Source organism: Mus caroli, unplaced genomic scaffold (genome assembly GCF_978045245.1).
Source record: "Mus caroli unplaced genomic scaffold, Mus_caroli_1 scaffold_3, whole genome shotgun sequence".
NCBI lineage: Eukaryota > Metazoa > Chordata > Mammalia > Rodentia > Muridae > Mus > Mus caroli.
In genome coordinates this window covers 51,080,670-51,137,304 of record NW_028227258.1, presented here as the reverse complement: position 1 = coordinate 51,137,304, position 56,635 = coordinate 51,080,670, and the positions used below count along the sequence as shown (strand labels likewise).

The 56,635-nt window shown below is 44.0% G+C and overlaps 2 protein-coding genes across 4 annotated transcripts in view; both read right to left on the bottom strand.

The window, feature by feature from the left end:
• Positions 1–4,226: 4,226 nt before the first annotated feature.
• On the bottom strand, positions 4,227–37,488 carry Fndc7 (fibronectin type III domain containing 7). Of its 2 annotated transcripts, XM_021158798.2 has the most exons (12): positions 37,426–37,488; positions 36,900–36,918; positions 31,160–31,414; positions 29,985–30,245; positions 25,159–25,416; positions 20,669–20,923; positions 19,089–19,346; positions 17,658–17,912; positions 15,649–15,903; positions 11,385–11,645; positions 6,675–6,704; positions 4,227–4,270 (listed from the first exon to the last, which is right to left on the bottom strand). In XM_021158798.2, the coding sequence occupies exons 1-12, from the start codon at positions 37,486–37,488 to the stop codon at positions 4,227–4,229; spliced, it is 2,214 nt and encodes a 737-aa protein (XP_021014457.1). The 2 variants fall into 2 exon arrangements, with proteins under 2 accessions (XP_021014457.1, XP_021014458.1); XM_021158799.2 differs by lacking the exon at positions 25,159–25,416.
• Positions 37,489–52,667: 15,179 nt separating this feature from the next.
• Positions 52,668–56,635, bottom strand: part of Prpf38b (pre-mRNA processing factor 38B) — a 10,751-nt gene continuing 6,783 nt past the window's right edge. Inside the window, exons 6-7 of one of the 2 annotated variants that reach the window (XR_015046679.1) lie at positions 54,858–56,345; positions 52,668–53,293 (exon numbers count right to left, since the gene is read on the bottom strand). Coding sequence is in view for 1 of the 2 variants with exons in the window: in XM_021158153.2 (XP_021013812.1) it covers positions 55,496–56,345 (850 nt within the window). In the remaining variant the exon portion in view is untranslated. Of the gene's footprint in view, positions 56,346–56,635 lie in introns of both variants that reach the window. The other variant, XM_021158153.2, reaches the window with a different exon arrangement.

The following is a 56,635-nucleotide window of genomic DNA, read 5'->3' as shown; positions in this document are numbered from 1 at the left end:
GCTCCCAACACAGAGAATCGTGGCCATCAATCCCATGGGGCAGCACCCCTAAGCCCTTCTTCATGTAGATGAGGCATCTCTGGCCAAGCCAATAGGAAGCACTTGCTGTCAGACCCATCCCACCCCAGAACTTCACATAAGATCCTATGGAGAAGGAATAAAGGTGTGTGAGAATGACTCCATCATCTGAGAGCATCTGTCACAAGAGCTGTAACACTGCCTGGGAAGAGAACGCTCTCCTGGAAGCTTTTGCCAGCAGAAGCTCCCCCTGCACTCAGCTCTCTCACTGGCCAGCCCTCTGCCAACTCAGCTTGGCTTTGCTTGGCTCAGCACAACCACTGCAATGTTTTGGAGCAGCAGCAACAGCAACAGCAGCAACAGCAGCGGGGGGGGGGGGGGGGGGATGGATGGGGGTGGGGGGTTGGGGGGGTGGCAGAAGCACTTGCGGCTCCCAACCTTTGCCCTTTCCCCTTTGCTTGAACCCTCCCACCAGGCCAGCCCAGAGATCTCCTTGGATAGCCTCTGGTACACAGACCGACAGTCACCTACTCCAAAATCCCCTAATGTGCTTTGAATCATGCCTGCAAGCTCACTTGGTTGTCTCTCTATCTTGGAGATCCCAGCATGCTGAACTTGTGCAGAATAAAACGTTCTTTGCATTTACATACTATTTGAGTCTGGGGTGTCATTTTTTCGCCAAATTATGGGCCCTTAGAAAATGAGTATGAAGAAAGCTGTTAGCAGTGTGTGGCCTGTGCTTAATATTACACATATTAAGTAAATGCAGTAAGTATACATTAATCTTGTCCTCATCCAAGGTGGACCACATTGGCTTTTGTGGAAATCTGGCTAGTGCAGCTTAGCCTTAGACACGTAGCTAAGTGGATATGGCCATTTTCTTTCGCAGATCTCTGAGAACAGAGATGCTGGCCTTCCATTTGGTCTAAGCTGCGTGTTTCTTCTAGTCAGCCCTAACTCTGAGGTACCATTCTGAAGGTACCTTACTGTCAACTGATATAACACACAGTCTCACATGGACGCTGCCCCACATGTGAGCCCAGAATATGGTTTCATGTCTCTTCCACTAGGCTTTCCCAGCAAAACAAGGAACTCCCGAGAGCACTGTGGGGCTCATGAGGCTTTCTTCACAGGCCACGGGCCTCCATCATCTCAGCTTCTCATCACTGAACTCTTACTTCAAGAAAAGAATCCACCAGGGCAGTTCCAAACTTCAGAATCCTTTGGTGATCATGAAAAACAACCACCCCAACTGCCATTTCCAGGCCTGATCCAAATATCTAACTAATATATGTCTCCAGAATGACAGCTGGGAATCTACGTGAGAAACAGTTGTTCCCTCTGTGGTATTCAGAAGCCAGAAGAGAGCTGTGGAGTGGGACTAAGAAGGATAATGGGGCTGAACATGAGGTCAGTGTAATAATGTACATATGAACTCTTCATAATGAGGCTTATGTTGTCCATTGACAAAAATTAATTAAAGACATGAAAAACATTTTTTGGTTTTGTTTTGTTCTGTTCTGTTTTTTTAATTTTAATTTAATTTTATTTGATTTTAAGACAAGGTTTCTTTGTATAGCCCTGTTTGTCCTAGAATTTGCTTTGTAGACTAGACTAGCCTCGATCTCAGAGATCTGCCTGCCTCTGTCTCCTGAGTGCTGGGATCAAAGGTCTGCGGCACCACTGGCTAGATTGGTTGTTGTTTGTTTTTGAGACATGTCTCTCTATAACCCTGGCTGTCCTGTAACTCACTGTCTAGTCCAGGCTGGCCTCGAACTCATGGAGATCCACCTGACTCTGCCTCCTAAGAGCTGGAATTAAAGGCATACATCTCTGCACCCAGGTAAAAACTTTTTTTTTTTTTGAGACAGGGTCTCACTATCTAGCTTTTGCCAGCCTGGAGTTCCTTAGGTAGACCAGGCTAGCCTTAAACTCACAGACATCCACCTATCTTTGCCTCCTGAGTGCTAGCATTAAAGGTGTGCACTATCCTGACTGGCAAAAACAAAAAAAAATTTTTAAGTGAACAAAACTCAACCCCCTTCCATTTGTGTACTTGAGACATTTAACTCCACTTTTAGAACTGGCTTGTCTCTGGGAAAGATCTCTTTATCCAGGGGCTTATGGGACCCCACCCTTTACCTCTGAAGCATGGGCTATCAGTCGATCCTCTGAGAGGAGGGATGTGGTCTTTACTTGGGTGTCCTCTGCTGAGCCCATCACACCCCACAGATGGTCCTGGCAAATCTTTCTGCGACACTAAACAAAACATCCAGGAACACAAGAGAGATTGGTAGAGGGTGGGGGGATCGGGCAGGGGTAGTAGAGAAGTGTGTGTGTGTGTGTGAGTGTTCAGAATGCAAAGTATATGTGTATGAAATCATAAAAAAATAAGCAGGGGCTGGAGAGATGGCTCGTTGATTAAGAGCACCTGCTGCTCTTGCAGAGACCCTGAGCTCAGTTCCCAGCGCCTATAGGGCAGCTCATAACCACCCGTAACTCCCATTCCAAGGGATTTTATTTTGTTTTTTGTTTTTTTTTGGTTTTTCGAGACAGGGTCCTCTTCCGGTCTCCACAGGCACCCATGTGGCGCACAGACATACATTCTGGCAGCACATTCATCTATGTAAAATAAAACATAAATCTTTTAAAAGTGGATACTTGATAGTAATAAAACCTCTTTGTCAGTGAAACGTTTTTGCATCCCTGATTTGTTTGTTGAGACATTTCAGGATGTGTGCCAAGCTGGCCTTGAATTCATGATCCTCCTGCCTCAGACTCCTGAGGGTTGAGATTACCCGCATGTGCCCTCATACATGGAAAGAAGAGGCAGGAGAGGAAGTTTGTGCTCTCTTCCTTGCTGGCCTCGTGTCTAAGCGTGTGCACCATTTGGTGCCTGATGCTCTTAGAGGCCAGAAGACAGAGGGTATGGCCCACCCCCACTGCCACCACCCCCACCCCAAACCAGAGTTACAGATGTTTATAAGCTGCCATGAGAGGGCTCGGAATGGTACTGGAGTCTTCTGCAAGAACAGCCTGTTCTCTTAACCACTGAGCCATCCTTTCACACACTACAGCCATGCCTTTGAGAACTCGTGACACGAATCATACTCATGCTATTTTAAAATTACTTTTCTGGCATCAGACAGACAAACATTTGTTCTAGGTACAACAGATTTATGTTATATATCCACCATTTTCCTCTCTCCGATCGCGGAAGGAAGCCATTACAATGTGCGCGGAGCATAGAGAACAGGCTGCGAGATCCATGAACCCTGAAAGGCTGTGTGTGCATGTCAGCCTGCCACAGTCTGAGACTCTTTGCCCTTGGCTGATGCTCCGCCTGACATCTTTGCTCATTCCGAGAGCGTGATGGCAGTCTTTCCAGCCACAGACCTACGCTTCTGCTTTCCCAAAGGCTCTGGCAGATGTCTGCTCACATGGCGCTCTCTGACTCAGTGAAGTCTGCAGGCAGCTCAGCTTCCCCGGGAACCTGGGCCGAAGGCGTTTGTTACCACACAGTTGCCCTAGCAGCAGCTGCTCTAGACTCAAGCTTAAAGGCCTCTACAAAGGCCTGTCTTGGGGTGAATGCTGTCCTCTGGAGGATGGCTTGACTGGGGGTGTGCACTTCCATCCTTCTGTGGAGAGGATGCTGTAGGGAAGCTTTTGAGAGACCCCTGGCCAGGAAGTATTAAAGTTTGTGATGGAGCATAATGGTGGATGCCCGTAACCCGAGCACGTTGGGAGGTTGAGGCAGAAGGATTGAGACTTCAAGGCCGGCCTGGGCTACGTGGCTTTGGGATAGGCGACATTCTGTGGCCTCCAAACAAGTTTCTGCTAAGCATGGCTTTTATGCATCCAGGCTGTGACAGTGTGCTGACTCGGTCTGGCAACCTTCCAGGGGACTTTCTGGGCCTTTCCTCTGTGGAGTCCTCTCCTCTCCACAGCTCATCTTGAACTTCTCTGCAGCCGACGACACACTTGACCTTGTCCTCTCCAAACAGTCTGAGTTCCTCCTTTAAAGCGCAAAGGAGCTTTGCCTAGCCTACGGTACTTTGTGTTCTAATAGCGAGTTTCCATGGCTGCTCACTAACAACACAGGGACCCTGGAAGGGAAGTGAAGAGAATTTTCAAAACGGAGGACAAAAATCTTGCTGTGGAATCAGACAGAATTAATGCTCTCTGCTCACCTTGTGGAGTATCTGTATTTACCTGGGGCTCGCTGTATCGTTCCTCTTCCCTCTGTAAATCACTAAAGGGACAAGGAAGAGGACACAGAGGCTGTGTCACAAACTCAGACATTGCTGTCAATATTCAGAAAGCTGTTTTTTTTTTTTTTATAGCACTTCACAGCAAGCAAAGAGGAATGTGAGCTACCAAGCTGTTCAAAGCGACCAGAAGTTTCTGACTAACCAGCGTGACTAAACCCCTGCTTCATGAAATGAATCCTCTAAATATCCCTGGGCTCACAGTACTGATTGGATGAGGGATATTTCTTTTACCCTCAGGCCAACTTGCTGTGCCCTCCACCCCACCCCTCCTAAAACCTCCACTATTTCATTCATTCAGACATTTGCACAAGGTGAATAGGAACCTTCAACTGCTAAGGATGTCGTGGGGAAGAGAGTCCCCAAAGCTCCACAGGATGAGCAGGTGACACTGAAGCTGGCTGGGTACCAAAGGAGAAGGATACCACACAGGGCACACAGACCCCACACCTGTCACTTTCTCCTCTAGCCAGGCATCAGGTTTCCAGCAACAAAAGCTCTCTCCAAGTTAGAGCCCGGATCCTCTAACCTAAGGCTGCTTGTTAAAACAGAGTTGCTGGCCAGGCGATGGCGCACCTGGCAGGGGACAGAGGCTTTATGTGTTAATGAGGTGAGAGGTCTGAATAGGCTTTGAATAGCACAACCTTAGAGACAATCAACCCCTCCCCAGCTCCATCTCAGGCACCGTAGTGTGAAAACCTTTAATCCCAGCTCTTGGGGAGGTGGAGGTAGACAGAGCTCTGTGAGTTTGAGGTCAGCCTGAACTACAGAGCTAGTTGCTAGTTCCTGGACAGCCAAGGCTACACAAAGGAACCCCATCTTGAAAAACAAAACAAAACACCCAAGCCAAACCCACAGAGTTACCAGGCTCCAGAATTTCTCAGTTACTAGGTCTTTGGCCAAACCCCAGAGGCAACATTTCTAAAAGGTTACCAGATAACATGGGTATTGTTGGGTCCATACTTAAAAACTAATGTGTTCAAGTATTATGAGAGCTAAGGTTAAAATGTTAATATCTAGAACATATTAGGGAGTTATGAGATGAAGCTGACCCTGAATTCTCACTGTGTCCAATTAATTACATTTCATTTAATGTCATTATGTTTCATGAAGTGACTATTACATCAGTTTTCAAATGAGGAAAACTAGGCTTAGGAATTTGAATAGTTCAACTACTGGCAAATAAGAGCAGCAGGATTTAAATCCAAAATCGTCTCTTAGAAGGTCATTTCAGACAAGATCAGCAAGTTCACGGTGGTATGGTAGCACATGTCTTTAATCTCAGCACTCAGGAAAGAGGGTCAGGCAGATCTCTGTGAGTTTGAGGCTAGCCTGGTCTACAGAATGAGTACCAGGATAGCCAGGGCTACACATAGTCTCCAAAAACTGTCAGTTCAGGCAGGCAGGCAGGCATTGTGCTGTAAAAACCTTTAATTTCAGCACTTGGGGGTAGGGGTGGGGCAGAGGCAGACAGAGCTCTGTGAATTCCAGACCAGCCTGGTCTACAAAGTGAGTTCCAGGCTAGACAGGGGTACATAGTGAGACCCTGACCTGGGAAAAAAAAGTCAACTCATGGGGTTGGCAAGATTTATAATAGACCAAGAATCAAGGAAGTTTTAAGCGAACAGAATCCCCAGGGCTCCTTTTAGTAGGTCAGGAGGGGGTCCTTGCCAGCCAGAATCCTGATCTGACTGGTCCAGTATTCACAGAAGAAAATGATGAAATCTAGACATCCTTCCTAGACACAATGATTTCCACGGTAGTGCCGAGCTTCTCAAATGGCTTACTCAGAGAGGGGAGGGGCTGCTTCTCTCTAAGGCTGTGCTATTCAAAGCATGTTCAGACCTCACCTCATTAGTGTGGAAAGCCTCTGCCCCTGCCAAGTCCAAATGTGCCTGGCGGGGCTCTGCACCAGCTGGGGGAGAAGTCCTGCTTACCGCAGCAATTCTCAGCCTTCACTTCACTTTAAAATCACCAGAGGAGCTTTTAAAAGTCCTGCTGCCCAGCCTTCGACTTAGAACAATTATGCCAGATCTTCAGGGGCCAGAGCCCTAGCATCAGTAAAATTGAAAGTCTCCAAGGAATGTTAGCATGCAGCAAGGCTGGAACCATTGCCAAAGTAAGTATTCGCGGAGCAGGAATAACCAGCTGCCCTCCAAAAAAATTTGCATTTTTCTATGGGACTCTAGAAGACTAAAAAGATTTCAACATCTAAAGGAATTCATCTTGGTTTGTGCAATGTGAAGGGGGGCATGGCACTCTTACATCAAAGGAGCATGTGGCATTCTTAGGAATTAGCATTAGCTTTGATCATAATTTCATTAAGTAACTGGGAAACACAGACACACAAATTCTCTCCTATTTCTCTGCTTGGGAAAAATGACTTACCCATTCCAAGAGTACTGCCAGAACAGGTAACTGTAAAAAATAAAATAAAGTAAAATAAAAACATAAGCATTAAGAATACACTCATTGACCTATTTATTTACTTATTTATTTGCATATTTATGGTGTGTGTGAGTTATAATTGTTAATGTTGGTGCACATGCACAAGTGTGTTAAGTGGAAACCTGAGGGTGTCAGGTGTCTTTCTTTGATTGTTCTCCACCTGCAGATTTTGAGGTAGTGTCTTTCTTCCTGAACGTAAAGTCCATAGGTTTGACTAAGTTGGTGGGGTGGTTTGAATAGGCATGGCCCCCACAGACTCATGTGTTTGAATGCTTGGCCCTTAGGAAGGGGCCCTATTAGAGGCCTTGTTAGACTAGGTGTGGCCTTGTTGGAGGAAGTGTGTCACTGTGGGGGCAGGGTTTAAGATCGCCTATGCTCAAGCTATGCTCAGTGTAGAAGACACAGTCTCCTGCTGACTTTGGATCATGATGTAGAATTTTTGGCTCCTCCAGCACCATGATGTAGAATTTTTGGCTCCTCCAGCACCATGGCTGCCTGCCCGTTGCCGTGCTTCCTGCTGTGATGATGATGGACTGAACCTGTGAAACTGTAAGCCAGCCCCAATTAGATGTTGTCCTTTATAAGAGTTGCCTTGGTCATGGTGTCTCTTCACAGTAATAAAACCCTAGCTAAGACAGTTGAGTTAGCTAATAAGTTTCTGCCTAACACCTCCCCTGCAACAACAAGTGCTGAGGCTACCAGTGTGTGCTGCCCTGACTTTTCAACTGTGTCCTGGGGATTCAAGCTCATGTCTTTAACATTGTGTGGCACATACTTTACCCACTGAGCCATCTTTCCAACCCTATTGATATATCTCAGATGGAAAATATATACACATTGAAAAAGAATAAAGCCGGGCGTGGTGGCGCACGCCTTTAATCCCAGCACTTGGGAGGCAGAGGCAGGCGGATTTCTGAGTTCGAGGCCAGCCTGGTCTACAAAGTGAGTTCCAGGACAGCCAGGGCTATACAGAGAAACCCTGTCTCGAAAAACAAAAACAAACAAAAACAAAAAACAAAAAAAAAAGAAAAAGAATAAACGTGCTGGGCACAGAGGTGCACACTTGTAATCTGAACTACTTAGGCAGCTGAGGCCAGGAAGGGCAATTTAGCAAGTCACTGTTTCAAAAGAAAGTTTTAAGAGAAGGTTTGGGGCAGGCCTGGAGGTTGTTAGCTCAGACGAATGGTGCTTGCCAAGTATGTATAATACCCTGAATTTCATCTCCAGAAGTGCTAAAGATCAAAAAATGGAAAGTAGACTGAAGATAAAGAAGAAAAACTCCTATAAGAGAAGGCAACGTTGAGGTAGGCAAGCGTAGTGAATGGTTTGGCAACTTGGGACACCCCTGGGTTTGGGCTGCTCCCTCTTCTAATGATGCACTTGACAGCCTAGCTCCTTTGCCTGCACAGGATATGCACACACACACACACCCTCTCCCAAAAATGCACAGAGCAACCTCAGACCTATATTTACATCCAGCTCTGTATACACCCCTCTCTGAACAATGGCATAGGTTTCTTCTTGTCCTAACAACAACCACACTTGGACAGTTTCTATGAAAAAATTCCAGATGTAATGGGGTGGGAAGAATGAAAAGGTTGATCTGGCTTGAACCATTTTGGAGTACACAAGCAGTAAGACAAACTATATACTCCAAGTGTACTTTTGGGAAGAACCCCCAACCCCCCCCAGTGACCATTTTGTGTCTATGCATAATTGGGTCCATATACAATTTAGTGACTCGAAGAAAATTATTGTAGATAAAGATTATGGAGCTGTTGGGCCTCAGTTTCCTTATTTATAAATCAGAGACAGTTCATGTCTGCTGAGTCTACATCTTAGGGTTATTTTGAGACTCAGTCAGATATAACTGTGAAGACACTTATTAAGTTGTGAAATATCCAGTGAGCAAAATATGTTATTGAGTGGTAAGCTCACCTTCTGAAGAGTTCATCTGTATCCCAAGAATCTATTCCTGTCTCTTCTCACAAGGCTGGCCAGATTCCTTTGTGGGGAAAAATAACGCTCCCCCCAAAACAAGCAAACAAACAAACAAACAAAACACAGAAAACCAAACCAAAACAAAAAAACCAAAAAGAAACAAAGCAGGACATCTAAGGACATCGGGACCACCTTCCCTAGGAGGAGCTGGCCATGCTCCATCACCCAGAGCCATCTTGAACCATCCTGTCACCTCCATTTAATTAGAAAGTGTGGACTGTTTATCAGTGATGGCTCATGAGCCATTTTTTCTTCTTCCTGTTCACTTGCAAAATCCTAGGGCTTTGTTATTGCTTTTCTCTTAGAAGCACATGAAAAATATATGACTTGCCCTGGGCAAGGTAGCAGAGGGTGCTGGAACGCAGAACAAGAGAATTGCTAATGTCTCCTGCCAGCTCCGGTGAGATGCCCAGGCTGACAGACCTGGGTTGTAATCATAATCTGTCTACCCACTCACATATTTCCAGACTTAATTTATGATTCATAAATTCCTTTTTCTACGATCCTCAAACTTTTCCTTAGACCTCATTCAAAATCTGTGTAAATAAAACGTTAAGACCTTTGTTTGTTTGTTTTTTGTTTTGCTTTGTTTGTTTTGATTTGTTATTTTTTCAAGATAGGGTTTCTCTGTGCAACAGAGCCCTAGCTGTCCTGGAACTTGCTTTGTAGACCATTGTATGGCAAAGTTCAAGTCTTTTAAGGTCCAACAAGTCAGGGTGTTTACTGTCCTCTAGACTATGTTTAAAAATCTGTCTCAACCGGGCAGTGGAACACATCTGAGGCAGAGGCAGTTGAGGTGGAGGCCAGCCTGGTCTACTGATCAAGTTCTAGGACAGCCAGGACTACATAGAGAAACCTTGTCTCAGAAAAAAAAAAAAAAAAATCTGTTTCCAGATCTCCACTTTGAATTCACTTTACTATGTAAATAGTTTCTGAAGGGCATGCAAAAGACAGTGAGAGGGACAGAGGTCCACATTAAATTACAAAACATCCAGTTCCAAAGAAGCCGGCGTTCCAGCAGCTTCAGACAATTCGCACATAGCATTTACATGGGATTGTCTGAATCTTAATTCACAGGTCTGAGTTGAAGGTTTGTTTTAATTGATTTTTCAGACTTATTTATTTTGTACATGTGAGAGTGTGCGTGCATTGGTGTGCACCAGAGCATTTCTTTGGAGGTCCGAGAACAACTTTCAGGAGTCAGTTCTGTCCTGCCACCATGTGATGGTTAGTTTTCTGTCAGTTTGACACAAGCTGGAGTCACTTAAGAAGAGGGAAACTCAATTTAAAAAAAAAAAAAAAGCCTCTGTAAGATGGGGCTGTAGGTAAGCTTGTAAGGCATTTTCTTGATTAGTGATTGATGTGGGAGGGTGCAGGCCATTGTGGGTGGTGCAGCACCTGAGCTGGTTCTATAAGAAAGCAGGCTTAGCCGGCCACGGGAGTGCGAGCCACAGGAGAGCGAGCCACGGGAGAGCGAGCCACGGGAGAGCGAGCCACGGGAGAGCAAGCCAGTAAGCAGCACTTCTCTGTGCTCTCTGCCTCAGCTGCTGCCTCCAGGTTTCCACCCCAAATGAGCTCTTGTTCTAACTTCCCTCAGTAATGGAAGAAGAAGCAAATAAACCCTTTTCCTTCACACATTGCCTTGGGTTATGGTGTTAAATCACAGCAATAGAAACCGTAACTAATGTGGGATTGAACTCAGGTCATCAAGCTCGCCTGGCAGGCACTTTTAAAACTCACTATTCTGGTTAGTTTTTATTGTCAACTTGAACCAGTCTACATCATCTGGAAAGGAGAAACCTCGATTGAGGATTTTTCATCAGCAGATTGGGGCCAGGTCCGTGAGAACTTGACATTTTTTGTTTGTTTGTTTGTTTGTTTTTGGTTTTTTTTTTTTTTTTTTGAGACAGGGTTTCTTTGTATAGCCCTGGCTGTCCTGGAACTCACTCTGTAGACCAGGCTGGCCTGCCTCCCGAGTGCTGGGATTAAAGGCATGCGCCACCACGCTCGGCTCAAGAACTTGACTTTTTGACAGTTGATGAAGAAGGGTGCAGTCCACTGTGGGTAGTACAACCCTTAGGCAGGAAGTGCTGGGCTGTATGAGAAAGGTAGCTGAATCTGAGCCTGAGAGCTAGCCAGTGATCAGCCTTCCTCCTTATTTCCTGCCTCTGCTCCTACACCAGTTCCTACCCCACCCCCTGACTTCCCTTAAGGATGGACTGTGCCCTATAAGCCAAGCAAATCCTTCCTCCCCTAAGTTGCTTTTGATCATGGTCTTTATCACAGTAACAGAAAACAAACTGGAGTACCCACTAAACTACCTTACCAGCCCAAGGGTTAGTTTTAATCTTCCTCTTGTGTTTTTCTTTTGGGTGCTGGGGCCTTGTGCATGCTATGTCAAGTGCTGTCCTACTGAGCTACACACAGCTCCAAGGTTGGTTTTTTGTTTGTTTGGTTTGGTTTGGTTTTTTTTTCGAGACAGGGTTTCTCTGTGTAGCCCTGGCTGTCCTGGAACTCACTTTGTAGACCAGGCTGGCCTCGAACTCAGAAATCCGCCTGCCTCTGCCTCCCAAGTGCTGGGATTAAAGGCATGCGCCACCATGCCTGGCTCCAAGGTTGGTTTTAAATTAAGGTCCTAACTGGCTTTACCTGAGTATATTTTTTTCGGGCAGAAAGTAAGCTTCAGTCCTGTTTCAGCAACTGGTGAGACCATCACGGTGTAAACGTCCCCACAGGGGATGTTGGTGATGTCACAGAAACTTAGACCGGCATGTGGGGCACATGTAAAGATGCCTTTGGAACCATAGAGGTCGGTGCTATAATTGGCAGCGCCCCTGGAGGCTTGCCAGTAGATCCGGATGCCATTAGGGCCCAGCCTATATAATTTGACCCCCAGTGGGCAACAGACACCTATAGGAAAAAAGAAATATAGAATTATTTATCCCACCACCATACAAGCATGGTCATATTTACAATTACCCCAGAGGAGAAAGATAACAAGTAGAATCTTCTGCACCAAATGATTAATTCTTAGTTAGAACAGAGCAAGGTTTGAAGGGATGCAGATGTTCTTTCCGTGCTGAGCCACACGATCAGAGATTCATGTGTGGGTAGGGAGGGGTATGGGGCTTTTAATATAGAACACTGGTGAATCAAAGGTCTACAGTTGGCAGAGAGACACTGCCCTTCTCGTGACTCAAACTATGAGTCAAACACTCACGATCCCACCAAGTTATAACACAATGCCCCGATTTTATTTGACTTTAGTGGCACTAAGTTTAAATATAACTCACTGTGCTCACTATTAGCTGAAAAAGAAATGGCGGTGGTGAGCCAAGTAGCACTGCTTCTCTGACAGGCTGGTTCATGCTTCACCGTGCCAAGTGATTAGGTACACTTTTGATCCTTCCTGTCCTCCAAATATTTTGAGTAGGCCACACATTAGGATACCAGATGGTGGAATGCTCATTAGCTAAAATAAAGATCATATTGTATAATCTTTTAAGTTGTGAAAGATAATCAGACTCACTTGGTTTGTGCATGATGTCTCTGTCTCTGTCTGTCTCTGTCTGTCTCTGTCTGTCTCTGTCTCTCTGTCTGTCTGTCTGTCTATCTCTCTCTCTCTCTCTCTCTATATATATATATATATATATATATATACACACACACACACACACATATGTATGCGTATGTGTATTGGCTTGAGATGGACTATTCTGATATATCCCAGGCTAGCCCTTAAATTCATTTTCTTGCTTAGTCTCAAGTGCTGGGATTCTGCGAGTATACCACTATGCTCACCAATATTGATTAACACGGTTGATTATTTGAGAGTCAGTTTGAGACAGGGTCTGACTCGCTGTATAGTCCAGACTGGCTTTGAAATCATGGCTATCTGGTGAACCTTTTTGTCTCAGCTTTCTGAGTTCTGGGATGCCAGGCAGGAGCCTGGTGTGGTTGGTTGACACTGTCAACTTGATCAGATCTAGAAACATCCATGAAACAAGCCCACAGGCAAGCCTGTGACAGATTATCTAAAGCTACCTTCTTGAAAAGTCTGTAAAGGAATATCTAGATTATGTTAAGTGAGGTGGGAAGACCACCCTAAAAGTGGGTGGTAGCATCCCATCAGATGGGGGTCCCTGGCTGTGGATAATCACTCAGCTATTGGGTTCCTGAGTTCAGACACTGTGTGCCAGTCCCATGAACTGAAATCAACCCTTCCTGACATTTTAAAAAAGTAATTGCATTGTTTGTTGACTTATTTTTAACTCTCTCTCTGGGTATGTACATGTTGTGCATGTGGATGCAATTCCTGAGGAGGCTGGAAGAGGGCATACTCTTGGAGTTGTGTCAGGAGCTGCGTGGCATGGGTGCTGGTCGCTGAAATTAAGCCCTCTGAGGAACAGTGGACGATCTTACTGTTGGACCAGTCACTTAGCTCCTGAAGGTTGTTGTTGTTGCTGTTGTTGTTGGTAGTGGTGTTTTTGTTGATGTTGTTTGTTTTGTTTTGGTGTTAAGTTTTGGATTCTTCTAAACAGGGTTTCTGTGTGTAGGTCTGGTTATCCTGAAACTCACCCTATATACCAGGCTGGCCTTGAACTCAGAGATCTGCCTGTCTCTGCTTCCTGAAAGTTGGGACTGAAGGTGTGCACCACTTTTTGTTCAATATTTTGCCAAAGCCACAAGAAAAGTACCTAGTATACCTGGCTTAATTTATTCCTTTTACTGATAGAAATCAATTGTTTTGCTTTGAGAGAGGGTCCCCTTTAGCTGTCCTGCAGCTCAAGATGACCTTAATTTCCTGACCCTTCTGCCTGTACCTCCCAAGTAGAGATTATAGTCATGACCCACCTTGCCTAGACTGACATCAGTCTTATTCTTTTTTAAAAAAATATTTTAGCCAGGTGGTGGTGGCTCATTGACTTTAATCCTTACACTGGGGAGACAGAGGTAGGCTGATCTCTGAGTTCAAGGCCAGCCTGGTCTACAGAGTGAGTTCCAGGACAGCCAGGGCTACACAGAAAAACCCTGTCTTGAAAAACAAAACAAAACAAAAAGAAGCCATTTCTAATACAGCCTCTCAGGGAGGGCAATCTCAACTTTCTTTAAGATGCTAAAATTATATTTTAACCCCACTGCCCCAGGCCTGGGAAGTGGCAGCTAATAACTACCATGCAATTTCCCCTCTAGCTTGGAGGCAGTCCCTGGAGTTTCTTCAAAAACAGCCCTCCAAGCAGCTGCCTCAGCAGGTTAGAATTATGTAAGAGGAAGTCTTTTGCTAGCCCACTCTGCCTGCTGTTTCTTCCCCGTTACTTGGGAGTGGCTTGGCATTTGTGGAGAGCAAGGAACAATGGTGTAGAAAGAGGCCTTTGCTCTGTCCGACCTGCTGAAGTGAGAAACTTTACAAGGAGCTGAAGTGGTGAGGGAGAGGGAGAGAGAGAGAGAGAGAGAGAGAGAGAGAGAGAGAGAGAGAGAGAGAGAGAGAGAGAGAACATTGTGAGAGAATGGTGCAAACCAGGTAGAATGTACTCTCTGATGTTTTCTAGAAACTCTGTAAGGATGAGTTACCCCTCAGTCCAGGTGTCTCTGCCATACAAAACCATCCCTTCAGGAAACAACTCAGACGCTTTACCAGAAGTCGTGCACCAACTACTGACAGAAACCTCTGAGCTTTGAAGTTCTAAGTCAAAGAGAATTGTAAATATGATAGGAAGTAATCTGCATGAATAGGGCTGGGGTGATGGCTATATCAGGGAAGTGCTTGCCACGCATGCGTGAGGCCCTGAGTTTGAGCTCCAGTGCTTATGTAAAAACTAGGCACAACATTGCCAGGATGGCATGTGCCTATAATACCAGCACTGGGAAGGGGGAGACAAGACCATTCCTGGTGCTTAGTGGACAGCCAATGTAGCCAGACCAGTGAGTTCTACATTCAATGAGAGATCTTATATCTAAAAAATAAGGTGAAGAGGACACCTTCACGTGGTGGTGGTGCACACCTTTAATTCCAGCACTTGGGAGGCAGAGGCCGGGTTGGTCTCTACAAACCTGAGGCCAGAGTAGTCTACGGACTGAGTTCCAGGACAGTCAGGGATACATGGAGAAACCCTGTTTTGAGAAACCAAAATAAGTAAAGAAATAAACAAACAAATCAATAAGGTGATGAGTGATTGAGGCTCCACCATCAAGTGTGCCCCATCCCACCCCACATCCACTAAAAAATAATCCACTAAGGAAAGCTGGGTAGAGATGCACCATCTTTTTAAATGAGAAGGAAGGATTGGATCTGGACCAGGTACCATGGAATCCTTAGCAATTTTAGTGGTTTGAAGGGTTGAATGAGAATGGCTCCCATAGCCTCATATATTTGAATGCTTGGTCCCCAGTTGGTGGAATAGTTTGGGAAGGATTAGGAGGTGTGGCCTTATTATGGGATGTGTATTAACTGTATTTCAGATTTCAAAAGCCCCCACCAGACACCCCCCCCCTCTTTATTGCCTTTATATGAAGATGTAGAGCTCCCAGGTACTGCTCCAGCACCATACCTGCCTACTTCTCATCATGACGATCATGGGATCCTGGACTAACCCTCTAAAGCCGTAAGCAAGTCCCCAATTAAATGCTTTCTTTTATAAGAGTTGTCTTGGGCTTGGTGATGGTGGCACACACATTTAATCCTAGCAGTCAGGAGGCAGAGGCAGGTGAAACTCTGAATTTGAGGCTAGCCTTGTCTACAGAGGGAGTTACAGACCAGCCAGGGCTGTATAGAGAAATCCTGCCTTAAAAACTAAACAACGCCAAAACCAAACAAACAAAAGAGTTTCCTTGGTCATGGTAATTCTTCCCAGCAATAGAACAGTGAGTGATTAAGACAGCAATACTCAAGAGCTAATGTTTAGAATTTACTTACTAGAAGAATAACTTTGATAGGCACAATCTGCAGTCAGTCCCGTGGAACTAATGGCTTTTAATGCCACCGTGTAGTTGATGCCACATGTGATGCATCCCAGAAGGCAGTGGTTTTGATGGGTGTGACACTTAGACTGTCCGATGTATGACTCCAGCACTGCCACATAGGTTTGAGCCACTGCCCCAATAGTCCAGCTCACGTTGATTATAGACTGGGTGACCTGAGCTGCTGTCAGACCAGTTGGACAGCAGGGCACTAAAATGGGGTGGGGAGAATAGAAAAAAAAGAAAAGAAGAAAGAAAGAGAGAAAGAGAGAGAAAGAGAGAGAGGGGGGGAGGGAGGGAGGGAGGGAGGGAGGGAGGGAGGGAGGGAGGGAGGGAGAGAGAGAGAGAGAGAGAGAGAGAGAGAGAGAGAGAGAGAGAGAGAGAGAGAGGAAGGAAGGAAGGAAGAAAGAAAGGAAGGAAGAAAGAATGAATTTAGTTCTATTCCACAGATGACTCGTGGAAAGTAACCAATAATGGGACCTGGGGTTGTCCTTTGGGCAAAGAACTTGATGAGCAAGCCCAACAACCTGAGTTCAATCCCCGGGGACGCTCAAAGGAAACAGAATTTACAAAGACTCCCACCTGCATGCTGTGGCATGTTCACACCTTCCTCCATCATACATGCACACTCACCCACAATAAAAAGAAGAAAAGGGCTTTGCTCGTGTTTTACTCAAAATCCTAAGTTTCTCATACTTTCTCGTTCAAATTAAAAATTTCCTTTGTCCATACCCTTTGATATATCTTGTAATATACCGTATATGGAAAACAGTACCTAGGGCAGGCTTTGGATTAAATGTTGTCTTTCCCAAGTCTTTTTTTTTTTTTTTTTGAGAGAGTCTCATGTAGGCTAGCCTTGACCCCTACATTTATCTTTAGAGAACCTTAAACTTCTGATCTTCTGCCTCCACCTCCTGAATGCTAGAATTATATGTGCACACAACCACACCAGGACTTCTTATGTGCTTGGTAAGCAGTCTACCAATGCTAATAGCATCCATAGTAGTGTAAGTAATTTGCTAAGTGTCTTAGGAGGATACTGAGACAGGGGCTACATTGTGTAGCTCTTGGAGTGTCTCAAATTCACTATTTTCGTCCAGGTTGGCCTTGAACTCATAGAAATACACCTATTTCTGCCTCCTGGGTGCTGGAATTAAAGGTGTGAACCACCATGCCTGATGGCTAAATGGTTTTTCAAATATAATGTTCTCAGTCAATAAGAGCTTTCTGTAATGGAGGTCTCATCATATGTATCAGGCACAAAGTTAAATGCTTTGTAACTAAGTTAGCTAAGAGCTCTCATCTATCCTGTAAGAGTATTGCCTGCCTCTTTCTGATGAGAAAACTAAATCCAGAAATCATTTATAAAAACTATTTATTTTACTTTAATTGTGTGTGAGACACCCCCCCCCATGATCCCCACCTGCATGAGTGTAGTTCCCCATGGAGGCCAGAAGAGGGCGTTGGATCTCTGAAGCTAGAGTGATATGTGGTTGTTCGCCACCTGATTTAGGTGCTAGGAGCTCAACACAAATCCTCTCCAAGGGCAGTAAACGCCCTTAAACCACTGGCCTATGTCCAGCCTTAGAAACTAAACCCAGGAAGTAGTTTTTAGAGAAAAAAATTGAAAGGGCTCAACCAGAGACATGAATAGGAAAACAGCTCCTTTGGTTTCTTGTTAGCTGTGTGACTGTGTCTTGGGAGAATATAGATTCTAAGGATTGTTTCTCCAGGGCCAGTGTTTTGTTCCTTTGAAGTGAATGTTGGGCAAGACAAGAGACTTTCTGAAGATATGGTTATAAAACATGTAAAATATCAAAAGTTTGTGGTTTTTTTCCCCTCTAAGACTGGGGCTCTTTGAAAAGACACCAAGTGCTGTATTTTTATCATCCATGGGGCAGATTAAATCAAATTCATGTCTTAAAGCGATTCCTAAGGACTCACCGAGTTAGTGTAGCCACACACCTGTTTCCAGGGGCACACTGTAGCTGGGCAGGCTCTTTCCCGCCTGAGTTTCGGCCACAGCAGTGACAGAGAACATGGAGCCGCAGGGCAGGCCCCCCATCCTGCAGGTCTCCCCGGTGCTGCTGCACTGGAACAACCCCTTCTTCCCCTGGGCCGTCACCGTGTAAGTGGCGCCTTCATTAGTTGATCGCCAGCGCACATTGATCATAGAGAACGCATCCTTCGAAATATTTTTTATTTCAGGACTGCAAGGAGCTAAGAAGTATAGATTAGTAATGAAAACACTGGAGTCAAATATACCCCATGTGCCATTTGGCCTAAAATGGATTCCTCTACCTGCTCCCCTCTACCTCTAACAAAAAGACCATCAGGGCTGTGGGTGTGGTTCAGTTGGTAGAGGACCTGCCTAACATTCCCTAAGACCTGGGTTTTGTTCCCAACACTGTATAAACTAAGCTGCGAGGCACGGGCTTTGAGTCCTAGCATTTGGGAGGTAGAGGCAGGTGGATAGGGAGTTCCAGGCCATCTTTGTCTATATAGTGAGTCTAAGGCCGACCTGGGCTAAGTAAGACCCATTTCAAAAAAATAAACAATACATTGAAATGGAGCCAGATATGACGGCTTATGCCTGCAATCCCAGTTCTTGTAAGCTGAAGCAGGATTTCTGTGAGTTTAAGGCAACTCTAGGTTAAAGAGACCCTATCTTAAAGGGGGGTGGGGCAATAAACTAAGTTTTTTTTTTTTTAATAGACTACCTGATGGGGGGAAGGACTTAAAAGAGTATCATGACAGAGTGATACAATATATCACGTATGTATGAAATTGTGAAAAATTAAATAATATTCTTTAAAAATAACCTCACAGTTTTTAAGCATACATATCTATTGATCAAATTCACAGAACCTTTTTTCAGAAAACTGTTGATGTTGGCATAGAGCATTAGGTTCCTGCAGATTTGGGCCAACTGGAAAATAAAGCATTTTGAACTTTAAAACCCAAAAGAATAACCAAGACAAACACCTGCACACCTCCTGGTGTGTAGGCAGTCAGTCTCCAGTAGCAAAAAGATCCCGATAGCTGGGGTCAGTAACTGGGCCAAAACCTCCCCCACTCTCCGTGATCTCTTCTGTTACTGTCTTTCCAGTTTCTTTCTTCTCTCCTCTGTCTTGAGTGTGGGCTTACACTCACACATACAGTGGCACAGAGGCCCAAAGCGGGCATCACACCCCTGAAACTGGAGTTACAGGAGGTTGTAAGCTTCCTGATGCAGGCGCTGGCACCTGGACTTACATCCTCTACAGGAATAGTAAGTGAGTAGTAACTGAGCCCTCTCCCCAGCCCCATTTTCAGCCTTACTGAATAGCCATCCTGAGGCACAGAGCAAGAGTGACAACGGAGACATCAGGGAATGACATCATAGCAGTACCTTACCTGTGGTGATAAAGTGGGAAGAGCATGACAGATTGCTGCCTCGGACCTCACTGAAGGAATACACTGTGACATTGTACTTGGTGTCACACTCCAAGGCAGAGAGAGTGCAAGCAGGAGCGGTGTCGTTGCACTCCACAACGCTATACCCAGCTATGGCCTTGGTTTCATAGAGTTCAGCACCACGCACAGGAGACCAGGTAATTTCCACCCTGTCACTGGACACCAACACTGGGCTAATGTCATTAGGACAACACGGAGCTGAAAGCAGAGGGAACCAAGGTCACAGGCACAATGCCACCAGAGCGGGTATCCAGTCTTAACCTCCCCACCCACTGCCCTCCTAAATGACTGCAGGAGGACTGACTGGTCAGCCCCAACCTTGACCTGATTCTCACTGCCCCTGGGGCAAATCCTCAGCACAGTTTCCAAGGGAGCATCAGATCTCTCAGGTCTCCTCCTGACCTGTGCTCTTGAATCTCTATGCCTGGGAGACTTTGGGTCTTTCTTGTAGAGAATCTGATCACTTTTGTCATACTGAGCCTGAGTTCTCAGGTCCTGTCTGTCCACCTAGACACTAAATCAGGTAAGGATGGGGGATGCGTGCATAGAGATGATAACTGTAATCTTGAAGGAGGCCCTAAGGACCCCACTGACCTCTGGTGTCCTTGCCTGCCTACATCCCATTCATTGCTGAACTCCAGCTCTAGGCTGCTCCTGTGCTCTTGAGGCCTCGTTGAGAATCTTTTCTAAACTCCCAAAGCACCAGCTGCTCATCCCCGCCATCCTGGTAAAATTGATCCTAATCCACCCTTAGCACATCTTACAATTATAATATTCTACTAATAATTCATTTCAAGACACCCACTCAACCAGTCTCCAAATATCTAATCTCTCTCTCTCTCTCTCTCTCTCTCTCTCTCTCTCTCTCTCTCTCTCTCTGTGCCAACCACACTATGATTAACACTGATGCCAGAGAGATAAATGGAGCATGATCACTGCCCGGTGTAAGATCCAAGCCTAGAGGAGGACAGTGATAGCTACCAAGATAACAGATGCTGATAATGACATAATAATAGTGTTAATAAAAATATTTACATTCTGCTCCATCACATGCAAAGTCCTTTTCCACCTGTATTGTTAACGTCCCATGTTGTAGTGGCAGACGTGGAGGGAGTAGTAAGGCATACATCATTATCTTATAGCATGACTGACTTAGAGGTTAAGTTGGACTTAATCTCAGGTGTCCTACTCAAAAGCCCTCCACAGTATATAGCATCTTGGCCACTGCCTCTGTCATCCTGGTTCCAAGAAAGGACTGCTCCTGGAGGGACTGTATCCCTTCAGAACCTCAAACAGGCCTGAGGGCTGTGTAGAACTTTGTAGAAGGTTCAGTTTTCCAGAGTTCGGTTGAACAAATGCATTCCCGCCCCTCCCTCCTCTTTCTCTCCTCATCCTTGCATTTTTGTTAGTCTTGTCTCCAAAACTAAATCATCCCTACTCTGGAAAGAACGTGAGGCATGGGAGTTAAGCTATTCTTCATCAAAGAATGACTCCCTTTACCGGCATCAAAGATGACTTACCTGTAGTGTAATTGAATACATCGCCCAGAGGACTCTGCCCTGCCTTGTTATAGGCAAACACACTAATGAAGTACGTGAAGCCACACTCAGACAAGAAGTTGCACTGGGTGAGGGAGGTATTGCAGTGTACCTCCAAGCCATCATCACTCTTCACGAAAGCCACATAATAGTCACCCAGCTCCACATTGGACCAAGCCACAGACAAGTGACCAGGGGGCTCTTCCTGGATCATCACCCTTCCAGGTGCACAAGCAACTAGGAAACAATAAAAAAAAACAAACAAACAAAAAAGAGCAGTCGAATGGCTATCGCAAGAGACTTCTTTTGCATCTTGGCAGCTATCTGAGATGCCAAGACAATGCAAATCAACAACTCTGAGTTCTGTGACAGACTGAATTTGATGCACAACATGCAAAACCATGTACCAGACACATTAGAACATAATTTTATACAAACAAAGATTATGCTAAATACCAGGGAACTACCCCAATTCTTTCATTATAACAAGTGTTATTTGAAATAATAGGCCATCGGAAGTGTTTATTTGTTTGAAATAGGGTCTTATGTATCCAAGGCTTCAGGAGAACTTACTAAAGATCCAAGGAAGACCTTGAACTTCTGATCTTCCTACCCACATTTCTTAGGCGCTTGGATTATAGTCATGTACCGCCACACCAGCTTTTTTATGTGCTACAGGATCAAATCCAGGGCTTTGTGCATGCCAGGCAAACACTTTACCAACCAACCTATATCCCCAGCATATGCCACGAAAATCTGAGAGTCAGCTTAAGTAAGATATGTGATTTTGTCAGGTGTGATGGTTCATGCTTTTAATCCTATAACTTGGGAGGCAGAATCAGGAAGACCTCTGTGAGTTTGAGGCCAACCTGGTTTACATACTGAGCTCTAGGACAGCCAGGGCTACATAAAGAGACTCTGTCTCAGGAAAAAAAAAAGTGTGGATTTCACCTTAATTAGAGATGAAGTCTATTTGATGTGAGCCAAACAGTAAATACCCAGGAGTTATCTTCTTGGAGGTAAAAATATACCCATTATGTTTTCTGCTAACGCTTTCTTTTACTCTCACAATAATTACTATCATTTTACAGTTGAAAAAAATGAAGCCCATAAAAGATAACTGAGTTGCCCCAGCTAATATAACTAGAAAGGTAGGATGTGCTGGTTTGAATATGGCCCAATATGCTCTTATATTTGAATGCTTAGTTGTCAGGGAGTGGCACATTTGAGAAGGATTAGGAGGTGTGGCCTTGTTGGAGGACGTGTGTTACTGTGGATGAACTTTGAGGTTTCAAACACCCGTGCCTGGCCCAGCTCTCTCTCTCTCTCTCTCTCTCTCTCTCTTTCTCTCTCTCTCTCTCTCTCTCGCTTTCTCTCTCGCTCTCTCTCTTGCTCTCTCTCTCTCTCTCTCTCTCTCGCTCTCGCTCTTCCTGTAGCCTGCAGACCTAGATGTAGCTCTCAGGGGTGGCTACCTAAGCCTCTGAAACTGCAAGCAAACCTCCAAGTAAATGTCTTCCTTTTTAAGAGCTGCCATGGTTACGGTGTCTCTTCATAGCAATAGAATAGTGACTAAGACACAGGGGTAACCGAGTCTTTCTGGGAGCTGCGTACAAAGCCTTCATAGAGTGGGGAGTTCTCCTAACTGTCGCCTTCTGTGCACTCAGTGACAGAGCCACATTCTCATGACCATCCCATCTCCAGAGAACATCCTAAACAGATAGCTAAATGCTATATGCGCAGACAAGTAACAAATCAGACATAAGCACAACTCAGTGCAAGCCCAGGAGATACGCTCAGATGTTCTCAAATTTTAATTCATACAATAGATGCTGAACTATCTCTTCCATAGATACGGGTCTCCTTGGCTAATGTGCTTGGCTCTCTGTGTCAAGGCAATACATATTTCTTTTATCTAAGATTAGCATGACTGAAGTCTCCTAAAAGAATGATTTCAAATGAAGGTCACTCATCCAATCCATGAGCTTTCAGAAAACATAGTTCTTTTATTGATAAATCAAGTTTTCTCATGGTCAGTACTGACTGTGTCATGTACACTACAGTGATACCTCGTGGATCAAGAAGGGCAGGAATTAAAAGTTTGAGGGACTCTCTCAGAAGCCCTAACACTGACAACATGGTAAGTATCAACCGGGCAGCTATTGAAGACTCTTCTATCTGGAATCTACTCCCAGAAATCCCAATCTAATTTTCGTGGTAGCATCTGGGTATTTGGGTTTTATGAACATTCCCTAGATGTGCATCCAAATTTTAAAAATGTAGGATGCTCTTTCCAGCATTAAGTAACTGACTCGGAATGATGGTCTCTGAAGTGCGTCTTATCTTTTCCTTCATCCTCAGTCACTCCATCTTCAGAATGGCTTTTACTGCACCTGCTAAACAAACTTGTAAGAAGAAATCTATTCACAGTGTTGGTGACCTTAATTTAATGGGACTCTAAGAAGCTGTGGTCTGAGACTTGGACTACATTTCTTTCCCTTGTGGAGGAGAGGACGCCAGCTTGTTGAGCTCCAGCCCTCTGTTCAGAATTCCTTTTCACCTTGCAGTGACAGAACTCTGACAGTTGAATAGAGTGGACATTGTTACATTGTCTTCATCCCAGAGGATGGCAGTCAGGCAAGCTTGAGCTGAGATCTCAGCTATGCCTCTTATTGTCAGTGTGCACTGGAGCGAATGGCCTCTGCCTCCCTGAGCCTCAGTCAGTTTTTGTATCTAAAAGGAAGACATAAGCTGGACACGGTGGTGCAAGCTTGTAGCATGAGGGGGATGGAAACTGAGGATCAGGAGAGCAAGGCCAGACTCAGCTATAGATGTGAGTTTGCAGCCAGCCCAAGCTTCATTACGCCCTGCCTTAAACAAACAATCAAACAAACAAACAAACAAACAAGAAAAATGAAACAGACAAAAAAACAATTTTAAAAAAGAGAGAGACAGCTCTCAAAATTATCCTAAGAGTTAAGTAATGTAGTTATGGTGCCTGAGATGTCATAGATCCCATTAAATGTTAGTTCCAATTCTCCAGACTCATAAAGGCTTCTAAATGCAGCAGCAAACCTTCACGAATATGTCTACATCTCCCACAGGGGAAAAAATGGGGAAATACTGAGACACACTTAGATCTAGAAATCTCCCATCTTTTACTTGTAAAAACAGCTCCTACCAAGCTTTTGCCATGAAACATGTCAAGAAGAGCCAGTTAGGGACAAGAGAGATGGCTTAATGAGTCCGAGTATTCTCTTTAGCCATGAGGACCCAGGTTCAAAGCCCTAGAACCACATGAAAAGCTGAGTCTGGCTGCATATACATGTGATCCCACCATGGGTGGATGGAGACAGGCAGATCTTCCAGGATCACTGGCCAAACAGGTGTGCTTCTGGTTCAGTGAGAGATGACTGAGTCTTTGTCAAAGCAAGAAGGCAGAGAGGACTGGGGAGAATACCTAATGTCCTGGCCTCTATGGGTGCACACATGGCTGCAGGCATCCTCATGTACCAAATACATATAATACATAAAACACACACACATATGCACACACACATACACACATACACATACACACACACTCTAAGAGGCAGTTAGCTACTTGTACTGCACAGAGCTAGAAATAACAAACTGGATCTTAGAGTTTTCAAAACTTTAAAAATTAAAAGAGCAAGCCAGTTATGGCGATGGACACCTAGGCCGCAGCTGATGGGAGGTCTCTTGAGCCCTGGGATTCAGAACCAGCCTGGACAACTATGTGAGACTTTGTCTCTAGAAGTAAAAACCAAATAACATAGAACAAAGTAAGAGAAAGATGAAAAAGACTTAATAAAAGACCACGCATAGAGGCCACGCTTGCGAATCATCAAAGAAGTGCTGTATGCAGTCTACAATATATGTTTCTATATCCGCACTGTTCAGTCCTCAAAATCCCCAGCTCAATACCTTCATTTAGACCAGGATTAGCTTGTTTTTTCTTTTCTTTTTTTTAAAAAAGTTTTTGTTTATGTGTGTGTGGTATGTGTATGTTCGTGTGTGTGTGTGTCCATGTGTGTGTGTGTGTGTGTGTAATGTGCAGGGGAGGGTACAGCATCATGCATGTGGAGGACAGATACAACTCTTTAGAGTTGGTCTCCTTTCCTCCTTCTACCTTTGTGTAGATTCCTGGATCAAACACAGGCTTTTCTGGCAAACCCCTTTCCCCACTCAGCCATCTTGACAGCCTTTCTTTTCTGTTTTTGAGACAAGTTCTTGCTATATAACCCTGGCTGGCCTCAAACTCATGGCAGACCTCCTGCTTCAGCCTCCTAAATGTTAGTATTATAAATGTGTGCCCAGCTTAGAGCAGGCTATGCCCAGCTGAGACCACTTAACTGCTTCTAGCCTGTTCTAGGGCCTTGCTGGGGATGTCTGGTCCCTATGGCAGCCACTTTGGTCATCGACCCTGCAGGGCTTTCCTTTTTCTCACGTACCAGTCTTCAGGGTTGGTGCAGAGCAGGACTTGCTGGACCCAGCATCGTTATTTGATGAGACAGAAATCTGGTACTCTTTTCCACACTGCAAGGAACTAATGCTACAGGAGCTGAGAGTTGTGCTGCAGCTGCGTTGGGAAGAATCACTCGATGCCACCACAGTGTAGTTGAACGCTCCTTCTGTCGGGGTCCACGAAACAGACGCCTTTAGGGCCCCGCTGTCAAAGAAGACTTGAATGTTGGCAGGGGCACGAGGACCTAGGTTTTTGAGAAACAAGAACCCAAGTAAGATTTGGCTAAGTTACGCTGAAGCAATCAGGAGATAAGAGAACCTAGGAGCTGAATACCATTAAGTTGTTCAAAGCATAAAATGGGACTTAGTGTGTCTGGGGATTGATAGCCTCATGGCCATTGCTGTACAAATTCATGTGTAGCTATGCAACCTCTGCCGTATCATCTAATCTTCTTTTTTTCAATTTTGTAAAAATAGATATATGAGCAGCGTTTAACACATAACTGACACTTAGAAGCATACTTTGAACGCATGAATATACAACCTAAGAAGTGGTGAAGAGTAACATTGAGGAAGCCTGGGTTGGGGGAGTGATTCCAGCACTTGGGATGCTACTGAGGAAGAGACACTGGAAGTTCACAGCTAACCTGTGCTACACAGTGAGACCCTATGTCAAAAAGACGAAGCAACCAAACAAACAAGAATAAAATGAGCATATTCAGGCGAAAGGATGAAAGGGTTGTATGAATGGGCTGTCACATAGTAGATCAAATGTTTTTATTTTTTTCTTCTATTATTGATCCGTGAAGATAAACGTATTGTTTCTTGGACTGGGAAAGCAGCTGGGTGGTACAGTGCTTCCCAAGGCAGGGGTGCGAAAGGTTCAATCCTACCCCCCCCCGGCCCCCCAATTCTATTTTTGACTTCTGGTGACTCTGTGCACAGCTTTAAGTTCTCAACAGTTTCTAGATGTGCAAATGTCCCATTCCAAATCAAGGACTAAGAAAGACTCAAGTCTAAGTCCACAGACGAAGGCAGTCTTTTAGTGTCTCCCAAGGACTTTTCCGTCATTCTTATAAACACGCCTTGATGTCTTCATGGTTAGACCACTTATAAACCTGGAGGACTGAACCAGCCAGGTAGCTCAGTGGGTAAAGACACTTACTGCCAAGCCCAATGACTTGAGTTCAGAACCCACGTGGTGGGAGAGGATTGGTATTGGCCAATTGTCCTCTGGCCTTCACTGTGAATGTCAAGGCGTGAAAACACACAGAGTTTCTACACTGTAGAGTGTAGAAAGCACAGAAAATTACTTTTTTAAAAAACCAGAGGATGCTTATGGAGGATGCACACGCCTCTAATCCTAGGACTAAGGAGGCAGATGCAGGGGAATCTCTGAATCTGAGGCCAGCCTGGTCTACAGAGCAAGTTCTAGAACAATGAAGGCTACAGAGAGAAACCATGTCTCAGACAAACAAACAACAACAACAAATAAAAACTGGAAGACACGTGCTCATGAGCAGAAGTTGCTCTCAGTTCTCCTCAGGGATCTGCAATGACATTTTAGTGGACCTAGAAAACAGTGTGGACAGCTTCCACAGAGCACTTCCTCCACTCATATCTTGGGCACAGAGGAGGCTCTGCCTGAGGAGACCATTTCACGGACACCTGATTCATTTTGTTTGAGGAAGGCACCTTGTTGTATTTCCCTTACAGGCCATCTTGATGGGTCCTTTCCCCCACCACATGGTCTTCTTGTCCCCAAAGGACCCTCAGTTTCTGCCTTAAGCTAGTGTTGGACCAAGGCTGGTAGGAGTTGCCTGCAGTGTCTCTAGGCAAATAATGGAGCCAGATGGTGGTGGCACACAGGACTAAAGAGGCAGAGGCAGGAAAATCCCTGAGCTCAAGGCCAGCCTGGCCTACAGAGCTAGTTCTAGGACAGTCAGGGCTATACAGGGAAACATTGTCTTAACAAACCAAACCAAACCAAACCAAACCAAACCAAACCAAACCAAACCAAACCAAACCAAACCAAACCAAACCAAACAAAAAAAAGACAATCAGCTTTCCAACCAAAGCATAGGAGACTTAGGGGAAAGAGAATATCCGGAGACTGTCTGAGCTGAGCTGGGTGTTCCAGAATGTGGAAGTGCCTAGCATTTTCAGAAAGTGACCTTATTTGGAAATTATTTAAAATGAGATCATTAGAATGGAGCATAATTCAACACGATAGATGTTCTTATAAAGAGAAGAAATTCAGTCATGCATATAGGGGAAACAGCAGGTAAACATGAAAATGGCCACACACATGCCAAGCAGACACATCTGAATATATCTCTCCTCTGTGCTCAGGAGGAAACGATCCTGCCAGGGCTGTTGTTTTAGGCTTAGATGCTACAACTGTGGAACAACAAATTTCCGTTCCTTAAGCCATCCAGCCTGTGAGATTTTCTTACAGCAGCCTTAACAAATTGATACAGAGACTAAATCCAAACTGAATAAAACATGGAGAAACAGAGTGAGGTGTGGTGGTGCTCTGTGGGTGGAGGCAAGGGAAGATCAGGAGTCAAGGCCAACAGATGGAGTTCCAAGGAAGCCGGAAACTGTCTTGAATAAAAACAAACAAAACAGAAAATCATGGAGAAACAAGAGAAAGGGAAGAAAGGGAGCAGGTGGTAACCTCTGTGTCACCTTTGCCTTCACTCCTGGGGAACATCACAGAAAAGAGATCAGGAAGAAGAGAGGGAAAGACATGGGTCTAGGCGAAACAGTGGCTTCTGGACCTGTCAAAATGGCTAAGTGAACTTAAGCAGCCAGGGCTGCTACCCAAGGCCAGCATCGGACTGGGTTAGGCAGCATTCCAGCATGGAGGGGCAAAGGCAGTCAATAGCCCTTGTCACCAAGGAGCTGTTGACAGCTGATGGCTCTTGGGGGAGGGAGAAGCAATTTATTTAAGGGTGGGGCCCCTGGTGGGTCAGCTAAGTGCCAACGGCCCCACACCCAAGAGTAGATGCATAGCATAAATTGGCCTTGATGTTAAGGGGTTGGGAAGCTAGAGAGATGGCTCCCTGATTAAGTGTACTTCTGCTCTTCCAGAAGATGAGGTAGGGAGTGCTGACTCCCAGTATCCACAGGGTCGCTCACCAGGGTCTATAACTTCAGTTTCAGTGGACCTGATACTCTCTTCTGGCCTCTTTGGGCAACAAGCATGCATGCAGTATACAAACATACATGCAGGGGAAAAAAATCTCCATACATTTTAAAAAGAGAGAGCATGAAATTGGGAGTGAGAAGGTGGGTCTGGGAGGAGCTACGGGAAGCATTGGGGGTGGATATCAAAGTGTATAAAATTCTCTAAAACCAATGAAAATATTACTCAAAAAGAAACCTGGTGGTTCTCTTGTTCCCTGCTCTGATGTAGAAGCCCCTTCCTATGCACACTCTGCCCACAACCGTTCTAGCAAAGCTCTTTGTCACACATAACTGTAGTGGCTGAGTTAGGCAGCTTTGGGCAGCGTCCATTCTTTGGGTACAGGGATTGCCTTGTCTCATTTTTTAACTCTCAGCAGCTAAACATTTGTAGGAAGATGTGGTAAGGGAAAGAGAAGGGAAGTGGGAGAGGGGAGGGTAGAGTAAAGGGGAAAGAGGAGGGGAGAGGGGAGGGGACGGGAGAGAAGGGAGGGAAGAGGAGGGGAGGGGAGGGGATGGGCCAGGGCAGGCAAGATACTAAAGGGCCCTGGAAGGCTTGGCACAGATACCCTGACTCACCAAGCCAGTGACTCACCTTAGCATAGCTTGCCATCCGTTCCTCTATGTGAGGATTATACAAGGCAAACCCTCTTTTCTCCGCATTTCTGCCTGGCTCATAGACAATGAGGCTTCCATTCCAAACTTAGAGAAAGTCGAAGAAACTATTTCCAGTTTCTTCCTACATCTCCTGGGTCCTCCCCTAAGAGCTAAAATAGCTAATCTGGTTAAGTTGGTGAAAGCCTAGCATTACCCTTACACACACACACACACACACACACACACACTCACACACACACACACACCCCTTTGCTCCCTCTGATCCTTCAGACTCACTCCAGCAGCTTAGAGTTTAGACTTCCGGTTTTGGTTTTCATGCTTACGAACACCCACCTCCCCCAGCTACGAGTACCCCCATTCTCCTAGGGTGTACGTGAGAGAACACCTCACACTCTCCCAGAGCTGTCCACAGGTACAGAATGGACGGTGGGCAGCCCTACGTCAGCACCTGGCTTCAGGCTCAAGCTCAAGTGTCTGGGAAATGTATATGAAACACAGACTCTCAAGTCAAGCATAGGACCAGCAGGAATTCTTTCAATGGCTGTGTCCCTAGAACAATTCTGGATTCAGGTTGGCACACACGCTCTAAATGTCTGTTGAACAAATACATTCCCGTTTGCCTAGTTTGTTTATTTGTTTAGACTGTTGGCTTGAACACGGAGTGGGGAAATGGGGGTTTAGTGGATCTAGCAAGACCAGGAAGGTACGAGGAAGGATTGGTCAAGCTGGTATGAACCCTTTCCCTCTGTGATCTGGAATGTGCATACTGCAGCAGACCTGGTTCTCAGAGGGGGAAGTATTCTGCTGCTCACCACGCAGTGAGTGTTTGAACTACTGCCGAGGGATAGTCAAGGCCCTATAAATAACTTCATAATACATTGAAATAGCCGTTGCTGGCTGCTCTGTTCTGTGCGCATCACTCCGTTTTGCTCTCCTCTGCTGCGGAGCACAGCCCCCTCATCAATCAAAAATGCGATTGTTCAAGGCTGAGCTGAGAAGCCCTTACTGGTTCTCTGATTGCGGGTGGAGTCATCCCCGGGGATTCCATTGGCATTCCACGCGTAGGCCTTTATAGTGTAGAGAGTCCCGGCATCCAGACTGCTGAAGGTCAGGGAGGTGTTTGTAGTATTCTCTTTCCAAATTCTACCCAAGCCGTTGGCTCGCATAACAGACACGGAGAATCCGATCGCCATGTATACGGCGTCCCAGCTCACAAGGATTGAGTCTGGACTTGGAGAGCTAACCTCCAGAACTGGGGCAGCCAACACTATAAGTAAAAACAAAACGAGAAAGAAAATTTATGTTACAAAAGTCTGTAGAGAATAACTTAAGTTTCTGAGAAATAAATAAACGCAGATTGATTATCCACATTACTCATTTGTAATGGCAGAGTTCAACTTAATAACCGCTAATTGGAGCTGTGGATATAGCTCAATGTTAGAGGCCCTGGGATCCTACAGTAAGACTTTTAGGAAAGCTCCTTAAGTATATATTAATAATAAATGATGAAGAAATGTAGAAATGTAAGCCAGGAGTGGTAGTACACACTTATTATCCCAGCATTCAAGAAGCCGAGGCAGGGGAATTGCTTTGAGTTTAAGGTCAGGTTGGGCTACCCTGTCTCAAAAAATATGAAGAAGGGAGACACCAGTATACACCAGGCAATGCTTTCAACTTGCAGTCAGTAAGAAGTTAGGTAAAATGTTCCTGGAAATGAATAAGGGCAATGATTGTTTATCCTACTTTAGTGTGCAGATAACTTTTGTTTTTTCCAACTCTGAGAGTGAATTTAATGCTGATGGGCAAACCCCAGAACTTTTATTTGTTAACGCATCTGCCATGTGATTAAGGTGCTGCAAAAATCTGTTCTACATGGTCTCCATTTGGCATGGATAAAAATAGAAATTGCTTTTTTTTTCCCCTAGGGATTTAAAGGCATTCTGCTTTTAAAGTTGCCCAGAAATGGGTTTTAAATCCCAAAGCAAATTACTAGGCATTTAAATGTCACTTTCTCCACAAATTGCTGAGTTGCCAAAAAAGAACATTTGGTGGCTTTTGCCTCTGGGACTTGCGTAGTGGAACTCACTTGTGCACAAACCACACCACACGTTTGCAGTGCTGTTAAAAACTCATCTAAGTTGCAAGGCATCTCGTAGACAGCTCAAGCATCCAGCTACCCACCTGTCTTTGCTTGCTTTGGAGATGATGCCTGGCTTCGTCCAGAGGCGCTGATGGATCTGATGGTGATTTGGTACAAGGTTGCAGCCTTCAGGCCTGTCACCGTCCCTGGGGAATTAGCCACTGTGGTCTCAATGATTGTGTTCCCATCTTCAGCTGTGAGCAAGTAACTTGTGGCCCCTGGCACGGTAGTCCACTCTACAGTGATACTATTGCTAATTTTTGAATATGCCTGATCAATAGTTGGTATTTCAGGAGCTGGAAGATATTTTGGAGTTGTATGTTAGCCAGGATATCCTACAAGGATGACATCTTTTGCTACTTCCTCTCTAAACTACACAATCCTGGCGTCTTCCCATGAACATAAGCTTTTGGATCATTTTCCAATATTAAAAAGGAAGCTGGCTGTGGTGGTGCACACTTGTGGTCCAGCTACAGAAGGTGGAGACAAGAGGATCTGAAATTCAAGGCCAGCCTGGGCAACTTAACAAGACTCTGCCTCAAAGTTTAAGATAACAATGATTATGATAACAGTAAGTCTTAGACTGTAGCTCCGTGGTAGAGCACTTGCCTAGCATACATAAGCCCTTGAGCTCAGCAGCCAGTATCACAAAAAGAAAGAAAAGAAGAAAGGGGCTAATGCCAGGGCTTGGAAAGCAAGAGAGTTGCCATCAAATCTGATGACCTGAGTTTGGTCCCCAGGACCCACACATTAGAAAAAGAGAACTGAATCTGAAGTCCTCTAACCTTTACGTGGGTATGTAGCATGTGGGTGCCCATCACACACCTCTACATGGGTATTGTAGCATGCAGGTACACACCACACACACACACACACACACACACACACGTACTCGTGCACATGTTCGATATATGCACGCACTAAATAAATAAATATGTACAACTTAACCAAAAAAAAAAAAAAAAAAAAAAGACTGGGTGGCGGTAGTGGCACACACATTTAATTCCAGCACTTAGGAGGCAGAGACAGGTGGATTTCTGAGTTTGAGGCCAGCCTGGTCTACAAAGTGAGTTCCAGGACAGCCAGGGCTCCACAGATAGACAGACCCTGTCTCACATCTCACAAAAAACAAAACAAAACAAAACAAAACAAAACGACCAAGCAAAAAAAAAAAAAAAAAAAAAAAAAAAAAACAGGAGTAGAAACAGAATAAGAAAGACAGGAAGATAGAACCAGTATTTTCCAAAATCAGCTGGAGCACAATAGTCACTACCCAGCTCTGTGGGCCCTGTGTGCTTTCTAAGATTTTAAATAATAAAGGGCTGGAAAAAACTGTGGGAAAGAGCTCTAAGAAAAGGGAAAGGATAATGGCGTTTTATTCCAGAGGATTCTATGAGTTCCAAGGCTGCTTTGTCAGTGATTTCCCTCCGGCTGCCTTGCTGCCAGCTGGGCCCTCCGTGCCCACCTCTCTCTGTGCCTGTGGTCACTTTCTCATGACACTGCACATTTCCCAAGTGGGATCTAACCTGACAGAGGAGGAAGGAGAACCAAAACCTTTGTTACAGTTGACTCTTAGTGCTTTGTTGCTATCAGAGCAGAACAATGCTTAGGTTCTTCGATATGCAAGAAAATTAACTTTATTCTTCCTTTGTCTTTCAAAACATATGCCTCAGTGTGAGGTTTAGATACTGAAGCCCTTCTGGGGCTGTCTGCAGTTCACAGAGAAAGGGAAATGTTTATGTCATGAGCACACCAGAGAGTCCTCTGCTTCTAAGGTAAAGCATACTGGTCGAGAATCAGATTCACCACTTCAGAAAATCCACGGACGGACACACACACACACACACACACACACACACACACACACACACACACACAGAGTGTCCTGGATCTTGTAGTAGCTCCAAACAGAAGAGATCAATAAATATATGCTGGATTTTTAATTCTGAGGCTGGCTCTCAGCCCTGTAACAAATGCTGAGCACAGTCACTGTATGCCAGATTCAAAGCTGCAGGGCAAGCCAGACATGGTGGTGCATGCTTGTGACCTAGCACTTGGGAGACTGAGGCAGGAGGATCTCAAGTTTGACACCCAAATGAGCTACAGAGATCCCATCTCAAAAACAAACAAACAAACAAACAAACAAACACATACCAAAGGCAGGTATAGAACGTGCATCTGCAATCCCAGGGGGTGGGGGTGGGGGTACTGAAAGGTCAGGCTCAATCAACCACTTAGGGAGTTGGAGAAGACCAGCCTATTTGTAACCCCGTCTCAAAAAACAACCAAAGAAACCCAAACCAATCAGCCAACCAACTTCCCCAAACCAACCAAATAAAGAGATTAAGGGCAAAATTATATATAGGACAAGAAGACAGGATACAAACCAAGTGATTTGCCAGCATCCACTCTTCCTGGCCTCCCCTTAGCCAAATCCCTAGGAACCCAATACAGCCAACCTTCTCTTTCTGTCCCAGTAGTCAAGAGAATTCATGCTGGCAATCTCCCAGAAATAACTAAGCTGCAAAAAATGAACAAAGTCTCCACTGTTCATTGGCCAGATACTTCTGGAACATCATCCAAGAGTATCTTGTCACAGAAAGAAAATCATGCTGATCATATATGCTGGGGAAACCTGTGTGTGTGTTTCTGGGGGAGGGGCGCTGGTGGCCTTTTGCCTGGTAAAGTTAATTCTGCAGGAAGAGCAGATGCCCCTTCAAGCCCCTCAGAACAAAAGGCCCCAGTAGTGTTTCCCTCTCTCACCGCGTATCTCTCATCTGCCAACTCTCCCTCCCCCTCCCCTCCCCGAGTCATTTCCCTGTGGTCTGTGTGTCCTTTCTTCTCCTTTTCTGGTGTCTCTCAACGCCTTCTGTTTCCTCTGTCCCACAGTTTATCTTATCTCCTGTGATGGATAGGCCTGCTCATTGGAATGGACAAACTTCCTGGGAAAATGACCAGATGCAGCCCTAGAAGGCCTGACGCTGCCTGCATTCATGGGAAAGAGCCGAAAGGCCAGAATGCACAGGCTATCTTCTCACCTTCGGCCATGCTGGCTGAGAATGCTCCCTTTTCCCATCGAGCTGAGCTATGGAGGAGTCCTACCTGTATCAGCAGAGTGAAAATTAGGGGCAAAAACAATAGCAAAGAGTTTAGATTCAGAAGTTCTAGGCTTAAGGCATAGCTCTGCCTTTTACTTTTGTGTAAGAGTAAAGTAGGACATTTAAGCATAGGCTTCCTCTAGAAACTTTGCTGTGTGATGGGCAATGTGTACACTTCAGGAATTACTTTGAAATGTGAAATAAATATAATTTAGGATTATTGCAAAGATTAAGTAGAAGTATATGTGAAGGTACTTTGAAAGCCCCCTATCCTCCTCTGTGTGTGTGTGTGTGTTCCAGCTAGTACTGGTGTGGGTACATCTACTAAGGTAAATAAGTACGGATGAGTTTGGAAAAATCAGATCATACAGCGCAGCCGTGGTAGGGTGAAAGTGAAACTCGGTGGCGGCGTGTGCGGTGAACACAGGCGAGAAAGAAAGAGTTTGCCTGATTCACGGTTGGCTCTCAGAAGACTGACTAGTGGCAACCACAAAAGCAAATCAACTGACCCCTCTAGGACAGTTGCGAATACAGTTCCTCACATTGTGGAGAACCCCCCAACGGTAACATTATTCTCGTTGCTACTCCATAACTGTTATTTTGCTACTGTTTTGAATCATGATGTAAATATCTGAGTTTTATGATGGTCTTGGGCAACCCTTGTGAAAGACTGAAAACTGTTGCTCTAAGAGACAAGAAGCAGAATTGCAGTAGTCACAGGAGAATGGTGTGGGCAGAAGCTCCAAATGGGAGAGAGGTTGACTATGTCAGATCCTGGTGAGCAGATGAAAGGATCAAGCTGTTTGCTAATGAGCCTGAGTGCCCAGGCCAGGTGTGGCAGAATGAGACCAGGTAACAGACTTTGGGGGCACTTATTCCATGGGAGGGATGGACTGGTAGGTTGATCTGGTGCTGTGACAGGTATCATCAACAGACCCTCAGGAGACAGGAAGCAAGGTAGCTCCTAAGTGGCTAGGGATCTGGCTCCATTGGTAGAGTGCTTGCCTAGCTTGTACAAAGGCTGCCGTTTTTAAAAAATCACTTTTAAACCAAGCAGCTTCTCAGGTGACTGAGCCAGGATCCCTTGAGTCTGGCAATTCAAAGCCAGGCTGGGCAACATAGGGACTCATCTCAAACAACATAAGTGAAACTAATAAAGATCAGTAGGAATGCGGTTAAACTGTCTTTCACCTAGCTTCCTGGACAATCCCAAAGGACTCTTAAGAAGAGCATAATGAGTTAGAGAGGTGGCTTGACAGTTAAGAGCCCTTGGCTGCTTTGTCAGAGGACCCAGGTTCAGTACCCAGCACTCACGTGGTGGCTCACAGCCATCAGTAACTTCAGTCCCAGGTGTTCCAATGCCCTTTCTGGCTTCCACAGGCACCACAAACACACATAGCACACAGACATACATGCAAACAACACACTCATACACGTAAAATAAACACATTTTTAAAATTTTAGAGAATATTATAATGAGTAAGAATAAATGAAGAAATGATTTTTCAAACCCAACAATATAGGTGTGTGTTGTGGTCCACACCAATTCTTGGAAGACAGAGGCAAGCAAATCTCTGAGCTTGAAGTCAGCCTAGTCTACAGAGTAAGTTCCAGGATGGCCAGGGCTACACAGAAACACCCTATCTGGAAAACAAAACAAAACAAAACAAAACAAAAAACAAAACAGGACAAAATCCCAAAACTAAAAAGCAAAGCCAACTATGTATGGATTTTATGAAAAATTAAAATGCAACCACATATTCAATTTAAAATTTTATAATTCTAATTTCTTTTTATGGTGTTGGCAAAAATAATAAAAGTTGTTCCAAATATAATAATAAAAGTGGGTTGAATCACTATGAGAATTTATCTCGAAGACAGTTGATTTTGCAGATAATCTAAAACCTATTTAACATAAATTCCTGTCTTGGAGACTTAGATTTCCAGATGTATGAGGTAGGAAAAGTTTCTAGAAAAATTATTGTGGCCTCCAGTCCAATTATTCAAGAAAAAAAAAAGAGGTGTTTGAACTTTCTTTAAAATAAGGAAATGCCTTTTCAATTCTGAATCCTTATATTCCTGTGTAGATCTCAGTACATACATTTTTTTTATTTTGGGGGGGCAGATTTTCCTGCAGCCCAGGTTTGCCCCTGAATCTCTATGCATCCATCTTGAACATCTGACCCTCTTGCCTCCAAGTGCTGGGATTACAGGTGTGCACCCCCACACCTGGAACAAAGGTTCTGTTCTTCGTAGAGGACCTTCTTGAAAGTGTAATTAAATAAGACATTTCTAGGTTTTTTTTTTTTCCTTATTAGAAGACATTAGGTCCCAAAAGATGAGTAGGAAAGTTGGATAAGCAAGATTCTCGAAGTGAGATTTTATTTGTTTGGCTGGAATAATAGTCATTGTGTTAGTTTGTCCACAGCTACCTGGATGAAACCGTGGCACTGTAAAATAATGCTCGTGATCCCTCCTAAGGACTTGCATTTAAAATATGACCCAGTTGGTTTGTTCTACCAAGTATGGTCTCCCCTACACCGTTTACAGCATCCAGCATGCACGCTCAGAGACTAGTCATACCTGCCCTCTAAGATGGTCTATATACCAGACCGCCCATGAGTCAACGGCACAAGAAGGGAATCAAAAAGAAGAAAAAAAAATGCATCTCATCAATTATTACCTGTTTTAGATGAAATAACCTGTAAAGGAAAATATAGAAAGATAAGAATAAGGAAAGCCAGCATTTGGGGAAATGAAACAAACTCATCAACCAGAACATGGTCTTCCTGTGCACCGTGTGAGTCATTTCCCCATGCACATCATGCTTTTCTGTTCCACTCATTTCCAAAATGAGTCTCAATTCTATCATAAGGCAGTGCTGGAAAGGACTTAGAGGTGAGGGCAGATCACGTTACTACTACACCCCCGCCCCCCTACCCCCAATCTCTGTATTCAACTAAGTCAGAGGCTGTTGACAGATCACCTGCCCCCAGGAGTCTTTGGTCTTCAAACACAATGATAATCTTGTCTCCTTTCTGTAGACTATCACTTACATTTCAAACACACTAATGTACCACCTTAGTATGATTTAAGGGAATTTCTAGGTATAGCTCCCTGCTCCTCAGCTCTTCGTAAAGAAAACAAGGTAACATATGGGTATGTTTTCTCCCCAAAATAGTTGCGGGTAATTGAAAAGGTAGACTCACCATTTTCAGACAGAGGAGAGTGAATCTAATCAAAGACAAACGCTTCTCAGGTCTTCCAGCCATCTTGTTAGCCGCAGCCTTCGTGCAGCACAAAAACACAGCGGTGAGTCCTATTTGGCTCCCAGAAGCTCAGCACTGAAAGCTGTAGAGTGAAGTGGCTGCAAAGCTGGAAATAAACTCTGGAAGTTGCCTCTCCTTTGGAGAGCACCAGCGCTCACCTGTAACTAGGGGCACTGGGGACTGGCAGGGACAGGTACTGCAAAGACTGAAAAGAAAAAAAAAAGAAAAGAATCTGGGAGAGCCATGCCAAGCAGGCCAAAGCAGCTCCTGTAACCTTGGTTTCAAGGAAGTATGTACAATGCTCTCCCTTTTAATAAATTCTACTCCAGGTATAGTCATGCTTGGGAGGCACAGGTAGGCAGATCTCTTAGTTCAAGGCTGACCTGGTCAACATTGTGAGTTCCAGAACAGTCAGAACCCTGCCTCAAACAAAGAAACAAACAAGAAAATAAAACAAAAACAAAAAACAAAGTTTACAAAAACCAAAGAGAAAATTATTGATATGGTAGAGTGATTTTAAACTCAGGAATTCCCATGAGTCTTATTTTTTGTTTTGCATCTTTAGTTGATTGCATATTAGTTAGACTTTGTGTGTATTAGCTGGCCTTTTGCCATTGTAGCCAAAAGACTTGACAGAAATAATTTAAGAGAGGGAGGTTAATTTTGGCTCATGGTCTTAGAGGAGGTCATTTTAGCTCTATTCCCTGAAGAACAGTATGATATCCTCAATGACTTGGTGAATTTGAGGCCAGCCTGAACAATATGAGATACTGTATTAACAAACAAACAAACAAACAAACAAACAAAACAAACAAAAAGGACTTGGGATTGGACAGATGGTTCAGTAGTTAAGAGTGCTGGCTGCTCTTGCAAAGGACCCAGGTTCAATTCCCAGCACCACATGGCACTCAAAACCATCCATAACTCCAGTTTCAGGGTATTTTATGCCCTCTTTTGACCTCTGTAGGCACCAGGCACACACATTTTGTACAGATACACATGCAGGCAAAACACCCATGTATATAATATAAAATAAAAATAAAAACTCAAAGACTTAAAAATGCATAAATAAAAGAACTCAAGGTAGATATAGGAGCATACTTTTAAATGTTAGCTACTCAGAAGACAGAAAGGTCTGTTGAGACCATGAGTTTAAGACCAGCCTGGGAAACATAGTAGGACTGATAAAGTTCCCCTCAAATTATTAGTCAACTAATAATAATAGAATCAAAACCGAAAAAAATATCAGAAATGAGGAAATGTGTAGATGCCACACCACCTCCAGTAGGATCTGTGTGACAAGTTCCACAGGCTGAGGCAATTGACCTCAAAAGGGGGAGGCCTCCTGGAACCGGTTGTGGAACTCTTTGCCAGAGAAAAAATATTGAGCCTTAGTTCTCATGGTAATCTATCTGTTTTGTTCTGTCTTATTCCTTTTCTTTCTTCTTCTTCTTCTTCTTCTTCTTCTTCTTCTTCTTCTTCTTCTTCTTCTTCTTCTTCTTCTTCTTCTTCTTCTTCTTCTTCTTCTTCTTCTTCTCCTTCTTCTTCTTCTTCGTTTTTGTTTTGTTTTCTCGAGACCTCTGTATTGCCCTGGCTGTCCTGGAACTCACTTTGTAGACCAGGCTGGCCTCGGACCTAGAAATCCACCTGCCTCTGCCTCCCAAGTGCTGGGATTAAAGGTGTGCACCACCACCGCCCGGCTTCTTATTCCTTTTCTTATATAGCCTAGGCCAAGATCTTAAGCGAGAATAATGGGTAAGAAACCATCCCTAGAGATGGGGGTCACCAATATGACCTTATCCCCAGGGAAACCAATGCTTTACTTTCTAAATCATTTACAAAACTATTATGATAGATAAAAACCTTTCCCAACAATAAAATTTCATATGGCTGCACGTGTGTCATTGGAGGTGGATTTTGTTATATGGTAAAGAAATTCTAATTCTTAATTAGAAAGAATTAAAATAGTTTAAATTTATACATTGAAGATTTATAAAAAATCAGGCACTAGACATTAATAATAATTGACCATGGGGCTGGAGAGTTAGTTCAGCGGTTAAGAGCACTGACCATTAAAGATTTATTAACCTACTCCTGGAAATATGCCACTAGCCTTGGATGACAACCCCCACTGAATACATCCTTTTAGAATTGTTAATTTTGATGATTTATAATGATGTTACCTGTTCTGCTTGTGATTCACTGAATACATAGTTTCAGAGTTGTAATGCTTGGATGATTTTTGTGCTTTACTGTTCCAAATGATTTTTGTTGGAGTTTTGATTGTTTCACTGGATATAGTTACTAAGAGATGTAATGTTTGTTTGTTTTTTTTAATGTATAAAATCCCCTGCTTGAGAGCTGCAGAATACACTCAAATTCAAACTGCCACTGTGTTTGTTTCTGTTTGTCACTGCTGGATCCTTACCCACCTAGCTTCGAGGACCCTCATTCCAGGGACCCCCATACCCAACTGGGGTGGTCCGTGGCATGTAGAGAAAAATATTTATGATTACTAATTAGCCAAAGATTTTCTTTTTTAAAAAGTGTGTGTGTGTGTGTGTGTGTGTGTGTGTGTATGTGTGTGGGGTGGTATATGTGTGTGTGTGGTATGATGTGTGGTATGTGTGTGTGTGTGTGGTGTGGTATATGTGTGTGTGTTTCTGGTGGCATGCATGTGCCATAGTGTTTAGGTGGAGGTCAGATGACAACTTTTTTCCAGTCAGTTCTCTCTTTTCACCTTTATTGAGTTTTGGGGAGCAAACTCAGGCCATCAAGCTTGAAGGGAAGTACCTTTACCTGCTGAGCCAGGCAATGAATTTTCTAGATGCAACAACATTGAAAACATGATTCATTTGAAAAATAAAATCAGCAAATGGGGCTTTATAACAATCAAGAACTTTTGTGGTATTTAGTGAATAAAAATGCAAGTTATAATTGGGGAAACATTGTAGATCACATATTTAAAAAGAGCTTGTATGAGTGTCTGTGCCTGTGTGTGTGTGTGTGTGTGTGTGTGTGTGCACATATGTACAGGTGTGAGAATTAGTCTCAAAAACCCAATAAGAAAACATCTGAGGGCTGGTGAGATGGCTCTGCAGTTAAGGGGTCTTGCCACTAAGTCTGAGAGCCTGAGTTTGATCCCTAGATCCCATGTATAGGTAAAAGGAGAAAACCAATTCCACAAAATTGTTCTCTGATCTCCACACATAAGCCATGGCAAGCACGGTATCCAATTTGCTTTTTATTGCTGTAATAAACACCAGGATCCAAAGTAACTTGGGGAGATAAGACTTACACTTCGACATTCAGCGTGGGAAGTTGAGACAGAAGCTGAAGACAGGAACCTGGAGGCAGGAACTGAAACAGGAACCATGGGGAAACATGAGGACTGGCTTGCTGCTCATGACTTGCTCAACCTGTTTTCTTATGCCATCCAGGTATCCCACACCACTAATTACTCAATAAGACATCCCACAGACTTGCTGTTGGGCCTTGCTAATTAAGGTTGAAGTCTACCATTATCCTGACAGCTCTCTTGAGCTTGGCACAAAATGGAGGGCTCCCTTACCAGCAGGGCTTCTCCTTCTCTGACCTTGTCTGGGGAGCCAGAAGCCCCAACCCTCTACCTGTAGAGTATCACATAGCCTTGGTGAGATTACAAGTTCAGCCTCCTCTTCTTCTTTCTCCCCTTCTCCAGTGATAAGAACCCACTCAGCAAATACCTTGGATTCCCAGAATGCCTATCCACTGAACTTTAAAACTCGCCAGTGATTTTCAGTTACTCCAAAAACCCCTTCTCACTCTCCAAGGTCCATATGTACTCCTGGTTCACCCCCAATAAAGTGTATGTGCACACGTTGTTTCTTTGCATGCCCTCTGAGAGAGCTGGTTCACTGGATGTCTAAAAGAGCTGTGATATTAAAGAGTTGTATTACTGAGATCGCCAGAGGAACACCGCCAACCCCTCCACCTGTAATTCCAGCATTCCGGAGGCTGAGAGAGGAGGATCATGAAATCAAAACAGACTTGAGCCACACAGCAACACTGTATCAAAAAAAAAAATCAAGAACTGACTGTAACTGTCATCCTAGTATTAGGGAGGCACAGACAGGAAGAGTACACATTCAAGGCCAGCCTACACTACATAATGAATTCCAGGTCAGCCTGGGCTACATAAGGAGACCCTGAAAACAGAAGGGCTGGGATATAGCTCAGTGGTGGAGCATTTATCTAGCTTGAGTTTGAGCCCCAGCCCAGCCAGGAGATTCTGAGCATTGTTCATGGTAAGGAGAACACACATCAGGACAATGAGATAGCTCTGGATACTTACTATGTGTCTGAAATTAGAAAGATTGAGCTGTGGAAGTTGTTCAATAAAAGAGAGTGTGCACAGGATTTGATCTCCAGTGGCAACAAGTGCACACAAAGCAAAATTAATGCAACTAGACGTGTTGGTACAAGTGTAGAACCACCAGCAATGTCATTGCTGTGGAGCTCTGTCCTCTAGGCATGACATGGCTACTGCTTTATGGACGTTAGAGCAGGTGTGAATACTTACAAGGAGACCCTCAGAAGACTGAGCCCACTAATGTTCCCTTGATGGGGAGCAAAGTTCACAAGGTTCATAACGTGGTACAGAAAATGCTGCCCCTCTCTGAGGACACCTAAGGACTTCACAGTTGTTTGGTGGAGACTCTTCATTGTGTAGCTGCCATAAATTGCCTGTGTTCCTTTAAGTAGCCCTTAACCCAGGCTTTTGTAAGGAATCCCAATTAAAGCCGCTGCTTCATCAAGCTAGACTTGGGTGGATTGTTTATTTACTCCATCCAGGGTGAATTTGTTTGTAGTATCTGTTCAGGAAAAGTCATTACAACACTCATATTGGTAGGCACATGAAATGGTTAGGCCACCTTAGAAAACAAGTTGGCTGTTTCATAAAAATCTTGAACAACATTGGTTAAATGTGGAGATTCTAGCCTGTTATTTCAATACTCAGGAAGCCGAGGCAGAAGAATTATGAATTTGAGGCCAGCATGAATTACCTGTTGCATTACACTCCTAGATGTTTACCCAAGAAAAAGGAAACCATATCTTTATACAAAACAAACATAAATGTTCAGAATAGTATTATTTTATTTATCTTTAAAATGTATGTTAACCTTTATTTTTATTTTATGTATGTGGGTGTTTTGACTGCAGGCATGTAGATGTGTACTATGTGTGTTCATTGCTGGCAGAGGCCCAAAGAGATTCCCCTGGGACTTGAGTTAGAGGATTGTGAGCTGCCATGCTGAGAATCCATTGGAACCTAAATCCATTAGGAGGGCAGCCAGTTCTCTTAAACACTAAACCATCTCTCCAGCCCCCGTAGTATTGGTTTTTTAAAAAATAATTCATAAACTATAAGACAATCAAATAAATGTTCATCAACCAAGATGAATTATGAACATATAGAATATTTTAGTAAGAAAAGAATGAGGGCTAGAGAGATGGCTAGCACCCACATGGCAGCTCACAGCCATCTGAGATTCCAGTACTAGGGGACCCAGTGCTCTCTTCTGGCCTCCAAAGGTGACAGGCATGTATATGGTATACAGACATACATTTAGATAAACACTTGTATACATAGAATAATAAAGGACAATCCCAACTGCAGTGGTGCACATCTGTAATCCTAGCAATCAAGAGGTGCAGAGAGAAGGCTGGCAGGATGGCTCAGTAGATAGAAGTTGTGTAAACCTAGAGACCTGAGATGTCTTCTTTTATACAAGCACACACCACACACACACACCACACAACAACAACAACAAAATACATAAATAACATAAAAGAAGTGCAGACAACAGAATTAATTGTTCAAGGCCATCTTCAGCCTGGACAACATGGGACTCTCTTTCTCGCTCAAAAAAAAAAAAACATGTAAACAACTAAATGAAAGAAGCCAATAAAGAGAAATGGAGAGAAAGAAAGAGGAAGAAAGAAGAAAGTAGAATGTAGTTGGGTGGCTTTATTCACTTATGTAAATTCCCCCCAAAATATACAAACTATTTTGAAAACAGGAAGCAAATCAATGGTGTCTTAGAAACAGGAACATTAGGAAGGATAGACAAAGGAGAGGAGGCTATTCTGAGAGACAGAAGGTTTGCTGTCATCTGAAAGGGGTTGGCATTTAGTCTAGGCTCCATCCCACTGTTACCTGGCAACAGCCAGGTGTGCCTGACTCACTATAAAAGGGCTGCTTGCCTCCTCCTCTCTCTCTTGCTCTCTCCTGCTCTCACCTCTCTTCCCGTTCCCCTCCCCCCTCTTTCCATATGCTCATGGTTGGCCTCTACTCCTCTTCTCTCTCTCCCTCTCTGCCTTCCTCTTAATTCCCCTTCCCATGTCCTGAATAAATTCTATTCTATACTGTACACACTGCCACCACCACCACCACCACCACCACCAACAACAACAACAACAACAACCACAAAACGGACAAAGGCAACTTAAGGCAGAAAGTGTTTATGTTGGGTCACGGTTCAAAGGTACAGTCCATCATCGTGGGGAGTCCACGGGGAGTTTGAAGCAGTTTGTCACATGGCCACAGCAGGAAGCAGAGAATAATTAAGGTTGGTGCTAGTTGCTTTCTCCTTTGTCCTTCAGTCTAGGACCCCACCTGCGGGATGGTGTTGCTGGACGTTAAGGTGGGCCTTTCCATCTCAGAAAGGCTAATCTGAATAAGCGCTCAGGTGTGTTTGGGAGCTTGTGTTTCAGGTGACTCTTGATCTTGTCAAACTGACAATATTAATTAACACAATCACTTATACCTAAATAAAGCTAATTTTTAAAAAATTAGTTTTGGACTTGCAAACTTGCAAGATGCCTCAGTTGGGTAAAGTTTCTTCTTTCTCTCTCTCTCTCTCTCTCTCTCTCTCACACACACACACACACACACACACACTTTTTTTTTTCCTTTTAAAAAAAAAAAGACCAATCTTGCCAGGCATAGTGGTATACTCTCTACTTCTAGTACTTGGGAAATAGAGCCAGGAAGATCAACTATTCAAGGTCAGCTTTGGCTACATAGTGAATTTAAGGTCAACCTGGGGTATGTGTGTATGTGTGTGTGTGTGTGTGTGTGCCTGTTTAATAACAGCCACAGCAAAACTGATTAATGCAGTACATTTATATTTGAAAGCTATTCTTGAGACACAAACCATGTTTGACATGTGTAAATACCTATGGACCATCAGCACCTTTCAGATGATGAGCAAACCCTCTATCCCTCAGAGCTTTGTCCTTCTTTCTTCCTACCCTTCCTGTTTGTAAGCAAAGCCAGCCTAACTTCCCATGCTTCTGCTTCTAAACCTTTCGTGAGCTGACTGCAGTGAATCTAGGTACTTTTGGCCATGTATTCAATAAATATATGTGGAGTACCTGCTACACACCAAGAACTGTTCTACATACCAAGCTACAAATGTTAAGTGAATGGTAGCCCTGCTCTCATTGATCATAAACTCAATTAGTCCAGTGTTGTTAAACATTCTAAGAAACACACACACACACAAGAGTAAGGGACTAGTGGTAAAAGACACACAGAAGAACTCTGTGGAGATAAGGGCTTGGTTAAGCATGTGGGCACTCACTGCCCAGTCACAGGGAGAATCAGTGGCTATCATCGTTGGCAGTCTTTCTCTGACTTGCTGTTAACTGATGGAGATCCTTTATTCAAGGTCACATACCACCGCTTCCATACACATCCAATGACCAATGAAGGATTCATAGTGTCCATTGCCTGAATCCAGGACAGGTCTGGTGAGGGTTTCTGGATGACACACCATGGCACCTCGTAGGGTTGGGGGTATTACAAGAGATACAAACCTAGAAGCTTCCAAGTCTAGAGGTGGGAAGCTCAAACCTTGGGAGCAATGTAAAAGGGCCAGGGTTCTAGGGCTCACTGCTCTACCAGTTTGGGGCATAGCACCACAACATGCTTGCTGTCTCAGGGTACATACTGCATCCTGAATGAGGAAACCCTATTCTTCCATTGGACTTTTTGTTCAAAAGTACTTTTTCTGCATCTTTGACAGGTGTTACTTCTGGTATTTCTTTTTTGTTGTTGTTGGTTTTTGTTTGTTTGTTTTTTGTTTTTTTTTTTTTGAGACAGGGTTTCTCTGTGTAGCCCTGGCTGTCCTGGAACTCACTCTGTAGACCAGTCTGGCCTCAAACTCAGAAATTTGCCTGCCTCTGCCTCCTGAGTGCTGGGATTAAAGGCATGCGCCACTACGCCCGGCACTTCTGGTATTTCTTAAATAATTTAATTTTATGTACATTGGTATTCTGCCTGCATGTATGTCTGTGTGAGTGTGTCAGATCCCCTGGAACTGGAATTACAGACAGTTGTAAGCTGTCATCTGGGTGCTGGGAACTGAACCCAGGTCCTTTACCCAGGACAGCCAGTGCTCTTACCTGTTGAGCCGTCTCTCCAGATGGGTTAATACTGATTTTCTGCTTAGTCCTAGATCCTAGTCACCGTCGTTGTCTTTTCTTGCCTTCTTCAGTCACTTATGTACAGACTCAGAGTATGCTGAGAGGTGTATTTAATTTGCATCTGGGTATCAATTGACAACTAGGAAGAGACGTGATAGACAAGCCATGAGCAAGGTCGTGAAGATGTTTACAAGGAAGTGATTTATGACATTGGGCAGCGGAGACCAAGATGGGTAAAGAAGTGAGGATTGCACTCATTCACTGCAATGAAGGCTATGATGGGGCTGCATCAGCGGTAAAAGCTGCCGTGGGCAATAGGCTGGAAGACCCAGGGAGTCAAACAATTGTTAACTGGGATATTAGAGGGAAAAGTAGGAAATACAGATGTTGGTGGTCAGCCAAAGGACTCTGAGTCAACACATCGGAGAAAATGGCTCACACTAGCATTTATCGTGCTTGCTTTATAAAAACTAAGTTGTGGAAACAACCTGGGTGTCCAAAAACCAAGGACTGGATGAAGAAAGCATATAGACCATGGTATTCCTTTTTAGCCATAAAGAAAAATTAAGTGATAGGCTTTCAGGCAATGAATCAACTGGACATAGCCACAGTAAGTTAATCAAGCCAGCCTCAGAGAGACAGATATCTTATTTTCCCCTCATGTTTGGTTCCTATGTTTTGCATAGAATTTTAAGCCTGGGCGTATGTTTGTTGTGAAAGAAGAAGTGAAACTGTATAATGGAACAAAGGAGAGTCACAGGAGATGGGAGGAGCAGAACAAGGAAGGGCCCAGGCGTGTGGGGTTGGAGTGGGGGAAGGGGATCAACGTGCAATAAGTATTTGTAGGAAACATTCAAAAAGAAGTTGGTGGCTAGGGAACTGATTGTCTAAATGGGGGTGATGGGACAATTTTGGCTGTTGATGAACAGTTCTGTGATGAAGCAGCAGAATAACTGAGGTCAGGTGGAGGGGAAGATGGTAGTGGAGATCAAAGGGTCAAAAAAATAGGGTGGTCTCAGTATTGGATAGATTGTTCTATAGATATGGAAGCCATTAAGTTAGAGCAGCAGGGTGGGGTGTAATTCGGTGGCAGAGTGCTAGCACCCCAAGAATTGTTTGGGGTTTGGCAGTATCTAAGTGTAATCCTAGCACTTAGGAGGTAGAGAATCACCTCCAAATTCAGGGGCTAAACTGGCCTACATGTCGAGTTCTGCAAGATCCTATCCCAAACAAACAAAACCGAAAAGCCAAAGGCAGCCAGATGTTGCGGTTCAGACCTGGATCTCAGCACTTAGAAAGCAGACACAAGAAGATGTTGTGTTTTGGATGGACATTGTCTCCCCAAAAGATGTATTTATGGCAGGAACAGGGAGGAAGAGGCATGTGGTTACCATGAAAAAATGTCTGAGATAATAAACTTTAAAAAGAGGAAAGATTTATTTTGGCTAGTGCTTTCAGAGCATTGAGCCCGTGGTCTCTTTGTCCCATTGCCTTTGAGCCTGTCGACAGAACATTATGGTAGACAGGGCATGTGGAGTAAAGCCATTCACCACAGGGCAGACGAGAAGCAAAGAGAACAACTGGAATAGATGCAAGCTCTGAATCCCTGTTTCAAACATCAAAACCAAACAAGACAAACAAAAGAGATCAAAGTGACCGCAAGATCGCTGCTGAAATTTATTAAGTACTTGTTAAAACCGCAGGGCAGAACTCCCGAGGTCAATGGGTGAGAAGGATAATTGAAGAACACCAGTTTTAAAGGAAGTAAGGCAGGAAAGAGGTTTAGGACAGAGGGAGAAACAGTGGCTTGGAAAACAATGATTGAAGAAATGAGGAAGAACTAGAGACATCTAAGGAGTGCTGAGAGTGGGCAAATTGTTTTGCTCAGGGAAGAGCCTCCCAATCCAAAACAGTCACCCCTGAAATCATGTCCATAGAAGCTACATTACACACACTGAGGAGGTTGTAGTTATATATTTTGGAATACATGTTACAACAGCAAATAAGAAATGAGGCCATGAATTTTACAGAGATTAAAGATGATTCAGGAAACTTTGACAAGAGTCATGGAAAGGGTGAAAAAATAAAAATGTATCATTAAAAATAATGAGTTGGAGGGGGGAGGGGGGAGCTGGAGAGATGGCTCAGCAGTCAAGAGCACTGTTTTTCCAGAGGTCCTGAGTTCTATTCCCAGCAACCACATGGTTGTCTCACAACCATCTGTAATGGGATCTGATGCTCTCTTCTGTTGTGTTTGAAGATATTGACAGTGTACTCACATATAATGTAACCAAATCTTGATGGAAAAAAAAAAGACTTAGGGGGGCCAGAGAGATGGCTTAGTGGTTAAGAGGACTGACTGTTCTTCCAGAGGTCCTGAGTTCAGTTCCCAGAAACCACATGGTGGCTCACAACCATCTGTAATGGGACCCGATGCACTCTTCTTGTGTGTGTCTGAAGACAGGTACATTGTACTCATTCATACACAGAAAATAAATTTTTAAAAATGACTTAGGGAAGATAATTATGACATTAGCATCTATTTCTGACAACTTCTGAGTTGTCAACATAGGCGATGAACATTATTGCTGAGAAACAAAGGCATATATCAATTATTTTTACAAATATACATTATAGCTTTGATTACAAAAATTATCAGTTGTTTGAATCCTAGTTTCAGGAATGTAACTCTACAATGTAGAGAGTACACAAATTTAGATACTAAGGGAACAGGGCCAGCCACAAGAGTGAGTCTATTCGGCTAGGGGTATGGCTCAGTTAATAGAGTGCTTGCCTAGCCTGTTCAGCCTGCAGCGCTGCAGAAAACTCGGGGTGGGGTTGGGGGTGTCAGAAGAGGAAGGCATGAATCAGAAATTCAAGGTCATTATTAACTATTTGGAGAGTTCAAGGCTACAGAGATCTTGTCTCAAAACCAACAATAATTATAGCAAAACAGCAACAAAAGTGCATATTAAACACGATTAGTGTGCTCCAGGGTAACACTAGAAATGCCAAAAGTAAACAGTTGAAGATTTAACTCAGTGGTAGCAAGGGTTGAGGTCCTGAGTGTGATAACACCCAGAAGCAACACCAACATCAGGAGAGTATCTGGATATAAGCATCTGAAATGAAAGATTAGAACTTAGGCGGCATATTAAGTTTGGCTTTTCCCCTCCATTATCTCTCTACCTGTAGATTAATGCGGCTTTCAGACAATTTGTCAGTCAATGTTGGTCAATGCAGAAACTCATAACTTACTACTCAAAGTGCAGAGAAAATCAGTACATGAAAAGTGCTCGGCCACAAATGGGACATCTTTATTACACACCCCGTCCCTAAGCTCAGAGAATATCATTTAAGAGTGGGCAGAAGGGCCAAGAAGTGGGAGTGGGTGGGTAGGGGAGCAGGGCGGGGGGGTGGGGGGGGGGAGAAGAGTATAGGGGACTTTTGGGATAGCATTTGAAATGTAAATGAAGAAAGTATCTAATAAAAAATTGAAAAAAAAAGAGTGGGCAGGAAAATTGTAAGCATGAAAGATTAGGTTGGAGACTTGGTGGCTTCGGGGCATGAAGGGACCGTAGTACCCCTGAGCTCGGGGCATGACGGTACCATAGTACCCCTGAGCTCTCAGAGCTGTGCTCATCTGCACAGCCTGAACAAGACCAAGCCAGGCAGCACTCCAGCATGCAGATGGAGGGGGCATGAACCCCACCCCCAACTCAGAAGTTTGGAAGTGGGAGAGACACTTTTAAGGGTGTGGTATCTGCTAGACTGACCATAGTCTGGTGAATGACCCCATATCCAGAAGTTGATAGATTTTTTTTTTTTTTTTTTAAAGGAGCCAAGTAGTGGTGGCCCATACCTTTAATCACTCAGAAGGCAGAGGTAAGACCTCAGGGTTTGAGGCTAGACAGGTCTACAGAGCGAGAGTTTCAGGACAGCCAGGACTACACTAAGAAACTCTTGTCTCTAAATAAATTAATGGAAAAAAGGAGAAAAAAGAGGAATTTGGGTTAAGGAGGTGGATGTGAATCTGGGAATTAAGCAAAGGAGTGCTGGGTGAAATGATAAAATTACATTATATAAAACGCTTGTAATTTTTAGTAGAAGAAATTGTTTTCTTACTTGGTGCACATCTCTAGCTGTGAGAGGTAGGCTCGGAGTCTCCAGAAATGTGATTTCATTCCAGTCTCCAGTTACCGTGTCTGCCATCCCTAAAATGAGGTCCTCTTGATCACAGCCAAGTTTTAGATCAGTCGTCAGATGCCAGAGAAAGTGTTTGTTGGTTTTTCAAGACAAGGTTTCTCTGTGTAGCTCTGGCTGTCTCGGAACTAACCTGATAGATCAGGCTAGCCCTGGAGCTTGAGATCCACCTACCTCTGCCTACTGAATGCTGGAATTAAAGGTGTGCTCACCCCCCATTTAGAGAAACTTCCTAAAGCTACCTCTGGCTACTTCCATTCCCTTGGTTATACTTTGGGCACATCATTTCATGCAGTTGGTAAGAAGTTGAGAGACATTTGCAGAGAGGGAGAGGGAGAATGGAGGGAAATGGAGGGGAGAGAGGGGGGCAAGAGATGTGATTGTAACTAATCTTTTGGTTAGGAGGGACAAAGGCAGCAAATTAAAGAAGAGACTCCACTTCTGAATATGAGTGTGACGGCAGGGTCAAGAGTTCAAAAAGCCACAGTGGGACACTCGGGGATATAAGAACCATTTGGGAGAGCAGGCAGGGGTGGTGCACGCATTTACTCCCAGCACCCTGGAGAGACAGAGGCAGGTGAGCGCAAGACTAGCTTGATCTATGTAGCAAGCTCCAAGCCAGGACTACATAGTGAGACCCTGTCTCAAAAACAAGTAAACCACAAAAGCGACCAAGCAAAGATACAGCTCAGTAGTAGAGTAGCTGCTTAGCACACACAATGACCTGGGTCTGTCCCCAGGACACACATACACAAACTGTTTACAGGGATGGAATATGACGCAGGCTCAGGAAACAGTAAGAAACTTAGGTTTTCAGTGGCCCCAAGTCTCACTCTTGCCCTCCAGCAGTCCCTTGTGCCCACAGACAGAGCATGTCGAAAGAAAAGGAATGGCACCATAAACCTTTTTGGTTTGTTGGTTACATCACGAAAGTGACATTTTTTTGGACTGGTGCTGAGGCCAGGGAGAATTTCAAAGTAAGGAAAGGCTGGGCAGAACCTCCCTGGTGAAAACAGTAAAGAAAGCAGAGACGGCTCCTGGTTCCAAGGAAGAGAAACTCAGACTTTTCTAGGGAAAGCAATGACAAGAATATTCATTGCCCAAATTCAAACAAAACCAAACCCAGACAGCCTCAGACAGACAGGAAACAAGCGCAAGGTCCCATGACTTAGGTCCTGAGAGGTCTCTCACATGCCCACCCTGACAAGTGTGAGTCTGGTCCATTCTGTTTTTTGTCACTGCTGGGGATTCGACCTAGGACCTTGCAAATGCCAGGCCAGCACTACATCACTGAAGGACACCGGTCAAACTTTAAAAAGTTGTCCTTAGTCAAGACACTTGTAGGGAGTGAGTCTAATTCACTTGCATAATTATTAACGAAGTGCGCACGAACACTTCCTTATACTACTACTGTATCAAAGGCTACCCATCAAGCAGTGTGAAGAGCTGGCATCAATATGGCCAGTACTGTCATAATATACTAACTCTGGGTCCTGACAGGTCACAGAAAACACACTTCTGACACGGTTTGATGCAGAGAATGATTAGCCAGTACGGAGAGCATTAGTTACTAAGAATAAGGAGATCTACAGAATACAGAAATGATAGGGAAGCCATGCTACCTTTAGGGATAAGGAAGAGATCCCAAAGGGGGAAAAAAATTGGGACCCAAGTTAGATTGACTCACTGTTGGGGAGGATACAGCTGTGGCAATGTTTGCTGAGACATAAAGGCAGGAGCTGGAGAATGGTTGTCAAAAAGAGCTAGGCCACAGGATCCTAGAGCCAAGAAGGGGAAACGGGCACAAGCTCCCATCCTGAACCAAGAAGCAATATCAATCAACCACTTGCACACAAAAAAGGTCCTCCAGTCGGTCTCACTGGGTATATAAACCACATTTAAGGGTAGACTCCCAAGCCTAGCAGCAGTTGGCCAACACAAAACTCAATGGCATTGTCTCATTTTCTTTGTGCATTAAAAAACAAAACAAAACACCTTTCTGGCCTTTTGCTTATAAAGTATTGCTTAGAGTTGTTTTTATGTTTTTCCCTTGCCTATCTAAAAAGGCATGAATTTGGATGGGTAGGGAGTTTCTGGGAGATGGGGGAGAGGAATTTGTGATCAAGGTATATTGTATGAATTTCCAATGTAAAAAAACATGCACATTGCAAAATAGCTAAGACTTTATGTTTTAGAAGAAACTGACTTGCTCCTTTCAATATATTAAAACATCACACTAGATTTGCCACCCCCAACCCCCAAAAGTCCTTAGGTCACAGTCCACTGGAAACCTGTAGGAAAAGTGTGTGCATGAGCAAGCCTTGCTGAAGGTTCCAATGGAATTGCTGGCAAGTCTGCTTACTTTCTTGAGATGCCACTGAGCTTCAATGGCTGAGTGCCACCAGGCGCCTTTAAGCTATGCGTCTGAACAGGGCAGTTGAATAGGAACTAGGTCTCCTTTCATGCAGCACTCTCTGTTGACAAAGCAATGTGTGGAATCGCCAGTTCCAGATCACACTCTTTTTTTTTTCCCAGATCACACTCTTGAAGGGTAGATTTGGAGCCAACACAGAAACAGGTGTCCGCAAATGAGCAGTGGTTCCCATACACAGCTTGGCAAAACTTGGCACAAAAGGGGATGAGGGTGGCCAGATAAGAGTGTTTGGGTAAAATGTTTAGAATAGTAGTAAGACTGGCTGCCTTGCTGGTTATCTAGGTCACTGGCAACATCAGAGTCTAAGAGGGCACAAGGGCAGAACTTTTTTTCAAAGGTTATGTATGAGTGCTCTATGTGCATGTCCACCTGTGTGCCAGAAGAGGGCAGCAGATCTTACTATAGACAGCTGTGAGCCACCATGTGGTGGCTGGGAACTGAACTCAGGACTGGAAGAGCACTCAGTGCTCTTAACTGATGAACCATCCATCTCGCCAGCCCTAACAGGCCTTCTTTTGCATTTGCTCAGCAAGCAACATTTACTTTCATGCGTTGTTTCGTGTCAGAGGTGAGCACGAAGGGTCTGCACAAAGTTCAGGAGCTGAAGGCATGTTGCTTCCTGAGTCTGGTTCTCAGCGCCATGTCAGCTCTAAGTCCAGCCCTGGGGGACCAATGCCTCTGGTCTCAGGTTAGAAGAACCTGCACGTACCACAAGAAAAACAAATCATATGGATTGAAGGGCTATAGATACTTGAAGATCAATAGCACTATCAATTCCCTTAGGAATTTATGCCTGCCTCTGCCTTTCCAGGATTAAAGGCATGCACTCTTACGCCCAGATCTCTACTTTACTAAAAAAAGCATTCCTTAGTGTCTAAGAAATGACCAATGAATCTCGTCAGCCACAGGAAGCCACTCTCTATAGTCTGCCTACGCTACTGAACACTTCCAATGTAGTAATAGTATGCTCAAAGGCTGAGAACATGGCTCAGAGAACATCTGCCTATCATGTAGCCAGGGTTAGATACTTTAAGGGGGAAAAAAATCAACTGAACATAAAACTGAGTTATTAATTACACTTAATAGTTTTCCAATTTCCTTAAAATTCTGTTTTAGTATGTGACAGCAACAGTATAGGTATGCCCAGAGGACACCATGCAGGCCCCTGTTCACTATGTGGATTCTAAAAGTCAAGACTTGGCAGCACCCACTTAACTACCTTGCTGAACCTACATCTGTAACTACTAGTTCTAACACACTAGTTGCTCAATTTGAAATATGACTAGATTTTTAAAAGTACAGCATTTCACTTAGAGATCTTTCTTAGAAGTGGTACGAATGTCCCCTGTGGGCTCTTCAATGAAATGCCTGATTGGTCAACACAAACCCTAAACCATAATGCTAATACCAATACCTAACCACTTATCAGCTTTGATGTGGACAGACGAGCCCCTGCAACAAAAACAAAACAACAAAACCACCCTACCTTCCCCTAAAAGGGAAGCTGCTATTAAGATTCTAGTAAGTACCAGCATAGTGTGTCTCCTTCCAGCCTACAAGGATTTAAGAGACTGTTTCCAGGGGTACATGTGTACACCATGAGATAGTATTGTCGCCAGCCTTCTCCTCCTAGCCCAGGGGTGAACTCAGGTCTGGCTGGATGGGAAGCACCTTTACAGGCTGAGCAATGTGTTCTTTTTAAATAGTCACTTTTGCTCAAGATCTCCTCTACAGAAAACTGCTGACATTTTATCAGTTCCCACAATTTTCTTTAAATGTTAACAAATGGGGGGGAAACCAACACCCAGGATAAAGGATTTAATCCAGTATTTATTCCACACTCATGATGGTTTTCTGAAATCAGAATACAAGTCATAAGAACAATCTATCAAATAATTTGCTGATAGTCTTAAATAACGCAGCACTGCATTACTGGTAATATTTCTGTCCTAGATTAAGTTTAAAAACTCAAACAGCAATCTTCATTATCAATAAAAAAAGTTTTAAATTCTTAAAAAAGGATACTATATCAAGCTGTTTCATAATTTAAGTATTCTCCATTTATAAAATGCTTTGGAAGCTTAGGCTTGACTGCTTCTCTGCTCCTGTGCCCCGCCCTCTCCCAATCACTCCTTAGTATAGGGTTGCTACAATGCCAGGCTTACACACTTTAATATAGTACTTTTAAAGTCTGAGAAAGAATTCAAGAGGGAGGGGGAAGCACATTGTAAAAAGGAAAGTAGTAAATTTTAGGCATACTAACAGTGTCCCTTTGAGGTAGAATGCTAAAAGGACTTCTGATCCAATCACAGCCTAATTTAAACCTCTTAAAAATTCTCTCGAACATTAACTGTGGAGAATAACAACATATTAACAAGAGCTTCCAAGGTAATATACAGTGGACAAGAATGTTAACCCTCCAACTGTTGCCTTCATGTATACTGAAAAACACATAATTCTCCTAAACAAACATCCAAGATCCATTCCCAAAGTCTTTAGCATTCTATTATGAAAAGCACAGCCATGCTAACTTCAGTACACAACCATAATCTCACACCTACAAAATAAAAATAGAATTAGTGGCAGTTTATTGCCTTATACAAATTTAACCAACATGGCAACCATGCCAAAGGAATTAAAACATTTTCCAGGACGTATGTACAGACTGTACATTTTAAAAACAAACAAAAATGCAAGAACATTCTGTGCATCATGTGTCAACTCAAAGGGGTGAAAACATCAATGCGTAATGGGATTACAAAGGCACTTCCCTACACAAAAGAAAACACAGCCTACGGGGAGCTCAGAGTGCATAACTACTGCACAATCTCAACTTGGGGGGAAAAAGCAGAATTTAATCAACATTTATAGGATTCAATGTGATCCAATTTTACAAAATCTTCACACAGTCTCATCTTTGTTTTTATGTTCTTTTTCTTGGCTCTCTGGCTCTCCACTCTGGCTGCTCTGATGATCCTGTCTGTCTGACTGGTCCTTGCTATCATTATGCTCTCTCTTGTGGGAACGGTCTTGGCTCCTGCTGCGCTTTCTAGACTTCTCTCTGCTAGGGCTGTGTTCTCGTTTTCTCTTTTCAACACTGCCAGTTCTTCCTTGACTGCCACTTCTGCTTCTTTTATTCACCTTCTCCTTGCTTTCGTTTTTATGTTTGCTTGACTTGTCCTTGCTTCTGCTCCTGCTCCGCTTCCCTGTGTTTCTGCTCCTGCTCCTACTCCTGTGTTTCCTCTCTCTGCTCCTACTTCTGCTGTGTTTTTTCTTGGACTCTTTTTTGTCATCTCTGTGTCGTCTGTCCTCCTTGTCTTCTTTGTGCTTCTTCTCTTCTCCATCACCCCTACTTCTCTGCTCCTTGGAGCGCTCTCTTGATCTCTCCCTGTCCCTTTCTCGGTCACTGCCTCTCTCCTTGTCATAATCTCGGTCTCGTCTTCGACCCCTCTCATTTTCTTTCTCTCTTTCCCGATCCCTGTCTCTTCTATCCCCTTTCCTATCACGACTGCGACTGCGACTTCTGTGTCTCTCCCGACTGCGGCTTCGCCTGCGATCTAAGCCCCGATCAATGCTTCGGGATCTTCGCCTTTCTTTCTCTCTCTCTTTGGCTTCCCGCTCTAGTCGTTGGCGTTCTTTCTCTCTCTCTAATTCTCTGTCAAAACTAGAAGATCCATGGCCCTCCCGGTGATGACTCCTGCTTCTTGATCTTCTTGGAGACCTCCGTGGGCTCAGTGATCTTCTTGGAGATCTAAGAAAAAGGGAAAGGAAGAAACTGTAAGAAAGCAAACACTGGAAGGGCCGGGATACCTGCAGCTCAATGGAACACTTACATGGGATGTCCTTAGAACAAACACTGGGGCTGATATTCAACCACAAATACTCCCTAGCACATAAACCAACCAAATATACTGCAAACATTTCATCAGCTTACTACACACATCAAATATAATGATTAACCTTTGGATGGTACGGCCTGTGGTAGAGTGCTTGCCTGGCATGTATGTGTACAATAATGTAACTGCTCTCATTATTGGATGG

What these genes read in the sequence shown, in the direction of transcription:
- Fndc7 (XM_021158798.2), bottom strand. Translation starts at nt 37,488, where the DNA reads ATGGCTGGAAGACCTGAGAAGCGTTTGTCTTTGATTAGATTCACTCTC. An exon ending in TGTATTCAATTACACTACAG is followed by an intron (nt 19,347 to 20,668) that starts GTAAGTCATCTT and finishes CTCTGCTTTCAG; the next exon opens with CTCCGTGTTGTCCTAATGAC. An exon ending in CCCGAAAAAAATATACTCAG is followed by an intron (nt 6,705 to 11,384) that starts GTAAAGCCAGTT and finishes TATTTTTTACAG; the next exon opens with TTACCTGTTCTGGCAGTACT.